This window comes from Phalangium opilio, unplaced genomic scaffold, assembly GCF_054372755.1.
Source record: "Phalangium opilio isolate 3A_F unplaced genomic scaffold, DU_Popi_V2 ptg000200l_1, whole genome shotgun sequence".
NCBI lineage: Eukaryota > Metazoa > Arthropoda > Arachnida > Opiliones > Phalangiidae > Phalangium > Phalangium opilio.
The window spans coordinates 1,482,669-1,554,757 of NW_028324213.1; the positions used below are offsets into that span (position 1 = coordinate 1,482,669).

Below are 72,089 nucleotides of genomic sequence, written 5' to 3' on the forward strand. Positions count from 1 at the left end.
TTATTTTGAAGGGAGTGCGTGTTAAGCGATCAATACAGAATATATGAAATATTCTACTGACTGTTTAAAAAGAGCAAGAGCTCCTTAAATTTAGAATTTCAGGGTGTAAGAAATTGTCCGTGTGGAATTAGAACCAGGGACCACTTGAACCCAAAGCGAGTATCATACAGCTTGACGGACCACGAAAACGTATTGAGAAGAAAAACACGAAAAGACGAAATCAAGAGCTCCTAAAATTTAGAATTTGAAGGTGTAAGAAAGGGTCCTTGCCAGGGTTGGCAAAAATGTAGTAAAAAAAAGTTGTGTTTTTATTGTTTAAAACACGATTTAAAATTAGATTTTCCGAACAATTTTATCATGAAATTAATTATTTAAAAGGGAGTACGTGTTGAGGGATCAAATTTGAATATTTGAAATGTTCTACTGACTGTTTAAAAAGAGCGCAAGAGATCTTTTTAAAACGAAAGCGTAATTTTTTAATATCGCATACAAAATGAGGGTCATGGGTAAAATTGTTCATTTAACCCCAAATGTCCAAATGCTTGATTTCTTTTGTGGCCACTATTAAGGAATTTTCGCTCCCATACTGCAGAGTCTCTTGGTCAGAACTCATACATATGAAACTTCACCACCCCTTTCTACTTTGTAGGCGCTTCATGTTTTCCGTTTACGGATTAAGCGTATTATTTTAGCACTGCCAAGGGCCTGGCTTTAAATATTACGCGTAATCACTTTAGAACAGTAAAATGTACCAACAGTGTAGAAAAACGTTGTTCCTTTACCTTAGGTAGACGACAAAATAAGTTATTCCAAATCAGATTATTGAATATCAGTCTTCAATACAGATTGGTAACGGATAAATCAACTGGAAGGGTTTCCAAACAATTAAACACTCATATGAAACAGTCAAATTAGTGCAAGGTTTTGACTGAAGCTTATTATTTCCATTATTATTCTATTATTTTCGCTCATTATCAAATAAAACGAGTTAAAAATATTCGAAATTCCTCTCCATAAAAAACATGTTTTAAACTGTTTGTTTAAAGCGTTTTAAACAAATTAATGTTTTTTTTCATGGCTGTTTAAAACAAGTTATAAACCAAAGGTTAAAACAATTTGTTTAAAACTTGCCAACCCTGCTTTTAGACATTTCTACTGCAATCTTATAACATATATCGCGAATTATTTCAATATGAGGTGGTTCTGTTTCTCCGCACTTAACGCAAGCCATATTACTTTAATTACTATTCAAGATAACTATGAACATTGAACATCGTTCCTCGCACCATTTTCGCTTTTATAGTCACGGCATTTACACGTTCCTATCTGTTTTTGTATATATAAATATGCCACAAATCAATATAGCAATAGCAAATATTATAGATAGTCCGACCCCTACCTGGCATACGGTTAAAGTGTATGAGCCAAGAAATATTTTTATTAAAATTCGCTCCGTGTGAAAGTGTTTCAAAAACGAGCAAATTTCAAATTTAGTAATTTGTTGAAAATATTGACTCAAAAATAACACCCAAAGTTATGAAAAAGCTAATGCATCCAAATGATTTTATAGGGAAATATGAGAAAGCCCCCAAGATCACCCACATTTAATTTACAAAAACATTGGAATGGTACACTGTCCATTAAAATCAGAATTGATAGATAGACACGAAAGCCGTTTCATTAGTAAAAGTACTGCGTGTTTAGAAGATACTATGAATGTGTAAGACTGATACTAAATTGCATCAATCTGAAAAAAATAAATTTACATTAAAATGTTTTAGTGTTTTTTTTTAATGTTCAAATTACCCAAATCCGGGCAATATTATATATAATCAACTGAAAATCGTTTCAATTGTATCAGTTTGTTTGAGATGCACAGAGTGAGTCTACAATTTGCCTCACTTAAATACTTCCTATATCTTTATGTAGGTGGCGGCAATATCGTAAGAGAAAAATAATTTCCCGCCAAAACATTTAAATAAATAAAACGAGATGAATAGCCGCTAGGAATTTTATGAAGCAGTGGACAGTGGCGGCTCCATGATCCATTTCATCATACACAATGCAGAAACTAAATGGCTTGATGGTACCTTGCATTTTGCAAAATACCAAAAAGGGGTGTATGGTGCATTGTGATGTTTTCCAATGAAAACCCTGAACGGCATCCTGTACGTGAAACGAAAAATTTTCATCAAAGTCCAGCAATATTACCGCCTCATTTTCCCTTAGCGAGTCTATTAAATCTCTCAAATAATTGGCTTGAGCTTTGGCTACGAGGTGGTGCTGAACTACTTTATCCATCATATTCGACAGATTGCTAATAAAATCAGACACATTTTCACGAATATCTAAAAGCTTTGTTTGTCCTTCTTTGTGGGCCTATTGTTTATATGTGATATAGTCATCTTCATGGATTTCTTTTTCTTCGAACAATGATGTGAGAAAGTTGATAAAGTTCTCTTTCGTAGGACACTTTTCACACCGATGAAGTATCAGAGTTTTGTAATCCATTTTCGTCGGCATGGCTATTAACATAAGCTTTAAGCAATGGTGAATTTTGCATACTCACACATTGTGCATTCCTTTTGACGTTACTTGAATACAATGAGAAGGTCGTGAAGAACAAAATTTTGTTAATCCAATCTTCATTTCTGGAATTTCTTCCTTAAAATGTAAGAAAACTTCCTTGAGGTTCGATAAAATCAGCCTTTTCTGTTTGTGTACTTTTCTCCGTCAATTCGGACACATACAAAATCTTTTTTTAGCTGGACACATCATTCGACTCGTAAAAAGTTTTTACAGCGTTAATGGTTTCTATCTCGAGCGCTTTTTCCTTTCCTTCTCTCAACCTCTGGTAAAATTCCTGCTCGAGCTTTAACTTTCTTGGACTTTCTTGCTAAATAAAGTGTTACATTAAACTCTTCACATATCTTCTTTATTGTCCAAGATGTTGGGAGAATCGTCAGGAATTTACATTTTTCTTCTCTCGGGGATATGGCAACTTTCTTCTTGAGTTCAGCAACAAGTTCTGTTTCAAAATCAAAACTTGATGAACAACAAACTAGGTCACTAGTCTCTACCATCAATGCTTTAGAAACCTTCGCTTTTAGTTCATCGGTTGCTTGAGACAGTTTTCGTTTCCCGTACGCAATACGTTCTTGACGTCAAATACTGTGCAGATTAAATTTTAATATATTTTGTGGGGATTAATGAATAATGTAATTGGGGGGAGTGGCATTAAATATGGTTTGTGGGATTCGATTAGAGAAAAAGATATGATCCGGATTCAGAATTAAACCCAGAAAAAATACCAAAAATTTCTGCAAATGACACCGCGCACATTTTATCTTTATCCGAAGACACTGTATGTATAGCTAAACTCTCAAATCGTTCTGTTTTCGTTGGTGCAGTTAGTATGCTGGCTTATCTATTACTCACCAATTTTCCCTCCCCAAAGGAAGGAATCAATTAAACCGCGTTCACACTTTCAAGTTTCAAACTGTTTTCAACACATATGGAAAGGTCAAAATGCAAAATGTAGCTGTTAATTATAGAGATCTTCCATGGGAAAAAAATATTTTTATTTTGAAAATGTATTTGACATACGCGAAAACGTTCAAAACAGTTAAATGTGAACAATGTGAAGTAAATTTCATCTTTGAAAATACCTAAATACGTCTCTTATCGACCACCAATTCTTCCAAAAATCCGGTGAAGTGTACCTTTATAGGCGCAATAGCGATTGTGATATGGAGTATTTAAAAGATGGCTATAAAGGTTTTGAACAAACCGGAAAGTACTTGTGAATAAACACCCTTAGAAAGATCTACAACACACTACGCAATCCTGAAAATACACCAAGGTATTTAAATTTTAAGAAAGAAGCGACAGAAGCAATTGATTCTGAGATAAAAAATATCATTATACATTATCTTGGAGATAATGAAGTTTACTCCGAAAACTATATGAAGATTCATAAGCCGAGCGATAAACTCACCCCTGAGATCCGTCGACCACTGCTTTCAAACAAGGAATCCTTATCCATAACAAATTGTGAAATTGACTGTATTAAAAAATGAAACGCTCCGAGATATACATTCTTTTAGAAATAGCCAAAAATCACGATTTAGCGGAATTTATTTGTTTATTACAAGTGGCACCCTTTGATATAGTACTATTAGGCAACGCTGGTGCAATAGCTTTCGCAAAAAAAATATTGATAAAGCAGGATTCGCTTACTGATATCGCTTTTTGTGAGAAAAATGTGAAGTTCTCAAATTTTTTCGTAACGATATTATTCGTAAAGAACATAGCTTTTGAGGAACATCCAGTGCTATCTGTTCTTTATGATTCATTACTCTAACAAAGATGTGGTTTACGAATCATTTCTCAAAATTGCATATATGATAAACTTGTAAAGAAAGTTTAATATTATGGTGGTGGACAATCTTGTTTTCGGAATATTTGACACTTTAAATTTATATATAAAAAAGACTTGGTTTGCCCAAGCCTTAAAAACAAAACGATAAAAGTTTTTCCAGTTGTCTGAAGCGCGGATATTTTTTCAATTGAATTTTAAAGACAATCCGTATTTTACTACTCTTCAGAATTTAATTCAATCACCTGATTTTACTGCTAATGGATTAGTTTCCTATATATTAATTGAAATAAAAAATTACTTATCTCAGATTTTTCAAGAACAATTCCATTTTCCTGAAACATTTTATCATGAAATTTTTTTCGTTTCAATGGAGAACGTACTTTAATTTTCAAATAATACTCTCATTAATAATGTATTATATGCGGTCTTTTCGAATACAAAAGGGGGCTGTTATCACCTTTCTTATATTTGATAAAGGGGTTCGTTTCTTCTTTAAGCACAGTCACAATTATTGAACTGTGTATATCAGAACTTGTAGGGAAGATTTTAGAAGTGTTGATTGAGTTGCTATTTAGTTGACAACATTATGAAAACATGATGTGTTTAAAACGTTTTGAAAGGAAAATTCTCAGAAATTAAATAAGAAAGAGTCAATTTGATTAAATTTACACGATGTCCCTCAAAATAATAAATGCATGATAAAATGTTTCAGGAAAATGGAATTGTTGTGGAAAAATCTGAGATAAGTAATTTCTTATTTCAATTAATTTATAGGAAACTAATCCATTAGCAGTAAAATCAGGTGATTGAATTAAATTCTAAAGAGTAGTAAAATACGGATTGTCTTTAAAATTCAATAGAAAAATAAATAATATCCCAGCTTCAGACAACTGGAAAAACTCTTATCGTTTTGTTTTTAAGGCTTGGGCAAACCAAGTCTTTTTATATAATATCTGTTCCTTCAGCCTTAATTTGTATTAATCTATTTTAAAAATAATAATATGCTTGTCAAACTTCATTAATTCGATGTTCCAGTAAGATGTTCGTGAGCATATTGGGTCACTCCAAGTGCCTCTCATTATTTTATGGGAAAGATTAAAATTTTAAATCATTTGGCAGGGGAGTGGTAAATTAATTCACAATTGGTAGGCGGGTGGTAACTTATTTCATATAAAAAGGCGGTTGGTGACTCAATTAAGTTTAGTTGACCTTTTTGTATAGATTTAAAAAAAAGTTATTTCTAAACCACGCGCCAGCACGCGCACATTTCATTGAAAGTTTGTTATTTAAGAATTTTCCCTTATATATACTAAGATTCTTCATCAAAAATAGACAACGAGCTTTCCAAGACTCGAACCTGCAATGTTTTGCCTCGAATGCAAACGCGTCATCCATTACGCCACAAGCCCGTACTACGTAACAAAAAAATTATCCAAACATTGTATTTATAGGATTATTTCTTTTATGTTGAATAAAAGATCTGTAAAAATAAACACCGAGTTTGCCAGGACTCGAACCTACAATCTTCTGCTCCGTAGGCAGACGCGTTATCCTATGCGCCACAAAGCCGATGGAGGCTGAATAAATTGCTATGGAAACAGTGTAATATATGTAACGGTTTTACCATGATTTATAAATTAATTAAAATAAAATACTTAGAATTAATTGTTCTTAATCAAACTTCAGAAGTTCAACATTCAATAGTTCATTGATAATTCAAAAGTGTTCCGAACCTTAACTTCGCAGTAGTTTCTGAGTTATTCGATGGAGTGGACCACCAAATATCCCATGCTTTTTCTATGGGACGCTAAGCCTAAAATCTGTGAATTGTTTCTTTAACATTACGGGAGGGTGTTGGTTCTTATCTAGAAGGGCCTACCGGCCCTCTAGAATTGTAAAAGTAATGGGGTTCGATTCGAATTATTGTAAATATAATGGGTTCGATTCAAATTATTGTAAATTTTAAGGGGTTCATTCGAATTATTGTAAAATTTAAGGGGTTCATTCGAATTATTGTAAAGGTTAAGGGGTTCATTCGAATTATTGTAAAGGTTAAGGGGTTCATTCGAATTATCGTAAAGGTTAAGGGGTTCATTCGAATTATTGTAAAAGTAATGTGTCTCATTGAAATAAAGAATAAAAGACTGGTCAGTTACCCATACATCTGAACAAACAAGTAACCGATATCTGAGCTACTTCACTTACCTTTAATTGCAATCATTAATAAAATCAAAGGGATTAACGCTTTTGGCCGTTTAACACGTTCACGGTCTTCCACTAGGTTTGAACTTATTTCGATCATTGCCTTATGTTTAATAATCGAAAACAATTGGGTCAAAACCACAATACAAGTGCTATAATTCTGCAAGATCTCCTTGTTTTCCGGCCTACTTTTGAGAGCCCATAACGTCGCAACGGAGCGCTTTACCCCCAAAACGTCATAGGACCTTTCGGATTCCTTTTGACCCAAGGAACATGCCTGTTAATATGTGCCAGACTTTCCAGAAACACCCTGTATTTTGAAAAGGAGAATAAGGCAAACGTAGCATACGTTTACGATGTACAGCCACTGCACCCCAACACTCCACCATTATGCTACAACGTTCTTGGAAGTGATAATAAAATTTTGAGTACAGACGTAATAACCAGATGGAAGACCATAATTCCCGATTGTGCAAAAGTTGCGACTACCGTTGCATCTTTTTCAAGCGATGGTGACCCGAATCTTCTTCAAAAAGTCATGGTTAATGAATACTCTCTACAGTGCCGTCGAAAGACTTTGCGGGCCCGGGGAAAGGTTATGGGTCGGGCCCTTAGAAAAATTCACTAACTCATTGAAAGGGTAGCAGTGGTGCGTCCGCCAAATTAAGCACTCCGTGCACTCGTTAAAAGCACTAGAAACACTTTTTCTCTTACCAACTTATGCCTTTTAAGCCTTGGTATCATGCATTTTTAAGCCTTGGTATCATGCATTTTTTAAGCCTTGGTATCATGCATTTTTAAGCCTTGGAATCATTGTTAAAGATAAAAATCTGAAATTTCATTAGTCATTAGTTGTTAGTAATAACTGATTCTACCTCTATCACAAAATTATAAGCTTTTACGTAATATAGTTTACGAAATACCAAGCGAGTATTTTTATGTAAAAATGCCGGTCTCGTTTACAAAAGCCAAATCAGGAAGGGGGAAGAACAATATGATTAATTAACTTAGTCTCAATAAATAATTAGTTTTCAGATTATTTCAAATACTTTTTACTAATAATTAACCTAGAATTTTTTAATCCTATAGTTTTAGATCCCTGTTTGGGGAAGTCCTGGAATTCCAATAATTTTTGATAAATAATTCAATTCAATTCAAATACTTTTTATTAATTCTATAATGCAGCATGCTTATTGCACTTTTCATAGTGTTACAGAGTACGGTCATATATTAAGGGTAAACTTATATAATTTTAATTTATGTGCATTTAAAATAAAATAATAAAAATAAATAATAAAATATTGGAAAAAAAGGTGGTGAAATAATAAATGACAAAAAACCCTGAAGTGAGATTAAATCAGTTAATGTTATGTAAACATTAGTTTACTATTTAGATAGAAAATATTCTTTTAAGTTAAGTTTTAATCTTTGTCTTTTAATGTCAAAAATATCTATAAACTCACTTATATCATTGCACGTTTTTTGGGCCCTTTCAATGGCATTTAACTTAGGTTTTAACTTAGTTCTATAAATGTGTCTTTGGATATGGTGGAATTTATCTTAAAATCTAGGATTTCTACAAGTTCATTGGTGTCAATTGTGTTGTGAATTATTCCGTGGATAAATAGTATCTCATTGGTTTTTAAGCGTTCATTTAATGTTACTAGTTTTAGTCTATTTTTGAGGATGGTAATTTAGTAGTTTGGGAGGTTGGGCGAGAAGTAAGTGTGGTACAGCTGAATAAATTTTCTTTGAATTCTTTCCATCTTTTCTTGACCATAACTTGCTGCGCCACCCCAAATAAGCATTCCATAATCCATATACTAATTTTGACCTTACAATTGACTGATATAGATGATAGAACACTTTGGAACTTCTCTGGTTTCTTGATATTCTGAGTATGCCATATAATCTGCGAAGACAATCTGAGACTGTCTTATCAATGTGATTTATTAGATTCATTTTGGAGTCCCAGGTTAATCCTAGGTCCGTAATATGGTCCGCTCTCTGCACTTTATCTCCATCTATGACGTAGCTGTAGTATATCGGATTGGTTTTACGGTGAAGTGAAACAACGAAAGTTTTCTTAGCATTGAAAGGCATGCCGTTACGTTTTCCTCAGTCGGATATCCGTTGTAATTCATTGTTCATAGAGATGCAATTTTCTACCGAGTTAACTTCATTATATAATTTATTGTCATCCGCATACGCTTTGATATTTCTTTGGTGTATTACATCTATTTTTGGTTGTAAGAGATCGTTAATATAGATTACGAAGAGAAGCGGACCGAGTGCAGATCCTTGAGGGACACCTCTTGTGGAGTAGAACATAATGTTTGTAAGTGTGTTGTTTATTTTGATAATATTTTTTCTTTGTTCCAGGTAACTAAGAAAAAATATTAATAAAAAATAATAATAATAGAATAGAATGGAAGTTTATTGTGCATAACAAGAATCACTGGGGATTATACACAGGAAAGGGGTATATACATATCCTAGAAAGTAATTACAGCAAGTTAAGGAAACATTTAAAAAAGGTCAGGTATCAATAATAAATGGATTATGTACAAAATTTACAGAATGAGGAACTATGGGCAGTAATGTGAGAAAACATTTAAAATTATACAAATCAAATTTCAAAACCCAAAATGAATAGAAAATGGTCAAAATTATCAGAATGTCGATCTATTTACAGAAATATAATAAATCATTAAATAGTAAACAATTGAAATTTCAGATCAAAATGTTTAATAGAAAAGATATCAAAAGTATTGAATTTATTGCATGTTGTTTGCATCCTAACGAGGGGGTTTATACTTGTATGAGCTACATAAAAGGTGGAGCGTTGTCGCAATGTCTGATAGACCCGAAAGTTTAAATTTTCTAAAAGGGATAATTTTATAGACAAATAGGCCCCAGGGACGAACCCTGTGGGACTCCACAATTTACGGGATATGATACCGAAGTCATAGAACCATTGCACTTGATAACATTCGTACGACTGTGTAAATAATTACAGATCCAATCCAAAAGTACACCGCTTATGCCATAAGTAAATAACTTATCCCGTAAAAATCTATGAGGAACTCTGTCAAACGCTTTGGCAAGGTCTAAGTAAATCACGTCGACTTGACCGCGAGCTCAACCACAGGGGCGACGAGGTTCATGAAAGCAGCGTGATTTGTGTCCACGCATTTGCTAGGGACAAAACCATGCTGGCAATCATTTGGGAACATGGTAAACCAACGCTGGACGTGTGTATGCATCACCTTATCAAAAACCTTAGCTAGAGCACACAATAATAAGATCGGACGGTAATTCTTGGAGTCACAAGCGGCACCAGATTTAAATACGGGTACCACAACAGCCTGCTTCCAAAGGGAAGGGAAAATGCCAGTTGAAAGTGATAAATTAAAACATGTTCCAACAGAGGTAGGAGGATATCCCGGCAACCCTTGATGACAAAAGGGGGAACACCATCGACCCCTGTTGAGAACTTAGCCGGAAGTTTAATGATTGCCTGGTGTATGTCAGCGAGTGATATGGTCTGATGAGAGTAAGGGTGTGTATCTAATTGAGAGGCATCAAATGTGTAAGTGTCGGCAGGGTACGTATTATCGACAGCAATTGCTGAAAAATGAATCCTGAAAAGTTCCGCAAGCGTGTGAGGATCAGAGACCAATTCCTTACCCCGTTTTAAAGCAAGGGAATTGGTCCTATCCCGAAGGTTTCCCTTGACAAATCTTCAAAATTTCTTTGGATGCGAAAGAGCATCCTGGCACGTCGACTTGAGCATAACGGCATGATTACGAGCGAGAAATCGTCGAGCAGTAGCACGAAGGCTACGAAATTCAATACCATCAGTGATCGCACCAGTACGGTGTGGAAATCCTCGACCGTACGCTGGTGTTTCCATGAAGACTCTCGATACGTTGTTAGATCGGGCCGCAGGTAGAAACGGTTACGAGTGTATATTGAACCATCCGCTGCCTTAACGCCATAGGAACGAGGGTTGGCACCAGTATTGACTATGACACCGCGTTGCCATTTTTCGTTCAATTTGTGGCGAACCCAGACGCGCACGTTGGCCTTTAGCTCTACGAGTTGTTTTGTATGGGCGTTGTTATACTTCTTCTGGCGGGTTTGACGTCTGACCAGTGCATTCGCCGCGTCTGAGACGTCATATGAAGGCAAGAGCCTGTTGGAATGACTAGGTAAGAAGGAACGAAGGCGCCGACCCATCAAAAGTTCCGCTGGGGATTTGAACCCTGATGTGGGTGTGATGCGATTATCCAGTAGGACGGAATGTAGATCTTTTCCATCTTCTATGGCCTTGAGCAGGCTATGTTTGAGGGTTTGAACCGACCTCTCAACTTGACCGTTCGATCGCGGATACAAGGGTGACGACATGTTGTGATAGATGTTCCATTCCTTATGAAATTAGGCCATAGCAGAGGAAGTGAAAGGCGGACCTTGATCACATACTACTTCTTCAGTGATTCCATGTCTAGCATAGATAGTTTTCATGGCCATGATTGTTGCTTTGGCTGTTTCCCCGTGCGGGAGTTGTACTTCAACTTACTTAGAGAAATAGTCCACCATTAGAAGATATTTCTGTCCCTGTAGTTCGAAAAAATCGCAGGCTACCTTCTGCCATGGGCGGGTAGGTAGGTCCCTATCGAGCAAAGGTTCATGTGCGTTAGCCCTTTGCGGTTCTTGACAAATTGTGCAACGCTCGACATATTTGTCGATTTGGGCGTTCATTTCAGGCCAATAAAAGTATTCCCGCGCCTTTGTTTTCATTGCGGTGATTCCTCTGTGAGCAGTGTGAAGTTTGCTCAGTACTTCAAGCTGTGCTGCCTTGGGTATGACAAGTCTGTGGCCCCTGCAGATCAATCCATCAGCCGTTTCATGCAGTTCTTCACGACAGTGCCAAAAAGATTGAGCATCTGCGTCTGAGAGTTTTTTGCTAGCCGGCCAACCATTGCGGATGTGATGCGTCACCGCTTGGAGGTGCGGATCGTTTTCCGTCTGGTGGTGTAACTTGTGCCAATAGCCATTTGATGCTTCAGCTATGACACAAACCTGGATTGGTTGTACCTCCACATCCAGCTCTTTAAAGATAAGATCAGTGCGAGGTGCCCTGGATAAGGCATCTGCAATTAGAAGTTCTTTTCCGGGAACAAACTCCAGGTGGAAGTCATATCTGGTCAAGCGCAGTAGCATGCGTTGAAAGCGAGGAGTAATTTTTTGGTATGGTTTGGCGCTGAGGCTTAACAAAGGCTTATGATCGGTCTGGACAGTGACGCGACGGCCGTAGGTGTAGTTATGGAAATGTTCTAGGCCAAAGATAATGACGAGTAGCTCTTTCTCTATTTGAGCGTATTTTTGTTGAGTATCTGTGAGCGAAGCTGAGCCATAGGCTACTGGGCCGTTTTCTTGAAGTAAGACAGCACCGAGGCCATTCTTACAAGCATCTACCGAGACGGTGACTGGTTTTTCATTGTCAAAGAATTTCAGATGAGGGCTTTGTATTAAAGTCTCCTTGATTTTGTCGAAGTCTCGTTGTGTATTGGCATCCCAGAGCCACGTCATGTCATTCCTCATGAGCAGGCGAAGGGAGGATGTGAGATCAGAGATATTCGGTGTAAACTTTTCCTGATACGTGATCATACCAGGAACCGGTGCAAGTCGTCCTTGCTCTGCGGTTGGGGATATTGTTTAATAGCTTCTATTTTACCCGGATCAGGTTTAATGCCATTCTCTGTTAGTAGATGTCCCAAGTACTTGATGCTGGTTTGAGCTAACTGCACCTTGGTTGGGTTGAATTTCAGATTTTCTTTCCTGGCTATCTCAAGCGTTTTACGAAGTAACGCGCAGTGTTCTGGCAATATTTTTGTACCTATGGCGGTATCATCGAAATAGGGGTTGATGCGCGAGTCATTTTCGAAGAGTTCGTCCATTGCGCGTTGGAATTTCTCAGGCGCGTTATTTAAACCAAAAGGCAATACGAGATACCGAAATCTTCCCCAGGGTGTGGTAAACGTCGTGAGATAGGACGAAGGCTCATCGAGAGGAAGTTGCCAATTGCCATCTTTGGCATCAAGGACGGTAAAGTACTTTGATCCTTGCAAATTGGCGAATATTCTTTCCGCTGTAGGGATCGGATAGTGTGGACGTAGTATTGCTTGATTGAGTGGTCTTGGATCAATGCAAATTCTTAGTTTCTTTGGGGTATCTGTTATAGCCATGTTACTGACCCATTCTGTGGGTTCTGTGACTTTAGTCATAATACCAAGATCCTCCATGCGCTTAAGCTCGGTTTGTACTCGAGGATGTAACGCTAATGGTATTTGGAACGGCGCCGATACATGTGGTACGGCCCCTTCCTTTAAGTGGATCTTAACCTCCCTCTTGAGTCTTCTTAAGCCCTCATATACATCCAGAAAGTCAGCGATGACATCTTCTGGTGTTTCAGGGGTAGATGGCGCTGCCACAGTATGTACTGTACGGGACGGTTTAGATTTTGGGTCAACGAGATTATCAGGAGGCGGTTTTAGGCGATAGGTGCGTGAGACCAATCCTAACTGAGTACACGCTGGCAGTCCAAGAATTGCGCTAGTGTGTAAGCTAGTGACGTAAAATTCAAAGGCCTTTTGTTGCCCCGTGATATCGAACTCCGGTAATGGGAATTTGCTCCCCTTTTTAGTTTAAAACTGCTGTTTTAGCTGACGTTAGTGTTGGTGGGTTAGTCCATGTAGCATGTTCGTCCTGAGGGATGACATTTACATGTGCCCCTGTATCCAGTTTGACTGAGACAACTTCGTCGTTGACATATATAGTTTCAGACCACTCTACTTCCTCATCTTCGTTTGTGAGGTTATCGACAGTGGGTTGTACCGTTAGAGCTCCTAAGCAGATAGGTGGTTCATCAGTGGTAGATTCCAAAACATGAACTCTACTATTTGTGCTCTTTGAACGGTGGTGTCCTCCTATATTCTTTGGTTTAGGATTTTCGACACACCTTGTATTATATTGTGATGCCCAGTGATTTTTAAAGTTACACTTGGTGCACACAGTTCCAAAAGCTGGACACTTATTGCGAGGGTGTTGTCTTCCACAAGAGCGACAGTCGGCCTTCACATTTGGCTGTTGGGAGCTCCCGGAGCTGCCCTGTGAGTGACTTTGACCATGTTGTGCACGGGACGTTTGAGTTCTGGTACCTTTATGGGAGATAGCATGAACGTCTTTACGGCTTTTGTTCATGGCCTCTGACTGGGCCTTAGATTGTTCCGCTGCTTTGCATTCGGATACAACTTCCTGTAAGGTTTTAGGACGGCGGCTCGTCTTTCGTAGCAAACGCTCCTGGAGAGGCTTGTCCTGTAGGCCTTGGATGATCTTATCTCTCAACATGCGATTCGAATTTAGTACAGTATTCATGTTTTCTAACTCGCTAAGGTAATATTGGAGATGGCCCAACGGTTAGGGCACGTTAAATGGTATGAGAAGCTTCGTTTGAAAAACCTCTGATTTATATAAAAAAGATTGAATTATTTTCTGTCAATTCAAAAATATCAAGCGTTTAATTCTCCGATTTCTGGTTGTTTGGCAATATGCATTTGAAAAGGCTTCGAATGAAATTATTTGAAATCCACTTTTTATGAAAGGCTAAAACGTTTCCTGTACTCCGTCGACACAGATATACTTTTTCTCGTGAGATGGTGCCACTCTCTCCTCTATCAGAGATTAGACTGGCGAGAAGCTCGAGACGCCTACACAGAAAAAACGATGTTTAGAATCTAAACGTTTTACTAAACGGGAAAATGCAACGCCTTTTTAAACACGAGCCAAGCCTATACGCATTAAGTTCTGACATTTTTATTCTTTAAACGCGTATTGTTTGAAAATGTTTACGTTTCAAACGCGCATTGTTTGAAAATGTTTACGTTTCAAACGCGCATAGATTGAAAAATATCTGTTTCAAACGCGTTTAGATTGAAAACGTTTATGTTTCGAACGCGTTTAGATTGAAAACGTATATGGTCCAAACGCGTTTAGATTGAAAACGTTTATGCTTCGAACGCGTTTAGATTGAAAACGTATATGGTCCAAACGCGTTTAGATTGAAAACGTTTATGTTTCAAACGCATTTAGATTGAAAACGTTTAGGTTTCAAACGCGTTTAGATTGAAAACTTTTATGTTCCAAACGCGTTTAGATTGAAAACGATTATATTTGAAACGCGTTTAGATTGAAAACGATTATATTTGAAACGCGTTTAGATTAAAAACGTTTATGTTTCAAACTTGTTTAGATTGAAAACGTTCATGATTTACCCGCATGTAGTTTTCCAACGTTTATATACAGATGTTGTATAGCTTAAGTAATATGTAAACAATTATTTCTAATAATAATATAAAAAAAATATTTTTGGAATATCAAAATAAAACGGATCTTTATAGCTACAAAACTACTATAGGCATCGAAATTACGAAAATTATATCTAAATATTACTTTTAAATTATTAAAAAAGAAAATATTAAGGTTTTGTAGGATTTCTTTAAACGAGGCGAGCTGCTAACGCGGTGCACTAGTGTAAAAACGTACGGAAACACACAGACAAACACGTGGACTGCTGTTTAACTCTTTCTGTATTATTTTTAAGTTGAGAAACAAGATTATCTTAAATACTAAAATAAATCTGATTAATTTATATATTTTCTTCGTTAGTTATTCACCTTATTGAGCGTTACATTGTTTTAAAAAGTAATAACTAGACATTCTTGGGAGACTTCACTAATATTGACGTTCAAAATGAAGGATACGCCTGTTGTTTCGCCCTACTCAAAACGTTTATGTAAGCGCTACCGGTCAACCTGCCCTGGATGTGGTGGAGGATTCCGGCTTGATTGTTTCCCAAGTAACACCACTGAAGCGGGCACTCGTCTTAGTCTCTTCGATGTTCCGCTGTTGCGCTCTTGCGCTCTTTGGGAGCGCCTCCTGGATACCTACACAATTGGCGCGGAAGAAGAGCTCTGGAAGGTCTAAAATGGATATCTCAAAGTGAGCGTTTAAACGCTTATTGAACAACTACGATATATTACTTTTTCGTGAGAAAAGAGAATATATTTCTCCAAAGTTTCTCTTAGCCAAGTCAACAACTCTCGACAAAGCTCCATTCGCTCTCGTCTGTGCCTTGCCGTTAACATTGGTTTACATAAAGAGCGTCGTCGTCTCACACCACGTTTCTTGAAGTTTTGCCACAGGGTGGGAACCGACAGACTGCTACCGGTGATGTCTTCCCACATATTTCCAATATTTCAAAATGAAAGCTTCGGCCTGCGAAGAGCCTCTCTTGCCAGTCTTCGTCCCTGGACATCATTTAATACCGGTGGTCTACCTTCTCGTGGTAAATCCTTCACAACGAGAATTAACAGAATGATTATTGGCTATTTACAACGAAAATACTATTTGAACCACGATGAAATAAACCCACACAGACGAGAGCGAATGGAGTTTAGTCGAGAAAGAAACTTTGGAGAAATATATTCTCTTTTCTGACGAAAAAGTATTATATAGTAGTTGTTGTTCAATAAGCGTTTAAACGCTCACTTTGAGATATCCATTTTAGACCTTCCAGAGCTCTTCTTCCGCGCCAACTGTGTGGGTATCCAGGAGGCGCTCCCAAAGAGCGCAACATCGGAACATCGAAGAGACTAAGACGAGTGGCCGCTTCAGTGGTGTTGCTTGGGAAGCAATCAAGCCGGAATCCTCCACCATATCCAGGGCAGGTCGACCGGTAACGCTTACATAAACGTTTTGCCGGAAGCCATGATTCCATCGGCAGCCGCAATTTTCGAATTGGAACATGCAGCAGAGTATTATTAATTTACTGTTTTCGCTGAAGGACCATGAGGTTTTATAAATATTTCTGGTTTTCAGTTTCCGTTTCATGAAAGACAACTGTCCAGCGCACACTGCCAGGGTCGTAACGGCCTTCTTGAACGGTGATGGAATACAGACGTTGAACTGGCCTTCCAAGTCCCCCGATTTGAACCCGGTTGAGAACCTTTGGTCAGCAGTAGTTCAACTCAGTTTTTAAAAATTTTGAAAAAAATTCATTAGTTTCAGTGTTTTTATCAAGCCAAAATGCGAGCCGAGTTGAGCTATTGAACTAAAAATTTATAAAGTATGTTAAGTAGATCTTGGTAATTTCGGCACACGAGACATACAGGACGTTTATTATAACTGCCGCAGTCTCTGTCTTGTTTGCCTCTTTTATAAATTAATTGGCGCTCAACATATTTCAAAACCTTAAGGAGTTCACCACATAATTACTTATGATAATAAAATCTTTTTATATAAAAAGGAATTTTTTTAGTATTAATTGGCAAAAGTAACACTGAAACCGTAAGTAAGAAATCCAATAGTCTATCCAAGAGAGGTGTTTCTAGGATCGCGGGAAAATGACCGGGGATTTTGCCTTGAGAATGGGGGGCTATACTTTCTTCTAGGATGAGGGAAAATGACCGGGGGATTTTGCCTTGAGAATGGGGGGGGGTTACTTTCTTCTAGGATGAGGGAAAATGACCAGGGGATTTTGCCTTGAGAATGGGGGGGGGTTACTTTCTTCTAGGATGAGGGAAAATGACCGGGGATAAACGTTTTCATGTACCACAGCAAAACAATTATGCAAATGGATGGAATCGCCGAGAAACACGCACTCATTTCGGTATTCAATATTATGAGAATTATATAAATGTTTATACACTCAATAGATGACGCAATATTAAAGAAAATAGTAAAACAACATAAAAAAACACTTTACAAGAACGAATATATTATTGTGGCTTGTCTTTCACCATTGCAGTCAAAGAGAGACTGGATATTAACCCTCTCCCCCTTCCACGCGCTTGGTGTTCACGCTATGGCAAAAGTGCTAACAATATGACCCCGGTCAATGTTACAATTTTTACCGCCCTCTAGTGAAAAGAATTAGTATTACTATATTCATTATAAGATGGCCCCGGCTAATTTATAATTTTCGTTTTTTTTTCATTGTTTATAAAATAGCATTCCTATTATGAATAAAATCAATCTAGTAATTAAACTACAGTAACTTACTCATTAGGTTCATTTTAAACTTAAACTAAGGTACCTTATCTTAATTACACTGCAGAATAATTTTAATTAAACTATATTAGCTTCCTCAAGTGGTTAATTTTAAACTTAATTAAACTTCATCATTATTTATAAAGTTATCATAAACGACAGTATAATAATAATTTAGTTACTGTATAATATTAATAATATTACAGTATAATATTATTAATATTACAGTATAATATTATTAATATTACAGTATTATATTAATAATATTACAGTATAATATTAATAATATAACAGTATAACATAAATAATATTACAGTATAATATTAATTAAATTACAGGATAATATTAATTAAACTACAGTAACTTTCTCAAGTAACTTACTCGAAAATGAGCAAGGAGAGGGCATGGAAAAGACGCCCGGCCAGCCGTCATATAGGCTTTAATGGGGGAAAGGGGGTAATATAGGGGGAAACGCGCTAAAATGTGGGGTAAATAGGTGTAAAAGAGGGGAAAAGTGGGGTAGTAAATGTTCCGTATAAATGTGTAACTTTTTCATCCATCAATATATGGCGTGAAAAAGTAAAAATGTGTCAGTGTTTGTGCGTTTGAACAAAACTTGACATTTCATATTGGAAAAATAAATGTACACGCGTAAATTCAACGACGCGTATCATTACCTAATTTGAGGAAATTGCATTTTCGGTTCAAATAGCAAGCTCGGTTCTCCGTGTATTTTAGTACATTTATCGACGGGAATTACTTAACTTGTTAGGCCTCCCATGTCACTCTCAGAATAAAAGATATTTAGTTGGATGAAAAGGGAAACATTCGGTATTGTATAACGGTAATAACGATTCAAATTCGACGAAGGCCCGATTAAAATGTCTTTTTAGGTTTTCTTGAATTTTCGTGTAAATTCCTTCATTGTAAGTTCAAAAGTATTAATTATTTTTTATTTATGTTTAATATTATGTTATGTTATTACATGTGATTAATAATAATAGTTTTAAACATTAATTTGTTTATTCGCGATAAATTAGACTGTTCATTGAGGTTTCACATTGAAAACACCATGATCATTCAAGATTTAATTATCTTTTCTTTTTTAGGATTGTTTTATGGTAAAATTACGTAAAAACATTTTGTTTCAAAGTTTAGTTTAGTAATTTTGTATGCTAATAGATAAACGATAATTTGTTTTTAGTTTGGGTCAACAGGAAAAGGAAGTCATCGACTGGAAATTAGTAAAACAAAAAATATGTGTTAATGACGAAGAATATACACAATCCAGTGAGTACTAAATCTTTTTCAGTTAATTAGGAAATCTTCAATTATATTAGTTTTATTATTCTTTTAATTTAGCATCGCCGATTAATGTAACAGTAATATTATACATCACGTCAGTCTACGAGATATCCGAAGAAAATATGGTAAGACGGTGGCTACATCACGGGGGTAGCAGAGAAACGAGAGTAAAAGAGGGAAGGTAACTTGAACGGCACCGTCGTTTCTGTATCTCACGAGCACCTACCTCCAGTACCTCGGCTCGTATCGGAGGAGCCAGACGTCACGAGATCCGTTATGAAGGAAATTCGAAAGCGTAAAAAAAATGATGGTTAAAACAGTGACCACTTCCTCCGTGGTTGTGCTGATTGCACGTGTGTTTTATCGGTTTTGAATGGGAAGGGGTGGGATGAAGGAGAAATTTTTTTCTTCGACCTCACGGTTACCCCCATTTCACCCAATTTAAAACACCCAATTCTCATTTACCCAAACCTCATTCAACCCAATTCCCAGTTCTCCTATTCCAATTAACCCAATATTGCATACCCAAAAGGACTCGAATAGAGTAGAATTTGATGTTTTTATTTATTTTTTTTTTCATTCCATAAGGGATACACTTACTTGAAGTGTATAACCGCTCCAAAAAGAAAGAGACGTCCTCCTAACCAAACCAAACCTAACCTATCATAACAGTTATGTTTTGGAAAAGGCATATTATTTGAGAAGTCAATGAAGCTAAACGTCAATATTTTGGGAAAGGCGTAACATTGTTAGATGATTTATAAAATATTACTAGCCTACCTAGCCCTAACTCAGAATTACGGGGGCATATTTTCCTTTGATTTATAAAATATTACTAACGTATGATATTAGTAGTATACTAATGAATAACTTTTTGACGATTGCGTACTCACTACAGTGTTTAACAAGTAAAACGCTCTCGATTGCTGGAGCCTTACAAACGATGGGGCTCTAATCTGGCCGGGCCATCTTGTTAAATGCTAGTGTAATCATATTTGAATGGCAAAATAACAAAATCTAAATGCTTCATTAGTGTGAATTTTTGAATATCAATATTACCGTTCAAATATAAACATTTCGTAAGCGTGTACAATTAATTACCACTTTATGCGTTCAAATTTAATTGCTAATGCGTACCACTACAGTGGCACGATATTCTACGCTAAAAAAATCAATTTTGAATCTTCTTTTTTACAGTGTACGAACATTACTTGCTCGAAAGGGGATGGAAGTGAAAAATGGAACAACTTGTTAAAACTGCAAACTCACAAGCATTCCAGAACCTGTCGTAAAAAGAATGATGGTTTAGTGCGAAGAATCCCGGGTCGTCGAGTTTTAAGGAGGTGCGCCTTGCCGCAAACACCTCTCTTCTCATCAGCGGTATATTTTACACGGTATCCAGTAAAAAAAGCCAAAACCAAAAAAATCCACGGAAAAAAAATCTAAAAAAAAAATTCCTTGGTAAAAAAAACCACCCCAAAAAATCTCAAATGAAATTTCCATTAAATAGCAAGCTCTTCGATGTTCTCATTGTCAGTTTGTCATGGAGATTATTTAATCAAACAAGGGCAAGGAAAAATTTGTTTTGAAGGGAATATGTACGTTCTTCAGGTTCGAGGGTGCACCCAAATGCGTTGACCTACACAGTTGCTATTGGTTACAGAATATGATTGGTCAAACTGTATCAAGGACAACCATAAGTTCATAAGAAATGTTCCATAATAAGTTTTCAAACTCCTGGTTACAAACTGGAGTTTGACATGAAGTGATTGAAGTAGGTCATAGATTGGAGGTAAAGCAACATACGCCTGATGAGGCGCTGTCAAAGGCTTAGCAATTCAGACTAAATAGGAAGATGGAAGTCCTGCAAAATTAACCACCGAATGTAGGACTTCAATACTCGCTTCCGTCGTTCTCGAACTAGCTCGAGCTGTAAGTCTGTAGCACTACGAAGTATGGGTAGTCTCATACTTTTGGAACAATGTTTATTAACTTCTGATATCAGTAACACCAGGGAAATCTAGTTCATTAGAAGTAGTTTGGTTCAGTTCTTCACAAGGGTTGGGACTTGTGCTAACACCTAGCCATTAAGCCTATTAAGAACTTCTTATTGTATACCTGTAACCTTTATAATAAAAACTTCTAATTGAGCATCGTTTAATTAAAATTGATAGTTGCAATATAACTGGTTAAAAAGAAATTCCTTCAAGGAGATGTTTTATTTGAGGGGGCATCTACATAGACTTCAGATCCTTAAAACATCCCGGGCAACGCCGGGTTTCTTGGCTAATGCAGATTTAATAGGAAACACATTTTTGTTTATATCTTAGTTACGCTTAATATAGTGTTGTTATTTTATCTTGGGAGAACTACCTAATCCAAACAGTAAAAAACTAATTTTGTCACAGGCTGGATTCGAGCCTGTGCAAAAACCTGGAGCTGATCTACTGCAAATCGCTTACTGGCCACTTTAAATTAAATATGTTTATTTGTATCAATGGCAAATAGAGATAAAATGGAGTGAGATAGTATGGACATAAGTCAGCAAAGAGGGTACAAAGAGGCTACCCTCTTTGCTTGGCTGGAGTGTTCTCGCTTTGGAAGTCTTTCTCTGCACTCTTATTGGTTGAAATGCGGTGAACCCGATATAAAGAGTGAACTAAAACCTGAGGATAAAGCAGTACAGCGAGAACTCCCACAATGCCTTGCCCAAGCAGTTAGCTTCAACTCCTAATCTCTTTGATGTTTGCTGCTTCAGAATAAGCGTGTTTAATTTCGATTTAATTAGAGAGGTAGTGAGCTGATCCTGAATGTAATGCAATATCAGGTCGACTCGTGGCGAAGTCGGGCAAGCCCGTTAAACTTCGCCCAGTTCCAAAAAGCGAGTTAATATCGAAGGGTCCCAATGGAACCCGATCAGATATTAAGCTGATCAGAACAGATACTACACATGATCTTAGCCAAAAGGCCGAGAAGCGATACTAATTGCACGGTTAATTAAGCTTAAATATTTCATTAATTAACGCTAATTAATTAATTAAATTAAGAACCTTATTACTCGAAATTATACAAAAAAAGCTATTTACTGGATGAAAAATTGCTCTAAAATAGTCTATGCACTGCGGAAAGAAGTACCACATACCCAATCTTAATTATTTATCAACCCTATATTGATTAATTTAATAATATTACATCAATTAGTTTTAATTGCTGCCTTAGTGGACACATTTCCTTGAACATCTGTGTTCGGCAGAGTAAACATCTTTACAGGCGCTCATTGAAAACCACTGGGATTTCAAAACCCTATAGGATGGCTAGATTTTTCTTGATTTCCCAATACACCATTTTCAAAAGTCTGGAAGTAAAATAGAGTCTGATGTGTTGAGTACCTTGTTTTCTTACGCGGACAACAAATTAATTAAGATAAGTCTTCTTACAATACGTAACAAATTTTGACTGGTGACATTTAAGCCCTATTTAACGTCTTTGCGTCCACATAAATATTCAATGTTCCGTCTAAACTCTATATATAAGCAGACGACACTGCGATCGACTTCGCCCCATTTTGAAAACAGTAGACCTATTTGATATCGTCGGATTAATCAACTTTTGTTGGGTAATGCATAAAGGGTATCGAGGAAGTGGGCTTATGAAGGAATAAAAGGCTTGTCAATAAGTGTATCGAGGCTTCTCTGCACGCGCTCTGCCATATTTCGAAGTTGGGTAATCTGCAGCTGGTAACCAATGGCAACCGAAGCGACCGGTTCGGAAGTCCCTTGAAAACAGCTTTCAGCTCTCTTTCTCTATTTGTTAACCCTGAATCAGCCTTTTCGTTCGGCCTTCCTTGGTTCTCAGGACTGTTATTGTTTGAAAATTTAATGATTCCATTAGGGCTTATCTCTCCCTTAAGTAACTATAGTTTTTTTGATTTCATTTCCAAGAAGAATTCGTCATCCCTCCCAAAGTTCATCACATTGAATCACAGATTTATCAACTTGTAATCTTATTTCAGATTGTTTTTTCTTCATGACCTACACAGTTGCAATTGGTTACAGAATATGATTGGTCAAACTGTATCAAGGACAACCATAAGTTCATAAGATATGTTCCATAATAAGTTTTCAAACTCCTGGTTACAAACTGGAGTTTGACATGAAGTGATTGAAGTAGGTCATAGATTGGAGGTAAAGCAACATACGCCTGGTGAGGCACTGTCAAAGGCTTAAAACATCCCGGCTGGATTCGAGCCTGTGCAAAAACCTAGAGCTGATCTACTGCAAATCGCCTACTGGCCACTTTAAATTAAATATGTTTATTTGTATCAATGGCAAATAGAGATAAAATGGAGTGGGGTAGTATGGACAAATGTCAGCAAAGAGGGTACAAAGAGGCTTCCCTCTTTGCTTGGCTGGAGTGTTCTCGCTTTGGAAGTCTTTCTCTGCGAATAATCTATCTCGCTGCTCACGCTCTGCTACCAAACAATGAAATGCTACTAACGTGACATTACTCTAGCAATTGCTGAAGTTGATGTATTTTCACAATCCGAAAACAAAGGCTTAACGTATATTTTATATATATTATTAAGCACGTGATATTTCTTTAAATTCAAAACAAGGCTTAAGGAGTATTTAATTAATTTAGACCCTAGCAGCAACGGACTTCATTTTTCTATTGGTTTATTATTGTCTGAAGGATTACTTTTTTTAGTCACTACTAAGTTTCCAAAAAATCATATCAAAGGGAATTGCTTGGGAAATTGTACCAAAAACTTCTTACTTAATTCCTCTAAGCCTCCTGCCTCCCCGTTTAATCCCGATATTAAATCTATAACCTTTTGTGGAGATAAAAAATTTGTATCGAATTTCTAGGTTTATTTCTCTCTCATTTACAAAGGCCGTAAGTCCTCCATTATTATTGATAAATCAGCGCGTTGCCCTTAGCAACGGATCGCGCCATCCTACGAATACTAAATCATTTTTCGGTCACCTTGTCTATACATGTAATACTTCTAGCAATGCTCACGTGGGGTGCTTTTTAGATTCCTTGCATAAAAGGATTGTGCAAAACTTCCCAAGATGCGTGAAAATGAAAGGCCGTAATGATTTCATCCTAACCCTATAATCAGTGTTCAGCGATATTGCATCTATGTACAAGATGCTAGATAACAGATACATAGGTACGTCCTCAAACTTAACTGTTTCCACGAGTACCTATAGCAAATATTTCACAGATACGTTTCTTAGCTGTGCGATAAAAGTATCAAAGGTATATTTTTTGTATCCAATGATTTATATTTACATTATATTTAATACCGGCTATATTTCGAAACAGGTTTCGTGTAAATTGATCTTAACCTAATGTATTGATTAAAGCTACAAATATTAGTTAGTATTCTTGAAGTACCTGTTAGATACAAATCTTATTATGTCACTGAAATGCACGGAATGTTATCGAAAGACCCATGTTTTTAATGTTATTTGCGTCATTGATATCACTCACCTGACTACAAATTCACAATCTGTCATTTAACACTTGGGCTTCCCCAAGCTACTGTACATTGTGTTTCTGGTTTATATTTATCCATGGTTGAAGCATGGATAAAGAATGCTCGTGAGGAAATTCGTTTTTAATTTATAGGATAGGCAACTCCCTATCTCGAACGACAGCGTATTCTGTATATACTATGTTACAACATCGGTTGTCACCACGAGCAAAGTCAGGTCTCTATGCAATTTAGCTTTGTGCGTGCTGACAAGAGAAAAAAACTCGAGGATCTTCAGGATTTCAAATATCCGCGAGTTTTTTAGCTCAAGTGCACGGACCTCTAGGCCTTAGTTTCTGATAAGTGTAGTAGGCGGTAGGCAATTTCACACGTATTTGAAACAAAAGCCTAGAGGTCCGTGCACTCGAGCTAAAAAACTCGCGGATATTTTAAATCCTGAAGATCCTGAAGTTTTTGGTGTCTTGACAGCGCATACAAAGCTATGTTACATAGAGACCTAGGTTTGGGCGTGCTGATGATCGATTTTGCAACAGAGTATTTACAGAATAAGCTGTCGCCGAGATAGGGAGTTGCCTATCCTGTAGAGCGAAACAAATTTCTTCACGCGCATTCTTTATCCATGGTTTAAGTATGTTTCAAATCGGGGTTTATACAAATATAAGTACTGCGAGATTCTTTGATGTTCATGTTTTACAATACAAGGTCAGTAAGACATGTGGGGTGTTCTTTTGGCCCATTTGGAATCTAAAACATTCCGTGACATTTTGGAAAAAAAAGCACACCACAAACATAATTCCTTTAAAACCTTTCGGAAACAAGGTGTATAATAACCTTGGGTCTAAGACTCTTACATGATAAAAAAGTGTTTATCGGCATTCCTCAAGGCACAAAATTTACCAGAACAAAGATACGTTTCGTAAACAATCGAACACATTGAATGTCCCTAGATTATCAAGGTACTTTATTTCTGCTTAATGGATACAAAAGCGGTTTTTACAATCAAATGGACAACAGTGTAGAAAATATCCTGACAATTATATATTTCGCCGCTTCTAAGTGTCCATTACAAAATTATTATAGATTGCAAAGTTGTAATATTATATATGTAAGGCTTTACTTAAAGTAGAATGTATAGGATTTACTAAACATTTACGGAAACGTATTTTGGTTATATTTTAACATCAGCATAGTTTCAAACATATCATCATCCAATCGATTACGCCTTGGGGTTTGAATTTGGCCTCCAGAACTAAAGGCCCGTTCTACTGCGGCTGAAGAGGGTAATATTGTGTTGTACTTGAGAAAGATTTCCTTCACCATCGGATATTGATTTAACATGGGGGGGGTCTCTGCGTCTGTTCTCCAAATAAGCAAGTATTTGCATGGTAATTTGATTTGTATAAGAATCATCCGAATTAATGTCGTCGTTAGTGTTGAGGAACGAAAAGAAGGAGTCTGCTCCATTTGATGCATCTGGTAGGGGTTTCTCGGTTATGGTGCGTCGGCTTTCTAATGCACTAGTTTCATTGAACAACTTGGTAGCTTCCAACAAGAACAGTTGTTTCACGTGTTCTAGCTTGTCCTCTTTTTCACTTATGGATAGCCACTGTAGTTTGAACATAGGTAGCGATACTGTAGCTAATATATAGGGATTACTATTGGAGTTCTCTTATGAAATTATTTCTGAAAACCGCATATTTATGCCTTCAATGACGGTCTTTTTCAACGGGTGACATTTCTCTAACCCCTCCATATCAGACAATGTTCGCTTGATCTGATATAAAGTAGGAAGCACCAGACCAAGGTAACACTGTTTCTCTCCTTGAAAAAGATCTAATGCAACAGCAATTGGACGCATAACTGAGAGATATTCTGCGATGAACTCGAAATCTGCAGTTTTAAACTTAGGTTGATCTAGAATATCAGCTATAGCTGGTAGGTGTTCCTTCGCCTTATTTATTTCTAACAGGCAATCATAGAAAGCATTCCATCTAGTTGGACATGGAGTAGGCAGCTTTTTTGGTAGAAGATCATGAACGTAATCAGACGATTGCGACGACCTACTTAGTTTGTTCCAGATGGCGCAACATTTTCCTATAGCAGTATTGTACCTTTTTTTGTAAGTGGCATCACTGAGAGCTTTTGCGGCATCCGTGGTTGCAACCAAATTTAGGGAGTGAGCAAAACATTTGAAGTGTTGTGGTAGCTTAGACTCTTGCACAAATTCCATGGTTACCGAGGCTTCAGGGAACTGTTCAACAGCTATGGTCGTTCGATAATCATCGTCCAGAAAGGACGTATCCTCGTCAGATATATTGTCAGGAACACTAAAGACTCTGAACGCTTTTCCGAAATTCGACGCCTTGTCCGTCACGGTACCTACTAGTTTTGGTACTGTTAAACCGTAGTTGGAATATACTCCGAATAACGCCGATGATATTTCGATGTAAGTGTGTTTATATTTCAACCTTTGGCATGCAAGTAAGAAGGATACACGCTTAAGTGATTCGGTATGGATGTAGTGTCCGGTAACTCCGATGAATGACTTATGATTCGAGCTCCAAATGTCAGCTGTTGTACAAACGTAATTGGCAGTCGCCAATTGATTTCTTACGTCACATTCCATTTCCTGGCGTTTAGTTGCGAGCTTCCTCTTGAAACACGTGCCATAAGGAGGTTCAACACCACCAGATAAGCGTTGTACCATACGTCGAAATGTAGGCTTCTCAACAGTATATATTGGCCGCACTTCAGATACTATGTAATCCATTATGACTTCATCCACCTTCGAAAGTAGAAATGTGAATCAGACATGAATATCAAAACAGATATAAGGACGCCTTTGTCCCTTATGCACAGCTGCAACCTTATATTCTCATTTTAAAGGTGTTCCATGTAGTAATTAGCAAAACGGAAGAACAGCAACGTAAGTACACATTAGGATAAAATAACCGCGTTTGACCTGTACTGGGCTAGATAAGAACGTTTTGCATTCCTTAAATTTTACGCCTTCCGAACCAGAAATTAACTATGATGCCGTTAATCACTTGCACCACTTTCTTATTAAATTTAAAAAGTATAAACTCTTAGGTATTGTGATAATACTTTGCTGGTCATCAACTAATCACGCATACATACATATGTGAAGATATATCGTAGTACTTACTTGATCTTTGGAGGGAGGATACAAGCACAACCGCTTTGAATGTGTTCCGATAGAATCTACATTCTTTCTTCTGGCAGCTTTCTTCTCCTCAAGCTGTTTTAAAACGGTAGGGTGTTTTCTCTGTATAAATATGCATAGAGATGAGAACATGATCCAAATAATATTTGTATTATAGGTAACCAATTTACACTCGTTTAATTTAGATATATTCCTAAAATAGACGATGTTTTCATGGACTTAAAGTATGTTATACAAGGTCATGATAACTCTAAATAATCTATTACGCTTTGAATAGAAACCCCTCATTACTTAAGACTGATGTCAATACATAAGTAATCTTAAATGTGATTAGGTTGCAAATCGCGACGTCAATGGCAAGAACTACTTCACTAAACATTTTGTGTAACTTTATATACAATCTATAACCAAGGTTTCCTAACCATATGCACTATAGTATGTTCTTCGTAGTGGCTAGCACCCAGTCAGATGTTAGTAAAACATGTCTTGAAAATATGTAATTATTTAAAAAATGGATTAGACCTTTTCAAATCGATTTCAAAGAGTCAAGAGAAAACGCGGCTTAAGTGCCGTACATCCATGAACAACACAGTTGATGTGAAATGGAAGAATGCCTGACTTTATGCTATGAAACGAAGGGAAACCATATTGGCTCATTTGTTGATACACTTGTTAATGTAATTAATTATCGAAATGGTGCATCATGTTGTCGGCCGTTGAAAGATTCACACGATATCAGGGGTCCCCAAAGTTTTCGAAGGTGCTACACACTATTTTCACGATTATGAATTTATGACACACATTTCCATGTCTTTCTATTTCAAAGAACTTTGCCACGATTCTACTCGACTTAACATTATTACTTATTGTCCACAACAACTACTAGAAATCAGAAACCCTCCTAGAGTCAGTGAGTTAATTTATTGGGGCAATTTTGGGTTCTATTTGGGATAAACCTAGGCTACTATAAAAGTTTAGACATGGAGTTTTTCAAAGCTGATCTGAACGTCACACGACACAATGTATCGCGTCACTGCATTTGGGATGCACTGATGAAACCATTGTAGAGTTATACTCCCAAGGAATTGTACATTGTCTAATGATAGCATACCTTAATGTGCTTGAGCAAGTTACCAGTTGATGTTCTAGCAGCTTTCAAAATCTTTCTATCAGGGCAACTCAAACACTGAACATTCATTGAACTGTCATCGTTGTTGGGGTCCCCCAGTGGTAAAAAAAACTCCCCATCCAAAAGATATGGAAGTTGAACATTTGATCCATGATTCGGTTGCGTGCTACACTCGCGTTCCGCGACACTTTCCTGTTCAGGATGTTCACATACTTGAAGCACACGGTTTGCAGTACAATTTGTTATAGTGCTACTAACGTTGTTGACCTCCGACATTCTACGCTAAAGCTGTCTTGGTCCGCAGCAACAAAAACAAAACTTAATGCCAGGTAGCTGCAAATGCTTATATAACCTACGTAGGTGAGATCCTTAGTGATAAAATACAAAAATAACTTTGTACCTGTGAAATATGGCCTATGCGTTACTATCTACTTTTTTACCAAATATACACACAAAAAACATACTCCAGAGCGGTATTAAAGCTTAGATAAAACAAGTTGGGAAAACCAAAATATTACCTCTCCGAGTCAAGAGGTCTACTACTACAAACTTATTTACCTAGATATGGAATTATTTCACTTTTATGAAGTAAAAATTTACGAAATATTGAAGCAGTATTCCAAACAAAGCGAACAGTAAAGTAGACGACATTTTACATCCAATAAGGATAAATCTTGGACACATGGAAATCAGTCAATGGGGAAAAGAACAGGAAATGAAGTCTACGCTTCAGCTGTTTACCCTATATTATGATAGCTACATTCACAACTGGTTTGCAGTGTAAACACTATCGTCTCGTCTCACCTCAACAATATTCTTAGTTTGCCAACATGAATGTTAACGTTAAATAACACCAAAGCTAAATTGTACCTAGACGCACTAATAGTTAATGCGCACCATAAAGAGAATAATAAGTCAGTAGCTACTACCCGTTTACCATTAGCCCTTTAACTAATCTAATTGCCACCATGATCTTTTCCTCTATTATAAAATCTTAACCTGATTATTTAAGAGTGTATTAAACTTTCGGCTCACTCTGAACCGTTAATGTCTCTTCATTTCAGACACGAAAATCAAAGCCAAAAGTTTACTTCACCTCAGGCCTCAATTATTTACAATTTGTTTCACTAAGCCTATTGCGGATAATACTTGTTATACCCGCCGGAGTCTAGGTCTTAGATTTCTTCATGAAGTCACTAAACCAAGGATTATTGTATATACAGATGTAGTATAGCTTAAGTAATATATAAACAGCCATTCCAAATAACAATATTAAAACAAATCTTTGGAATATCAAAATGAAACAGAGCTTTAAAGCTACAAAAGTACTAAATGCATCATAATTACGAAAAATACTTCCACATATTCACTTTATATTATGGAAAAAGGGAATATTAAGGTTCTGTATGATTTCTTAACACATCAACACAAGGCTAACTGCTAACGCGACGCACTAGTGTAACAATGGACGGACACACACAGACAAAAACATAAGCTGCTTTTTAACTCTTTCCGTATTAATTTTGAGTTGAGAAACAAGATTATCTTAAATATTAAAATAAATATAATTAATATTAAATATTTTCTTCGTCAGTTGTTTGCCTTATTGAGCGTTACATCGTTTTGATAAAGAACAATTAAACATTCTTGAGAGACTTGACTAATATTGGCGTTTGAAATGAAGCATACGCCGGTTGCTTCGCCTTATTCAAATAGGTAGTATATAAAGGATTCGAATCGCAGCTGTAGATAAGAACATCGCAATTGCGTGAACCTTGGAGGAAGACCCCTACATTGGAAGGCTAGACGTTTCTCGTAACCCTAGCCGATCGCCGCGTATGTCTTAACCTTAAGGATGATGGTGGTGTTAGAAGCCAGGTATACAGACTGGTGTCCATGTGGGATGGACAAAAACAAAGACCAGAAGATGGTGGTGTTATAAGCCAGGTGTACAGACTGGTGTCCATGTGGGATGGACAAAAACAAAGACCAGAAGATGGTGGTGTTAGAAGCCAGGTGTACAGACTGGTGTCCATGTGGGATGGACAAAAACAAAAACCAGAAGATGGTGGTGTTAGAAGCCAGGTGTACAGACTGGTGTCCTTGTGGAATGGACAAAGACGAGAAGGTGGTGGTGTTTAGAAGCCAGTAAGTACAAACTGGTGTCCATGTGGAATGGGCGAAAGACTAGAAGATGGTGGTGTTTAGAAGCTAGAAAGTTCAGACTGGTGTCCATGTGGGGTGGACAAATGAACAGAGTTGTTAGACAGGCAATGGAGTAATAGCCTGTAAGTGGAATACAATTTCCGGGACTGTAAATGCGGTCTGGAAATTGAATACACGTTTGCTCCGATCTGCAAACTGCGAACGCGGTCACGTGGGTGTAACAACAGACAGACAGACAGACAGACACGTCGAATTTAGAACCTCTCCGTGACATACGTCACTCGGAGAGGTAAAAAGATATTCTACCCAAATGTGTTTCATGTCAATGACTGTAGGCATAGATAAAAGGTATCGTCACTGTATATTTTTTATATGCACGGTAGTTTTGTACTTTAGTACATTTAATCTTTGAGGCTTTATCTTAAAACTAGAATACTTTAAAAAGGATCTACATTCGAATCTTAGGTACGTTTATCTAGATATCGCTGAACACTGCCTATAATGCTTTTTATCGGTCTAAGAAATATTATGGATTCTTTTTTCAAAGGGAAGAGGGGCGTATACTAGTGACCTGAAATGGCGACCCTAAACATTAAATTATTTTTTACGAGCTTGGAGTTGTTAGCAGATCTGTTCTCAACCAAGTCTTATTTTCGTATATTCGATCTTATAAGCTGTTACAGGGGAACTCGGGTTTGAACCAAGGACCTCTCGATTCACAGTCGAATGCTCTACCACTGAGCTATTTCCCCTTCATCTTCATCGTAATGGCGCTTAAACTAAAATAATCGCAATGATCCGTTCTGTTACAGGGGGAACTCGGGTTTGAATCAAGGACCTCTTGATCTGCAGTCGAATGCTCTACCAGACTACCACTGAGCTATTCACCCTTGACCATGCACCCTTGACCATGATCATAATGTCGCTTAAACTAAAATAAACGCAATGATCCGTTCTGTTGTAGGGGGAACTCGGTTTGAACCAACGACCTCTCGATCTGTAGTCGAATGCTCTACCACTGAGCTGTTCCTCTTGGAAAACCTGGTGGCGAAAGACTCATTGAAAAAACGAGGAAAAGAAACCCAGGGACGTTCCCCAAATTCGTAAATATAAACAACTCACAGGTCGGGGCAATGAGGGAGACTCGTCAGTCTACCTCTCGTTCGAATACTGACACTACGAAACAACGATAACCACCTGCGCCATCCCCCAAAAACAAGTATAGACGAAGCTGGGATTTCTGTGGTTAATTCCCCCCCGCCACGCTCCACTATGCATGCACCTAGAGGAATAGAAACATCCCCCCCAGGCTGTTACATTGGATGCAATGCGTGAGCTTCTCAAATCTGAGTTACAAGCTATGAAGGAAACACAAACAAAAGACGACAACGCCATCTTAGATAAAATAGACGAACTAAGTAATAAACACAATGCCCTACAAGCCCAAATTTCCTCAACTTCCAAAGCAATTAAGGATGATAGTCTGAAGGAAGTTCGTGCTGAAGTGGCGATTACCACTCAGGCACTGGACGAGGTGAAGAAACAACGCGAAATTAACCATTTGGCAAGCCTAATAAACAAGAAGGAAATAGCTGAGTTGGGGGACGCATTTGGTCACTTGCGCAAAACCAAAACTGGTGGTGTAGCCAGCGGAGACAAACCCAATTTCCCAAATTTCCGTGAACTGTCAATGCAGTCCGGAAATTGGGAACACGTTTGCTCCGATACGCAAACTGCGAACGCGGTCACGTGGGGTGTGACAGACACACACACAGACAGACAGACACGTCCAGTGTTATACCTCTCCGTGACGTCATCGTCACTCGGAGAGGTAAAAACTGAAAACACGCTCTACTACTTGCCTCACAGAGGTGTCTACAACGACTCAAGAAAAACTACCAAGCTACGCATAGTTTACGATGGTTCGTCTCACGCTATTGGAAAACCATCACTAAACGACTGCTTGGACCCTGGTCCTAATCTAAATTCAGATATATTTGACATAGCAATTCGTTTCCGAGAAGGAGAAGTAGCCTATACAGGAGATGTACAGAAGGCATTCTTACAAATCTCTATCGCAAAGAATGACCGACATGTTCTAAGGTTTTTATGGACTGACATAAAAAACCCAACTACAAACTCACAAATGAAGGTCTACCGAATCACACGCGTACCTTTCGGAATTACCTGTAGTCCCTTGTTGCTGTCATCAGTAATAAATCACCACTTTGAAAAATACAGAGCTACAGAACCGGAAGTATGCAACGCTATGGACAAGGGACGATACGTGGACGACTTAGTCCATAGTAGCCATGACGTAAAGAAAGCTTATGAGATCTCAACTAAAGCCGCTAGTATACTACTGGAAGCAGGAATGAAGCTTCACAAGTTTAAAACCAATTCTACTGAACTTCGGAAACTCTGGATTTCGAATAACTTCTCTGAAGAAACCCAAGATGACTCCCCAGAAATCAAGGTCTTAGGGATTCCCTGGAATACAAAGACAGATTGCATATTTTTCCAAGTTGAGAACTTACTGGATTTCATAATAGACCGCCAAAACACAAAAAGATGGGTGCTTAAAGCTATAGCACGCATATATGATCCTCTAGGAATGCTAGCGCCTTTTACCGTTAGAGGAAAATTCCTTTTTCAACTATTGTGGCAGATGGGTCTACCTTGGGATGATAAGTTACCCGAAGATATAACCATTCAGTTCGAAAATTGGTCTTCAGAATTGCAAGAACTTAAAAACATCCTTATACCAAGATATTATTACTTAGAAGCTGGAAAACAAGTCTACGACAACTTCAAAACAAATGAGCTACACGTATTTGTCGATGCAACTGAAAGGACTTACGCTACTTGCGCCTATCTTAGATTTGAAACCAAAGATGGAATAATAGGAACCGTACTAGTCGCTGCCAAGACAAGAGTTGCTCCTCTTAAAAAAATAAACATTACCCCGCTTGGAGTTAATGGGAGCAATCTTAGGCGCTCGACTCTCAAAACATCTATTGGATACGTTCACAGTAAAGCCAACTGGAGTAAAAATGTGGACAGACTCAACAATAGTACTACAATGGATAAGAGGATCGGTTGAACAGTGGAGACCTTTCGTATCTAACCGAGTCCGGGAGATACAGACTCTAACTAACCCGGAGGCGTGGAATCATTGTAGATCAAAAGAAAATCCGGCTGACCTACCCACAAGAGGTAGAACCGTTTTTGACCTATCTTCCAACAGTCTATGGTGGAAAGGACCTGCATGGTTAAGCCAACCAAAGGAAATGCACCCTAAGAAAAATCTAAACCTGAAGGGCACTAATTCTAAAGAGCAAACGGAAGAATTAAGATCTGCATTTTTACCTGTAACTCAAGCCATTTGCATAGTCGAACCAGCAACTGAACCACCTTTAAACCTAAAATCTTACAGCAGGTTAAGAAGAGTTTATCGTGTTACGGCATGGATACTAAGATTTAGAGATAATACAAGGATGAAAAATAAGCTTGACCGAAAACTTGATGAGCTCTCAGTGGATGAAATATCCAGAGCGGAAAAATTTTGGATTAAGCTTGCTCAAATGGAAAGCTTTCCAGACGAGATGAAAAACTTGAAAAACAAACAAGCTATATCTAAGGATTCAAAAATCTACATGCTAGAACCTTTCCTTGACGAACACAATCTAATGTGTGTAGGAGGAAGACTAACCTCAAAATCACTCTCATATCGCGAGCGACACCCCTGGATCTTATCACAAAAGCATGATCTCTCAAATTTAATTGCTAACTACCATCACGAGAGGTTAATGCACAAGCCTTCCGCATAACAGTCGGTTAAAGGTCGAATAGTCGGTTTACGGTCCAGTCAGCTGTACTATGCTTATTCCGATACTTTTCCGACTCATGAAGCCGACTACTTCTTTTAGTTGGCAATGCCGACATCTATCTGACAGTTGGAACAGAGATGGTTTAAAGTAGGCTTGCCTACCGTCTAGAAAATTTCAACTTATTTTTTGACAATTGATTACCGACTCTCTCGCGCTAGTCGGTATTGTGACGTTTAAGAAGAGTAAAATTAAAAGCAAAGTTATGCTTAGGCCGTTTAGTAACCGACATTTATCCGACAGTTGGAACTGAGATAGTTTAAAGTAGGCTTGCCTACAGTCTAAAGAATTCCAACACTTTTTTGGCCAATTGATTACCAACACCCTCGCGCTAGTCGTTATTGTGACGTTTAAGACGAGTAAAATTAAAAGCAAAGTTATTCTTAGGCCGTTTAGTAACCGACATTTATCCGACTGTTGGAAATGTGGTGGTTTGAAGTAGGCTTGCCTACCGTCCTAAACATGTAACTTATTTTAGCCAATTGATTACCAACTCCTTCCCGCTAGTCGGTATGGTCACGTTTGAAAAGAGTAAAATGAAAAACGAAGTTGTTGTATAGGCCTTCTTTTTCCGTGGTACGGTTTTTTTGACTTTTACTATTCCACATATGCCACCAAATTTTTTTGTTATATATTTAACTTATACTATATTTCGACCCACAAGCAGAAGTTGATAATACTATATTTTTGGCAACACTAGAAGCATAACGTTACAAAAAAACTGTAAAACAAGAAAACACATCTGATTTTCTAGTTTGAATTTTCCCTCCTGTAATTTCTCGGGTCAGGTGACACGCCTCTGTTCTATTGGCGTAACTAAGATAACGCCATGCACGTCATCATCGAAGAGGGCGCTGCTAGTGCGAAAGCAAGTTAGCCTTTCCAGTATCTCTGACGCGGCTGGGTCGTCAGAATGTTTAAACGAGATTTTTTTGGTCGAAAATGATTAGTTCTAGGCTTGCTAACTTTTAATTTCATCGCTAAGGTTCTTTGTCACACTATATAAACTAAAACGTAAGGTTTGAATTTTGTTATTGAATTATCAATTTATCTACCTTTTAAAGCCAGTTTTGTGCATAAGCCTTTGCTTTTTTACCTAGCTTCTCATCTGCTGGGAACCACACCCCTATAAAGTGAAACCAAAACGTTTATGTATACTTTCAGTTTATTTGTTTGAATATAAAAGAAGCAAGTGCTTTGGGGCGCTTGGAAATCAAAAACCTTATATATTAAAGATTTTTGGTTGTGAAAATAATACTGAATTCCAAAATAGATCTCAATTTTTTTTTTTAGTTACAGAATTGTTTTGCGGTTTCAAACATTTTAAGAGAAAAATGTGTGAAATAATACCCTTTAAAATTGTATGTTTTTCTTTTTCCTTAAAAAAATCTCTAAGTGTATATCAGGGTTGACACAGTACCTGGATATCCTGGAAAAGTCAGGGAATTTAAAAATGGGCCAAAAGGTCAGGGAAAAGTCTGGGAATTTTAAAAATTTTAGCAAATTCAGGGAATTTGATTTTAGTGGGTAAAAGTATTTACTGAAAGAGTAATGAAAGTTTCTCCTTATCCTCTCTTAACACAGAAAACTCCATGAGCAATCCTTAAATATGTCTAGAATTGTTTTTATAAAGTAAATGCCTTCAAAAAAGCTCTTAAGACTGTTATTTATAGTTAAAATGATTCTCATTCATTTTGGTGCAACAAATACATTGGAAAACTTAATGTAGAGAGTTTATTTAATTATTAAAACGAGATGTAAAAATTTACCCTACCGCCCTAAAAGGTCTGGGAAAATCTGAGAAAAAGGTCAGGGAAAACCTGGAAACGTCCGGGAATTTTGTTCTGAAAATTCCGTGGCAACCCTGTATATTTTTCATAAAGATTTTTGTAATTTAAGAGATAGTAACTGGCCACATCGAAGATATTAACAATAAATATTAATAAATGCTTTAATTGATTTAAATATTATACTTGCCCAGAAAAAATTTACTTTTGGTTAAAACCAACTAGCTAGGCAGCCAATATTTCCATTCGACTTGACGTGTAATATCGAATACATTGTTTAATACTTGAAATTGTTATAATTGATGCTCAACCTGTATGTTACTTGAAATAACCAAAGTACAAATTCTAAAGTGATTTTCATTGAAAATGTATTAAAGAAATTTCAATACTTGGTATCATTATCCTTTACTATAAGCGAATGAAGTCTCGAGTTAAGGCTTGATCGTCGCAAAACCGTCGGACCTCTTGCTGACAGGCGGTTAAGTCGACTCTCAAACGTGTTGGATGAGGGTCGTATTTCATTCGTGTCGTAACAGTCGGTAAACCAGTGGGACGTCATCCCACCGGGCGGACATTTTGATTCTCAAACCCTCACTCTACCAGCTCTTTACCGACGATTTACCGTTCCTATACTAAAAAGCCGCGAAATGGTCGGATTGAGCGCGGCTTTAGGTAGGCATAATGACGCCTACCTATAGTCGGCCAACAGTCGTTTTATAGTCGCCCCATAACAGTCTGAAAACCGGCGGGCCGTCGTCCCGCCGGGCGGACATTTCGACTCTCAAACCCTTACTCTACCAGCCCTTTACCGACGATTTACCGTTCCTATACTAAAAAGCCGCGAAATGGTCGGATTGAGCGCGGCTTTAGGTAGGCGTAATGACGCCTACCTATAGTCGGCCAACAGTCGTTTTATAGTCGTCCCATAACAGTCTGAAAACCGGCGGGCCGTCGTCCCGCCGGGCGGACATTTCGACTCTCAAACCCTTACTCTACCAGCTTTTTACCGACGATTTACCGTTCCCATAATAAAAAGCCGCGAAATCGTCGGATTGAGCGCGGCTTTAGGTAGGCATAATGACGCCTACCTATAGTCGGCCAACAGTCGTTTTATAGTCGTCCCATAACAGTCTGAAAACCGGCGGGCCGTCGTCCCGCCGGGCGGACATTTCGACTCTCAAACCCTTACTCTACCAGCCCTTTACCGACGATTTACCGTTCCCATAATAAAAAGCCGCGAAATCGTCGGATTGAGCGCGGCTTTAGGTAGGCATAATGACGCCGACATATAGTCGGCCAACAGTCGTTTTATAGTAGCCTCAAAACAATGGGAAAACCGGCGGTCCATCGTCCCTCCAGGCGGACATTTCGACTTTCAAACCATTACTCTCCCGACTTATTAGTGACTTTTTACCAACTCGTCGGTAACACACAAAGCCGACCATGTAGGCCCTGCGTCGGCAGTGTTACTGGGGTAGTGGTGTCAACGATACACTCGTTCAAGTTAGAGAGCAGTTTTGGATACTCAGTGGCAGAAAACTAGTAAAGGAAACGCTAAAACAATGCCAACTCTGCAAACTATTCAGAGCAAAAGCTGGGGAAGCTGAAATGGCGCCATTGCCAGACTTTAGAACTTCCGTAAGCCCTCCCTTTGAGAGATGCGGAATTGATTTCGCTGGCCCACTCTACTCTAGAGATGGAAAGAAATGCTACATTGCATTGTTCACTTGCGCAGTCACGCGGGCTGTACACTTAGAATTGGTATCGGATATGACAGCAGACGCGTTTCTTCTCTCCTTTCGTCGATTCATAGCCAGACGAGGGATGGTAAAACAAATACACTCGGTCAACGCAAAGACGTTTAAGTGAGCCGATATGGATATCGAAGAGCTATTAAAAAATGTAAATAGCACCGAAGTCAAAAAAATATCTCGGAGAACTAAACATAACGTGGCATTACATCGTCGACAGAGCACCCTGGTGGGGAGGCTATTGGGAACGACTTGTACGATCCGTAAAGGTCTGTCTGCGCAAAACACTTGGTCAAGCGCGTCTTAAAGACGAGAAAATCGCCACAACTATGACAGAGGTCGAAGCTTTAATAAATTCTAGACCTTTGACGTTTGTCTACCAAGATCCTGGAGAACCTACTCCCCTCACTCCCGCACACTTCCTAGTGGGTGGAAGATTAACGTCATTACCCTCAAGAACATTTCATAAGAAACCAATCACACCTGCAACACGCCAAGAACTAACAAATCGACTGAAGTATCGTCAAAGGCTAATAGATAACTTATGGTTCAGATGGAAAAATGACTATTTATTAGAATTACGCTCGGCCCACCATAAATTGAAAAGAGAACCAAGCAAAGAACTTAAAAAAGACGATGTGGTACTAATCTCAGAACCCAAACTTCCGCGCCTATGCTGGAAAATGGCAGTCGTTGAAGAGGTATTTCGCGGACGCGTTGACAAAATTAGATCGTGTTTACTTAGGCTTGCGAATGGTACAAAACTAAAAAGACCCATCCCTTTAATTTACAATCTCGAAATAAACGAGTAAATATTTGTTCTTAACATTTAACATTAATCTTGAACACTTTGTATTCAAGGGGGGGAACTTATGTTGAATCATAAAATGGGTATTCGTAAAGTTTAATAATTTGTCTAAAATTATTTATTGAATCTAAAGAAAACTGTTAATCGAAAAAACTAAAAATATCTGGGAGCACGGCAGTGCTCCCCGCCAAGTCGAGCACTGACATCCTTTTCACGAAGCAACTCACGGCACTTTAAGACCACTGTAACTTCGTGATGGGTATAGGTAAAAGTATGAAATTTTGCTTGCCGCGAGGACTGTCAATCCTAGCTATAGTTTCCAAATTTCAAGTTCCTTCCCTATATACTTTTCGAAATATCGAAGGTGAAATCTACCTTATTTTGTCACTCACTCACTCACTCACCGATCATCAAAATTCTAAGGTACTTCTAGGGCAGATAGAAACTTAAAATTCAGGATTTAGTTTTCATTTATTTTATAAAGCACAGAAAAATTAAAACATCCCGAAATTTTTATAAAATATTTCTTTAGTTCTTTATTTTAAAACTAGATGGCACTGTCGTCTTTTCAACAGAAATAGTGTGTGTTCTTGTTGAAAGGACGTAAAGGTCGTAACTGATGCTACATTCTTATATTAGAATATAGCGTACTATCTTTTTTGTATATTCTCTAGGGGTCGAAAGGGGTAATTCAGCGTAAATATGAACAAGCGTTAGCAATTATATTGGCAAACGAAGTACAGCGAGAGGGTCTTGTTTTATTATAGCTACCGAAGTATAACGATTGGGTCTTGTTTTAATATAGCTACCGAAGTATAACGATTGGGTCTTGTTTTAATATAGCTACCGAAGTATAACGAGAGGGTCTACAAAAAGAAGTGAGATCCTATGAAAAACATTAACATGTACAAAAATGGGCCAAGCCTCGCCTCTTGCCCTTTCCGCCGTAAAACGTTCTGAGATCCCATGTAGAGCCAAGTCTGCCTTTTTGTTCTTATTCAATCGCCAATTGAACAATTATGCTATAAATTAAGTCCTTTTCCTAATTAATAACCAATATTCTTTGACTCTATCATTATTATACATCTTTGTTCGTATCAAAAATATCGTGACTTGGCAATCGCACCTGATAAACGTGTACGTAGGGTTATGCATAACTCGCCTTATAAAATTGTAAATATGGTTATGCATAACTCGCCTTATAAACTTGTACATAGGGTTATGCATGACTCATCTTATAAAATTGTACATATCCACTCGGCCATAAACGTTTTAGTGAATATCCCTTCGATTATTTTAAAATCGGTGACGATTTAGTGAATATTCCCTCGACTCCCTTTTAATATTACTTACCTGCGATTGCCAAGTCACGATATTTTTGATACGAACAAAGATGTATAATAATGATAGAGTCAAAGAATATTGGTTATTAATTAGGAAAAGGACTTAATTTATAGCATAATTGTTCAATTGGCGATTGAATAAGAACAAAAAGGCAGACTTGGCTCTACATGGGATCTCAGAACGTTTTACGGCGGAAAGGGCAAGAGGCGAGGCTTGGCCCATTTTTGTACAGCACCTCCCTTAGAAGAGACATTCTAAGGCTTCACAAAATATAGGACCATATAAGGTAATATGGAGAGTACTGTCTCTCTCTCTTTAACGAAAACGGTAGCGTACGCTCCTTATATGGAAATGCTCTTTTGGCCTATTGACCAATGATCATTGGTCTTCGAACCCTTTTTATTTTTTGAACTTCTCGGGAGAGAATTTTCTAACAAATTCTCATCTCTCTTTTTTTCACTTGCGCTCCTGCTCTCTGCAGAAAAACACCTCCGTTTTTTAGCCATGTCGCCATAGTACAAAACCTAACTTTGTAACTCAAAAACCTTTTACTAACTTAAATTTAATAAAGTTTTTTTTAATTGTTTAATTTGTTTAATAATTTCGGTTGTATTAATAGAACTCTCGTTTTTTCAAACTTTTACCACTTTCGGACTTTTTCAGTCGGGTTCGAAAGTTACTTTGCTCTCCCTAATCGAGTTTACTTACTTTTCGCGCAACATCTCCCTGTGCTTTTTTTGCGTTATTTGGTTAATAACGTCGTCAGACATGAAAAAACGTCGCATATGATAAATGTGGTGTATATTGTAGAACTTGGATAAGTCATGGATGATCATAGGTCAGTGATAAGTTAGGGATTTTATTATGTTTATGAATCCACGCGTCGAATAATTCAAATTATCGGGAATTGCTGTAATTATAATAAACTAGCTGTTACCCGCGGCGTCGCTCGCGTGTAATAAGAACTTTCTTCAAAATGATGTAAAGAATGAGTATATTTTACTGATGACTAATATTTTTGTAGCACCCTAGGAGCGAAGGCACTCGGCGTTGCCCGTCAGCCCCTAGGGATACATTTTTGTGATTACTTTTCACGCGGACATTATTCCATAAAGTAGGGTTTTTAAGTTTTTGCCCGCCATTTAAAAAGTTGGCAACAAATCGAACCCGAAAGACCATTCAGTCCGTCTTAAGGTTAAATGAAACCAGTGTACTAAATATTTGTGAAATCGGTTGAAACGCGCGGACTTTGTTGCATAGAGAAGATTTTCTTACATTTCTGGGCGCCATTTTTTAAGATGGCGGCGGATTTGGGGGAAATCTTTCTTAGTACGCGCCTACTACTTATGAGTAATGTTCCTGCAAATTTTCGGCCTTCTAGGGAAAGCGGTTTGGGCTGGGTGTTCATTATCAGTCACTCAGTCAGTGAGGACGATTTATTTTGATATAGATTTTTGATAGTAGCAGGGATAGATAGACTTCTTTAAGACGGAATAAACAATGTTTGGCCTTTACTTCAGTCCGACTCATAGACGAGTATATAGTCCCTTCCTTCAACACGTAACCAAAAAATTAAATTATCTTATTGGCTCACAAAAACTACGTATTGGTGACGTTGCTGACGGGGAGGGCCAAAAATACGTAATTCCTGTTTACCTCTGTCGCCATGACTACGACCCCTCTTGCGTTGTACCATAGCCCACTCGATCACGCGCGTCACGACGCAAGCTGCTCGCGCTATAGCTATAGAGCGCGGATCGAGTGGGCTATGGTTGTACAGATAAGCGTCTTCACAGGGGTTCAAAATGGAGCCGTCTAAATGCGAGGGTGCGGTAATTATTCGGGAATTGTTTTTAATAGCAATTAAGAAGGTAGTTAGTGAATTTGGTGCCGGTGTTTTGGATTTGGAGTACATCTGTAAAGGTGAAAAGTGTTCGCTAATTCTTTCTTAAGCCAATCATTTCTACTATCCTCATGATTTTGTAAACGAATTTGATGAAGTTAACCAAGGCTTAGTGTTTGGTTAAAACCTGTTCGTGCTGTAATATCTATGAAGACTTTTACTCAATTCTAACTCACTTTAAATTTTCTTGGGTCTTCCCCGTTTTTTTTTCAGTTGCAAGCCCTATGTCTTGTGTAACTTCCATTTTTAAACAATGTTATTTCAAAAATTACAATCCGAGCCCATTCCAACTTGGCAGACGAATGGGCAGACGACGGGCAGACGACGTTTACTTGACCCGGATATACATACAACGCCATTACGAAAATAAGACCCGCCTCTTCTTTCATAACCCTCCGTCACGGGTAAGGGAGTCGTGGACTAGGACGCGCACCCGAATAACCCTGTTACCCATTCCGTCTTAAAAAAGTCTATCTATCCCTGATAGTAGCTAATAATCTTTTTTCGGAGCTTATCTGGAAAATATTTTGTTTTCTATTCTTACAGACACCTTAGTCTAGCTTTAATTAGCACATACTTTCTTAGTCTAGCGTGGTCTGTCTTGAGAAAAACCAATTATTGCCCTAGTGGTTAGAAGAACTTTATTTTGATGTACACAAACTATCTTTTGATGTGGTTCACTGCACGGTATTTGTCAGCTAATATAAGGAGCTAAAGTGAGGATGTCCTGTGAGCGCCGCTTTTCGTAGCCATTTTAAGCCCAAATGGTTAATCGCACCATCTTTTTGCGACGGCTTGTCTTTTAGTCGAACGTTGTTTGAAACACGGGCATAGTTTGTAACAGATTTCGCATGTCACAACGAGGCATGCCGGCATTTGACTAACGAGGAACATGCTGAACAATAGGCGCGCTTCGCTCTCGTTCTTGGCGTAGTCCATGTCCTGGACGTGGTTCTCCGTCGTGACGCATTTGGTGTTCATCCACGCGTACGCCTTCTTGATTGCTTCGTCACACAAGCACGCTGAAGCGGCGTAACGCAAACTGCAAAACAAACACTCGGAAGTTATTCAAACAAATATTGGGGCAAGTGTTAGCGCTATTCTTATGGTTTTTATTGAGGAATGATGCCAAGCGACTAATGGTATTTGTGGTATGGGTTAACCACTTTATATGTGTATCTCACTCCAAGGGACGAAATACCTTTTTGTGGCTACACTCCTTACCATTTGACAATCAACTGTGCAAGTCAACTTTAATTATCTAACACAGGGCGATGCACACTTACATCCTATTTATTCCCCGCATTGTGTCCTTGTCAATGGAGTGGTTTCGAGACAAGAATAATGCAACTGCATCCGTTTTCAAGGGGAAAGGCGATTGGTACAACAAAGGGCCCTCATCTTTCTTTCCATTTAGTTCGTTTTTGCAAAATTCATCGAGCCCAGCCACTTCTTCGTGCCAGTCAGTCGATGTAAACCAGTTCGCCTTTCACCACTTTCTTGAATTTATCGCTATCCACGTGATAAGAAGCTCTTTCTCGAATTTTCTCTCCTTCGATTCCGGGAATTCCCTAATTGAGAACAACGTTCAAAACTCATCGTAATGTGCACTTGCTACACCAAAAAAGTCTTCCATGGCGTCCGAGATAATTGTCGTGTACATCAGGTTTTTAACTCTCAGGATATCGCTTAATCGATTCATTATTATTTTTTGTCCCACTAAGACATCGGCAGTAATATAGGCCAACACAAATATGTTCAGGCCAATCAAAGTTGCGTACTAAATGTTCAACAAATGCGCCGAAATGCGGTGGACAATTTTCACGTGAAAACCTAAAATTAAACAACTGACGTAAATAAAATTTCCGTATGAGCTAGGTGCGCTTGCGGGTGTTAGATTTGTATGTGCTTATGCAGTGCAGAATTTTCTAACTCGCTAAGGTAATATTCGAGATGGGTCAACGGTTGGGGTACTCTAAGTCCTTTCCACACCGAGCTAGAAAAGGTCTTTTCGCCTATCCAGCCTCCACAGACAATCCACAAACATACACACAGATCATAATCGTAGAAGCCAGTAAATCTTTCCACACTCGTAGTTGAAAACCTATTGCAACTATATATGTATTAAATGGTCAAGAGAAGATTTCAACGACAACTATAATAAGATAATACCAGCCTAGCCTTTATAAAGTGTGCCATTTCCGCTTGAAAATTAATCTCTCATTCTTCTACCCACTCGCGCCAACCCCAAAAAGCAGAGTTTAGAGAAAATATTTCGATTATAAACCGTTTCAACAAATCGGCTTCGATTGAGGTACACATCAAATTAAACCAAAATTTAACCAGGTGAATTCTCTTTCTCAATACTTTCAAGAAACAAGGATACCGACAAAGTCAGCGTAACTGTTGTAATATAACCACTCCAAGCTTAAAATAGGACAACGGACAAGTACACTGTCGATAAGAAAGAGTGGTAATGGTGTTTCCTTACTTTTCTGAAAGAGTGCTGCAAAATATATCCACATGTAAGATCCAAGTTTGTTTGACTTTTCAGAAGCCTTCGTTAAAGCCGACAGAACCAAAATGGCCAGAAAAACTAACCCAATATACTAGAAATACAAATCTTGATTTAAATGTGAATTTTCAATCCTCGAATCGAAACACGAATCGACTACTCGATAATACGCGAAATATTATCGATTCAACGGTTAAACACAACTTTGTTTTTTGTAAGAATCGATCATCACTGTTCAATATTTTTCCTTAAATCAATAAATTATTTAAATAAATCGCCCATCAAAAACTAAAACTTAATACGTCTCTGTTTATCACGTCGCGTAACTATAACTTCGCCTGGGAAAGAAGAATATTTTTTAAACTATTCTTTGGCACCAGTGACCAACCTAGTGTCGAAAATAATAAACTGGTCCTTGGACTTGTCCTTCTTGGTTTTCTAATAGATTCGTAATTTATAAACTGGTCCTGACCAGTAACCTCCGCTTCTTGAATTTAAAAATCGGTCCAAGCAATTAATGAAGTGGTGTTTTGGAACGGAGGAAGCCGGCTATTTCGCAGACTGCTACTTACCCAAGAAGGTATCGTGAATATGTTCGAGAGAAAACTTCCACGTTGCGTTCGAGATAGTCGTGAAAACATGGTGACTTTTGAGTAGTAGATTTCAGTCGTAAATCCATAGTCCTCCAAACGCTTGTATGAGAGAACGTGCGGGTAAGCCTTAAAGTCCCAAAGGCCATCTTCCTAAAATGTAGCCCAAAAACGTTCGGGTGAGAGAGGTACTCGGATCTCTGGTTAGTACGCGACCAAACGCGTGAAATAGGCTACGAGATTTCGTCTTGTTCACCCTCACTTGATGAAATAACGAAAGTTGAAACGCAATAATACTTAAGGTGAAACCTCATAGCGAGCCAAAATAAACGTGTCCGAGACGAGACTATGCCAATCTACCCAATTAACAGGTTTTTCTTGAATAATTAAATAAATGTAATTGATATTATTTATTTTAATCGTCAGTAATGTACCTTAATTCTAGTTAAATCGTTTTAAGAAACTTCATTCCTAAAATCATTTTAAACATAGCTATTGTTGACGTTTGAATTCAAGCTTACGCCTCTTTAAATTCTAATGGAAATTTGGGGTGTATAAGACAATTGATTCACGGTAAGTGATAAGAAAACCCGCAATAGCGTGAACCTTTGATGAAATCCCTGCTATTGGTAGGCTTGACGTTTCTCGTAACTCTAACCGACCGACGCGTAAATTTTAAACCTAGCGATCATAATGGAGTAGAAGCTAATATTGCTTTCTGTGAACCGCGGATGCGGAGCGGATATTACGTATACGTTTGCTCTCATTTGCCAACTGCGAACGCGGTAACAGACAGACACGTCCAGTGTAATACCTCTCCGTGACGTCATCGTCACTCGGAGAGGTAAAACGCGGCGTTAATCAAGTGCGCGTGAACGTGAATTGTCGCGTCGTCTGTAAGCTTTAGATGGTTGGTTTCTATGGAGTTGACGAAAGTAAAGTCTTACTTCGAACACTAGCCGAAACGTCACGCTAAAAATAGAAAGGTTAAGTAATTTTTATTCACATGGGTGTTGGAACTTGTAAATGTATAGGATTACGCATTTTGATTAAAAGGATAGTATACCGCCTTAACAACGCTTCAAAATAAAAATAGCACTACAGGTATAGGAGCTAGTGCCTTTTCTCAAAGATACTAGTAAATTTACTTGTGATATCTCCTTATTGCTTTCACGCTTTCGGCAATCATTCCACTGTAGTCATCAATTTCAAGTTGATCACCCCTGGTTCGATCATTCAGATAATATAAAGGATAAAACTTAAATAAGAAAAGAGAAAGATCGAAATTAAACAACGAGGTCGATTTCAGTTGCGACGTAATTCGCCTGATGTTTGATTGTAGCGCGAGTCGGGGATTTAAATCGTATCAGACGCCTGACGATCCGTGAAGCTAAGAAAACTAGTTGATCTGACGCTGCACATACACATCAGGCAAAGTACGCTATCAGATTTTTAAATTCTAATTCACTTCTCTGACCATATGGTTACTACAGTTCGTATCGGGTAAAATATTAATCGGGGTCGGGGTCAAGGTATCCCCGAAAATAAAACAAATCGTGGTCGCACTCCTCGGGGTGAGACAATGAAAAGTGAAACATTCAGGAAATATCTATGAATGATTTTAAAATTCAATGGAAAATTAGAAATAAAACCTCTGACTAATCGCGTAACGCCCTGCCTTCTTGGTCACAAAATTGAATGAAATTTAGCGCGAGATTTGATAAAATTTGCTCGCGATGTGACAATCGTGGCGCGAGACGTAGAGCGTGCAACGGAAATTTTGTCACTTGATTTTCCACTTCACCCTCCCTTTAACTGTTGGTATTTGAGACGAATCAGACGATAGTTTTTGGAACAGGTCAAAAAATAATTATACTAACGCCGAAAGAACATTTGACTTCATTCTACATGTTAGGTACCGAGGTCGTGGCTCCCCGAACGAACACTAATGGTAACCTCTATATATGATGATATAGCCAAGCTAAAGAACGTGATCCAAATTGATGGATTGTGCTTAGTAAAGGATGAGGGGTGCTTAACGTCAGTTGGTAAGATAACGAGGGTAGGGATCAGTCGACGACTATAAATTGTGCCAATTTACTGGAACGTATTTTTTTCATATATCAAAATGTTTATAAGATCTAAATATATCTTACCGCTAATGCTGTTAACAGCCTAATTGTCTTGGGATCAACAGCCATCCTCAAAGATTGTGCTTAATTAGCTCTGGAACGAAAGGAGACCCATTTCTTAGCTGCTCGGCCGCTCATATTGCAGTTTATATCCTTTGTGTCCGCTACTCTAAGCGACGACAAACTTTTTCGGACCAAAGTAATAAACAAGAAAAATTACGATTAATGATTAGTATATCTACCTGTGGTCGACTTTTTAATTTCAAGTATACTGAAACAGAGTTCATAGACTAAATTAACGTAATTTGGATTCATTGAAAGAAGATTATGCCACAAATCAATAGAAGTCAGTCGAATCGCCTGGTCATCATATTTTCACCAAAAATTTAGGTCGTAGAAGAAAAATAAAGAAATTGTTGATAATGAAGTTCTCTGAAATCCAAAAGAAAATTAGTGAGTAGAGAAAGTGAGCCAAGAACTAACTAAGCGACACCCGCCACTAAAGCCAGCCTGGACGCTAGCTACATTCTGCCAGGGTTGACACGGAATTTTCAGAACAAAATTCCCTGACTTTTCCAGGTTTTCCCTGACCTTTTTCTGAGATTTTTACCTGACCTTTTTTAGGCCAAAAGTGTGAATGTTTGGAGCACGTTTTAAGTTCTTATAATTAAATAAACTCGATCTACATTACGTATTCCAATGTATTTGTTGCACCAAAATCATTAAGAAACATTTTAACTGTAAATAACGGTACAAGAGATTTTTCTAAAGGCATTTACTTTATAAAAACTATTCTAGACAGCATTTTTAAGGATTGCTCTTGAATTTTTTGTGTTAAGAGATTAGGATGAGGAGAAACTTTCATTTCTCTTTCAATAAAGAATTATACCCAGAAATTTTACCCACTAAAATCAAATTCCCTGACTTTGCTGAAACTTCAAAATTCCCTGACTTCTCCAGGTTTTCCAGGATTTCCAGGTACTGTGGCAACCCTGTCTGTCTTTCCTGACGCGAGGTCGGAATCGTTTCTTGACATTTCTTCACCAAGCTTGTTTTTCGTGTTCCGCATACACACCACAAAGAGATTCAGAATCTCTTCTCATAACCTACCTTGTATTATGTATTCAGACAGGTAGATAAAAATTTCTTGAATGCATTATTCATATCCAATATTTACGTTGAACTGACTAATAAGCACACTCTCCGCCTTCATGACTTATTGAGAGGTTGTTGTAATTGGATGAACATGTTTTTTTTTCGATTAGGGTTAGCGAAAGGTTAAACATGTTTACACCAATTGACACGCGATATTCCACCATGAAACGGACGTTATTATCATATTAGCGAAATTATTCGTGGTATTGTAATTATAACGGATATCAAGCACAACCAAAGTATACAAGACTTGATAAACATAATCTAGAAGCAATCTACTGTTGATCAAAAGGAGTAATTACTTCGCGCTTGCCAATGAATCGAGTCGATAGTATAAAAGGTCACGCAGCGCTTGGCAACAGAGGAGAGACCCAAAATTCGGAACTGCCAATGGGAAACTCGAATGGGCGAAATTTTAAAAGCACTACTCAACAAAAGGACTCGTAACGGAGGGGTAACGTTGAAGACCAACTTAATGCCTGTGGGCGCCCACCTTTTTTCGGGGAAGAGATAGTGTCACGGTGTCAGTGCTATGACATTATGGCTCACGCCTTTGAGTACTGCGCGGAAGTGGATATAGTACGTGGATCATTGCAAATGGCGGTGGCATTTTATGGTGGTGGAATGACTGAAGTAAAGAGACCACTCGTTTATTTAATCTTGATTTATTCAATTGCACCCCAACTTAAATCAATTTTAGACACTTGGTACGTCTGCCCGTAGCAGTTCTACAAAAATAAAACTATGTACTTTTTTCAATGACCCATGTTTGGGAGCATATAACACCGTAACTTAATGTTGTTGACCATATGTTTTTTGACAATTTCCACTCTGTTTGACCCAAAAGAAAACTATTCAAAAATAGAACTATTATATAATTGTTTCAGGGATAAATTTTGTGAGCTCATCATAGATCATATGTTCTTTTACACTATGAACCCAAAGAACACCCTCCCGTTTAAATTTTAGTAGATTTCTCAGAAATACCCTGTAAATGCAGTCCGTTTTGTTCGCGTAGGTCATTGTTTTCAATTCTTCCAGACTCCTTGGTCTAGCTTTAATTACTAGAGTTTAATAATCTTACGTAGGCCTAGTCGGTTTTGAGAAAAACCAATGCTCAGAAGTATTTATTTTGATATAATTGAAAAAGATCATTCAAACTGTTTATTTTTTACCTCTCCGAGTGACGTATGTCACGGAGAGGTTCTAATTTCGACGAGTCTGTGTGTGTGTGTGTGGGTGTGTGTGGGTGTGTCTGTCTGTTGTTATTGACTTACACCCCAGGGGACCGCGTTCGCAGTTTCCGAATCGAAGAAAATGTGTTCGCTATTTCCGGACCGCATTCACAGTTCTCGGAAAATTCAAAACTCGAGGCTATCCACAATTCAACTAGTCACTATTATTTCATCTGACTAGTCAATTGTCCATTCCACATGAACACCAGTCTGTACACACTGGCTTCTACCACCACCATCTTCTGGGCGTTGTTTTTGTCTATCCCACATAGACAAAAGTCTGTGCTTACTGGCTTCTAACACCACCAGCTTCTGGTCATTGTCCATCCCACATGGACACCAGTCTGTACACACTGGCTTCTAAGCACCACCATCTTCTGGTCTTTGATTTTGTCCACCCCACATGGACACCAGTCTGTACACCTGGCTTCTACACCACCATCTTCTAGTCTTTGTTTTTGTCCATCCCACATGGACACCAGTCTGTACACCTGGCTTCTACACCACCATCTTCTGGTCTTTCTTTTTGTCCATCCCACATGGACACCAGTCTGCACACCTGGCTTCTACTCCATCATCATCGTTAAGGTTAAGACATACGCGGCGATCGGCCAGGGTTACGAGAAACGTCCGGCCTCCCAATGGTGGGGCTTCCACCAAAGGTTCACGCAATTGCGCTGTTCTTATCCAAAGCTGCGATTCGAAACCCTTATATACTACCTATTTGAGTAAGGCGATGCAACCGGCGTATGCTTCATTTCAAACGCCCATATTAGTCAAGTCTCTCAATAATGTTTAATTGTTCTTTATCAACACGATGTAACGCTCAATAAGGCGAACAACTAACGAAGAAAATATTTAATAATAACTATATTTATTTTAATATTTAAGATAATCTTGTTTCTCAACTCAAAATTAAAACGGAAAGAGTTAAAAAGAAGTCTATGTTTTAGTCTGTGTGTCCGTCCGTTGTTACACTAGTGCACCGCGTTAGCAGTTCGCGTTGTGTTTTGTGGAAAGAAATCCTACAAAACCTGAATATTTGGTTTTCTCATAATGTAAAATTAATATCTGGAAATATTTTTCCTAATTTCGATTCCTTTGGTGGCTTTGTAGCTATAAAGCTCTGTTTCATTTTGATATCCTAAGAATATTTTTTATATTATTATTTGAAATGGATGTTTATATATTACTTAAGCTATACTACATCTGTTTATAGCATAATCTTTTCTAAAGTGACTACAAGAAGAACGCTACTATGGTGGTCAAATGAACCTTTATTTGTCAATAGGCCTAGTGAACCAAAAAGTAAACGCTTGGGTTTGGTTTTCGTTTCTGTAATGCAGAAACATTAACGGTTCAGAGTGAGCCGAAAGTTAAATACACTTATAAGTAATTAGGCTTAGATTTTATAGTCATGGTGGAAATCTGGGCCGCGTTCAGCAGAGCTCAGCGCTCTTAGCCGTCTCCTACTGAACGGGATTTTGTTTTTGAATATTGACGTCACGGTGCTCAAGGCAGAGCCAGCGCGGTCTTCAAATAAAATAGTCGGGTTTTTGGATAACGTGACGTAAAACGCGTAGTTCTCAGGTTGGCAAAAAAACATGGAGGAATTAATACAAATAGCTCTTGCTGATTCTGACGGGACTATAGCTATTTAATTGGCGTGAAACCAGTTGATCACGCGAGAATTTTAAGAGACAAGTTAGTTTCTAATTTTAATTTAAAAGTTGTTGTTATCTATCTCTATAAATATATTATCATACAATTTTTGTTAAGCCTTGGTACCTTGCACCAAACAGGGTAGAAAGAGGAGGAGTAGAAGCTAGCGGCTTTGGCAAGGCCTTCTACCCTCTTTGGTCTGATAGTAATCGGATTGTAGCTTAGTGTTTTCATGCTTTTTATGGTGCGCATTTACTTTCAGTGTGTGTAGCCACAAATTAGCTTTGGTGTTATGTAACGTTAACAGTCATGTGGACAAACTAAAAAAATCGTTGAGGTGAAACGAGAGGAAAGTGTTTTACATGGCAACCCTGTTGTGAATATGGCTTTGAACATAGAGGGTATACAGTTGAGGAGTAGAAAATTGGGCTTTTACAAACACGTAAAGGTAATATCCCTCCAAAGTTTTATCTCTTCATTTCCCGTTTTTCTCCATCGGATGTTTTTAATGTGTCCAAGTATATCCATATTGGATGTAAAATGTCTGATTTACAGTACATTTGCTATGCTTTGTATACTGCTTTAATATTTCATAAATTTTAACTTCAGTATTTGTTCATTAAAAAAAAGAAACATTTCCATATCTGGGTAAATAAGTTTGTAAGTAGTCCTCCTCTTGACTCGGAGAGGTAATATTTTGGTTTTCCCAACTTTTTCTTTTTAATTGAAACTTAAATGTATGCTTAAGGAAAAACAACGTTCCATTACCGTTTTCCGTTGAAATAAGTTATTTTACTGGTAATCAATTTCAAAAATTTACTTATCTCGGCTCTTCGACCACAATTCCATTCCCCGAAAACATTTTATCATTACATTAATTACTTTTGGGAGAGTACGTGTATGGTTTTGCGTTTTAAAAGGTTCCTAAAGACGTTACATCCCCATTCGTGACCGGCACGCTAGTGGAACAATTGAATTATTCTAAAACCAATGGCGCCAAATTCAATAGGGTCAGTAATATCAAGTGTACTTTAGTCAACCGTCGTATTGTTCTTTCTCATATAGTTCAGGGCATGATCAGTGTTACTGCCCAATTTCTCTCTCTAGTTTCTAACAATGGTTAGAGACTATTTGATATGGCACGGCACAACGTTATATACATTTGTAAATTCAAAGTAGCACAAAAGGAAAAAGAATCCATTTTTTATATTTTGGTTTGAAATAAATAAACTCATGATAGTAGTTATAACGAACAGAAAGTCAAGGGAATGGCACCGGTAATGAGCAGCAAAAAGAGAGGAAAGTTTGCTTCAAGTTAGCAGAGGGACATGGTCGTGAAAATAGTAATCTAGAATTTTGTTCGTTCAAACCTTAAAATATCATGAAAAATTCAAGTGAGGAGGCGCCACTACCTAGAAAGATTGATTTTGGCAGATAACAGCGAAAAAATTATGTTCTACACACACTGGGACTATGGGAGAGTTTCAGGGCCGAAGGTCGCACATGATGAAATTTCAACTCCAGTTTACATCAATTCTCCCTGGTCGTACTAGTAGCAGGTTAAGCTATAGTTTGCTCAGGTCCTGTTAGTCTCGAAAGGGTTATATAGTGCTTGTAACTTTTAAAAAGGTTGTTGTCATGGCTAAACAGACCGCTATTACAGTGTTTTATTGTTTTATAGGTTATTTTGACTCGTTATCTCCCAAAAGTAATTAATGTAATGATAAAATGTTTTCGGGGAATGGAATTGTGGTCGAAAAGCCGAGATAGGTAAATTTTTGAAATTGATTACCAGTAAAATAATTTATTTCAACGGAAAACGGTAATGGAACGTTGTTTTTTCTTAAGCATGCATTTAAGTTTCAATTAAAAAGTAAAATTAATATCTGATCCTTCAGACAAGTGAAAACCTCAGTCTTATCGATACTTTTTAGGTCTTGATTCTAATCAAGACATTTTTGATTAATATCTGTTCCTTCAGTCTTCATTTTAATTAAGAAATGTTAAGAAACTGTTTTACATTTTCAAAATCTGCACTAAGAAGAAACATGTATAAAGGGGACCATAACTTTAGCTCAATCAGACATTTATTTATAATGATTTTTAAAAAAAACGGAAATGAATAAGAGTTTGTATTCTTATTGTAATTAATATAATACAATTTTTTACAATCATTTATTGAAACGCGAGGCGCCCCCCTAAAAATTCCTGAAATAGGTCCAAATTGACAATTTTACAAAATTTTAAAAAATGCTGATTAATGTCCGTTTAACATTTAGCTCAAAATTGTCATAAGCCAAATATGAAATTCGGATATCCTTAAAACTTCATAAATGTCATCCGAGATTGTCAATTTCAAACTTTTTTGTAGCATAAACTAACGTCTGTTTGATATTGAGCTTAAAACCTTAAACAAAATATAGTCAGGGCTACCCAAAAGTTCACAAAGATGATCCAAGATTGTTAATACGCCTAAAAAGTGCCATCTTCAAAATATGTAGCCGGGGAAAAGAGAGCGTGATCGAGTGGGCTATGCTAGTGGTTGGAAGTCTAGGGGTTGGGACAGGGATAATGGAGTTGAGATGGATTGGAAATGATGATGGGCGACCTGCGGCACCGTATCTCTCCCAACGTACCTCGCGCACGCCCCTAGCCTTCGGTAGGCGATTGTTAAGTGCTGCCGCGTAGCGCCATTTTATTTGTACGAGAACTATCTTCTATTTTGAAGATAGAGGGAGCGCCCTTTACAATTTCGTCCAGTACGACCCTACCTAACCGCTGAGGATGCTGAGAGGACTACGGTGCCGTAGGTGGGGGTAAACAGGCAACGCTATAGGTATGGGGGTTTCCACTCCATTGCCCATTCCTCTCTCCTTCAAGGTTGGGACTTCAGGCATAGCCAACTCCATCACGCACTCGACAACGCAAAGCAACTCGCGCCAGCGTGGGAAATAAGGCGGTGACACAGGGCAAATGACCAGTTTAAAAATTGCCTGGTCCAGTTGAAAAATTAAATCGGAGAGGGGGGGGGTCAGTGGTCCACGAGACTACTAAGAAAGTTCAAGGGTTACCAGACTCCACACATTAAAATTCTAATATTTTAATTATCCACTTCTTTATTTTAGCAGACGACGTGCTCTGGTCAATGGTCACGGACCAGTTTATTTATTCCAAGTCAGGAAAGTCGCTGGCCTAATGTCCAGTTTAAAAAATGCTTATATGGTCACGGACCAGAATACTCACGTAAACGCGACGCTAATGACGAAAACTACGTATTTTCCGACTGAGGAGAGGCGAAATAGCCCGGCCTCCTTTTACGTCCCCCCTTGTATTTTGAAAGTGGGACTGGGACTAAGGCGCGCGAATACTTAGGCATCTTATACCTTCTCCCTAGTAAACTAGATATCGCTTCTTGGTAAAACTTTATATAACTAAAACCATGAGTTTATAACATATGTTCCATAACAAGGTTCATACAACTTTTGGAAAACAAATTTCCTTGAGATTTCCAGGCTTTTCCCCATATACTTCCCTGAGTTTTCCAGGTTTTTCCCGTATATGGAGTATCCTATGGAGCAAATGTTAACGAAAGAGAGAAGGGGCAAATAGGACTATTACATAATCAAAGGATATCCCCGTCTCTAATATTACCAGAGTTACGAGCTTCCAAAATTTAGTGTAATGTTAATCCTATGGAGAAGGCAAAGTACCTACAAGCACCCGGGGAAAGTACGTACAAGCACTCACAAGCACCTACAAGTACCCGGGGCAAGTATCTACAAGCACCAGGAGCAAGTACCTACAAGCACGCGGAGAAAGTACCTACAAGCACCCGGAGCAAGTACCTACAAGCACCCGGGGCAAGTACCTACAAGCACCCGGGGCAAGTACCTACAAGCACCCGGGGCAAGTACCTACAAGCACCCGGGGAAAGTACCTACAAGCACTCACAAGCACCTACAAGTTACCGGGGCAAGTATCTACAAGCACCCGGAGCAAGTACCTACAAGCACCCGGGACTAGTACCTAAAACACCCACAAGTACCCGGGGCAAGTACCCACAAGTACCTACAAGCACCCACAAGTACCTACAAACACCCACAAGTACCCGGGGCAAGCACCCGGAAAAGTACCCACAAGTACCTTCAAGCACCCACAAGTACCCACAAGCACCCACAAGTACCTAAAAGCACCCACAAGTACCTAAAAGCACCCACAAGTACCTACAAGCACCCACAAGTACCTACAAACACCCACAAGTACCCGAAACAAGCACCCGGAAAAGTACCCAAAAGTACCTTCAAACACCCACAAGTACCTACAAGCACCCACAAGTACCTACAAGCACCCACAAGCACCTACAAGTACCCACAAGTACCTACAAGCACCCACAAGCACCTACAAGTACCCACAAGTACCTCCTATGGAGAAGGCAAAGTACCTAAAAGCACCCGGGGAAAGTACGCACAAGCACTCTTAAGCACCTACAAGTACCCGGGGCAAGTACCTACAAGCACCAGGAGCAAGTACCTACAAGCACGCGGAGCAAGTACCTACAAGCACCCGGAGCAAGTACCTACAAGCACCCGGGGCAAGTACCTACAAGCACCCGGGGCAAGTACCTACAAGCACCCGGGGCAAGTACCTACAAGCACCCGGGGAAAGTACCTACAAGCACTCAAAAGCACCTACAAGTTACCGGGGCAAGTATCTACAAGCACCCGGAGCAAGTACCTACAAGCACCCGGGACAAGTACCTTCAAGCACCCGGGGCAAGTACCTACAAGCACCCGGGGCAAATACCTACAAGCAACCGGGGCAAATACCTACAAGCAACCGGGGCAAGTACCTACAAGCACCCGGGGCAGGCACCCAGGGCAAGTACCTACAAGCACCCGGGGCAAGCACCCAGGGCAAGTACCTACAAGTACTCACAAGCACCCACAAGTACCCGGGGCAAGTACCTACAAGCACTCACAAGCACCTACAAGTACCCGGGGCAAGTACCCACAAGCACCCGGGGCAAGTACCTTCAAGCACCCGGGGCAAGTACCTACAAGCACCGGAGCAAATACCTACAAGCACCTGGGGCAAGTACCTACAAGCACCCGGGAAAAGCACCCAGGGCAAGTACCCACAAGCACCCGGGGCAAGCACCCAGAGGCACCCGGGGCAAGTACCCACAAGTACCCGGGGCAAGCACCCAGAGGCACCCGGGGCAAGTACCCACAAGTACCCGGGGCAAGCAACCAGAGGCACCCAGGGCAAGTACCTACAAGCACCCACAAGTACCCGGGGCAAGCACCCAGAGGCACCCGGGGCAAGTACCCACAAGTACCCGGGGCAAGCACCCAGAGGCACCCGGGGCAAGTACCTACAAGCACCCACAAGTACCTAAAACACCCACAAGTACCCGGGGCAAGTACCTACAAGCACCCACAAGTACCTAAAACACCCACAAGTACCCGGGGCAAGTACCCACAAGTACCTACAAGCACCCACAAGTACCTACAAACACCCACAAGTACCTACAAACACCCACAAGTACCCGGGGCAAGCACCCGGAAAAGTACCCACATGGTACCTTCAAGCACCCACAAGTACCTACAAACACCCACAAGTACCTACAAACACCCACAAGTACCCGGGGCAAGCACCCGGAAAAGTACCCACAAGTACCTACAAGCACCCACAAGTACCTACAAACACCCACAAGTACCCGGGACAAGCACCCGGAAAAGTACCCACAAGTACCTTCAAACACCCACAAGTACCTACAAGCACCCACAAGTACCTACAAGCACCCACAAGCACCTACAAGTACCCACAAGTACCTCCTATGGGGAAGGCAAATTACCTAAAAGCACCCGGGGAAAGTACGTACAAGCACTCTTAAGCACCTACTAGTACCCGGGGCAAGTATCTACAACCACCAGGAGTAAGTACCTACAAGCACGCGGAGCAAGTACCTACAAGCACCCGGAGCAAGTACCTACAAGCACCCGGAGCAAGTACCTACAAGCACCCGGAGCAAGTACCTACAAGCACCCGGAGCAAGTACCTACAAGCACCCGGAGCAAGTACCTACAAGCACCCGGGGCAAGTACCTACAAGCACCCGGAGAAAGTACCTACAAGCACTCAAAAGCACCTACAAGTTACCGGGGCAAGTATCTACAAGCACCCGGAGCAAGTTTCTACAAGCAACCGGGACAAGTACCTTCAAGCACCCGGGGCAAGTACCTACAAGCACCCGGGGCAAATACCTACAAGCAACCGGGGCAAGTACCTACAAGCACCCGGGGCAGGCACCCAGGGCAAGTACCTACAAGCACCCGGGGCAAGCACCCAGGGCAAGTACCTACAAGAACTCACAAGCACCCACAAGTACCCGGGGCAAGTACCTACAAGCACTCACAAGCACCTACAAGTACCCGGGGCAAGTACCCACAAGCACCCGGGGCAAGTACCTTCAAGCACCCGGGGCAAGTACCTACAAGCACCGGAGCACATACCTACAAGCACCTGGGTCAAGTACCTACAAGCACCCGGGGCAAGCACCCAGGGCAAGTACCTACAAGCACCCGGGAAAAGCACCCAGGGCAAGTACCCACAAGTACCTACAAGCACCCACAAGTACCTACAAACACCCACAAGTACCCGGGGCAAGCACCCGGAAAAGTACCCACAAGTACCTTCAAGCACCCACAAGTACCCACAAGCACCCACAAGTACCTAAAAGCACCCACAAGTACCTACAAGCACCCACAAGTACCTACAAACACCCACAAGTACCCGAAACAAGCACCCGGAAAAGTACCCAAAAGTACCTTCAAACACCCACAAGTACCTTCAAGCACCCACAAGTACCCACAAGCACCCACAAGTACCTAAAAGCACCCACAAGTACCTACAAGCACCCACAAGTACCTACAAACACCCACAAGTACCCGAAACAAGCACCCGGAAAAGTACCCAAAAGTACCTTCAAACACCCACAAGTACCTACAAGCACCCACAAGTACCTACAAGCACCCACAAGCACCTACAAGTACCCACAAGTACCTACAAGCACCCACAAGCACCTACAAGTACCCACAAGTACCTCCTATGGAGAAGGCAAAGTACCTAAAAGCACCCGGGGAAAGTACGCACAAGCACTCTTAAGCACCTACAAGTACCCGGGGCAAGTACCTACAAGCACCAGGAGCAAGTACCTACAAGCACGCGGAGCAAGTACCTACAAGCACCCGGAGCAAGTACCTACAAGCACCCGGGGCAAGTACCTACAAGCACCCGGGGCAAGTACCTACAAGCACCCGGGGCAAGTACCTACAAGCACCCGGGGAAAGTACCTACAAGCACTCAAAAGCACCTACAAGTTACCGGGGCAAGTATCTACAAGCACCCGGAGCAAGTACCTACAAGCACCCGGGACAAGTACCTTCAAGCACCCGGGGCAAGTACCTACAAGCACCCGGGGCAAATACCTACAAGCAACCGGGGCAAATACCTACAAGCAACCGGGGCAAGTACCTACAAGCACCCGGGGCAGGCACCCAGGGCAAGTACCTACAAGCACCCGGGGCAAGCACCCAGGGCAAGTACCTACAAGTACTCACAAGCACCCACAAGTACCCGGGGCAAGTACCTACAAGCACTCACAAGCACCTACAAGTACCCGGGGCAAGTACCCACAAGCACCCGGGGCAAGTACCTTCAAGCACCCGGGGCAAGTACCTTCAAGCACCGGAGCAAATACCTACAAGCACCTGGGGCAAGTACCTACAAGCACCCGGGAAAAGCACCCAGGGCAAGTACCCACAAGCACCCGGGGCAAGCACCCAGAGGCACCCGGGGCAAGTACCCACAAGTACCCGGGGCAAGCACCCAGAGGCACCCGGGGCAAGTACCCACAAGTACCCGGGGCAAGCAACCAGAGGCACCCAGGGCAAGTACCTACAAGCACCCACAAGTACCCGGGGCAAGCACCCAGAGGCACCCGGGGCAAGTACCCACAAGTACCCGGGGCAAGCACCCAGAGGCACCCGGGGCAAGTACCTACAAGCACCCACAAGTACCTAAAACACCCACAAGTACCCGGGGCAAGTACCTACAAGCACCCACAAGTACCTAAAACACCCACAAGTACCCACAAGTACCTACAAGCACCCACAAGTACCTACAAACACCCACAAGTACCTACAAACACCCACAAGTACCCGGGGCAAGCACCCGGAAAAGTACCCACAAGTACCTTCAAGCACCCACAAGTACCTACAAACACCCACAAGTACCTACAAACACCCACAAGTACCCGGGGCAAGCACCCGGAAAAGTACCCACAAGTACCTACAAGCACCCACAAGTACCTACAAACACCCACAAGTACCCGGGACAAGCACCCGGAAAAGTACCCACAAGTACCTTCAAACACCCACAAGTACCTACAAGCACCCACAAGTACCTACAAGCACCCACAAGCACCTACAAGTACCCACAAGTACCTCCTATGGGGAAGGCAAAGTACCTAAAAGCACCCGGGGAAAGTACGTACAAGCACTCTTAAGCACCTACTAGTACCCGGGGCAAGTATCTACAACCACCAGGAGTAAGTACCTACAAGCACGCGGAGCAAGTACCTACAAGCACCCGGAGCAAGTACCTACAAGCACCCGGAGCAAGTACCTACAAGCACCCGGGGCAAGTACCTACAAGCACCCGGGGCAAATACCTACAAGCAACCGGGGCAAATACCTACAAGCAACCGGGGCAAGTACCTACAAGCACCCGGGGCAGGCACCCAGGGCAAGTACCTACAAGCACCCGGGGCAAGCACCCAGGGCAAGTACCTACAAGTACTCACAAGCACCCACAAGTACCCGGGGCAAGTACCTACAAGCATTCACAAGCACCTACAAGTACCCGGGGCAAGTACCCACAAGCACCCGGGGCAAGTACCTTCAAGCACCCGGGGCAAGTACCTACAAGCACCGGAGCAAATACCTACAAGCACCTGGGGCAAGTACCTACAAGCACCCGGGAAAAGCACCCAGGGCAAGTACCCACAAGCACCCGGGGCAAGCACCCAGAGGCACCCGGGGCAAGTACCCACAAGTACCCGGGGCAAGCACCCAGAGGCACCCGGGGCAAGTACCCACAAGTACCCGGGGCAAGCAACCAGAGGCACCCAGGGCAAGTACCTACAAGCACCCACAAGTACCCGGGGCAAGCACCCAGAGGCACCCGGGGCAAGTACCCACAAGTACCCGGGGCAAGCACCCAGAGGCACCCGGGGCAAGTACCTACAAGCACCCACAAGTACCTAAAACACCCACAAGTACCCGGGGCAAGTACCTACAAGCACCCACAAGTACCTAAAACACCCACAAGTACCCGGGGCAAGTACCCACAAGTACCTACAAGCACCCACAAGTACCTACAAACACCCACAAGTACCTACAAACACCCACAAGTACCCGGGGCAAGCACCCGGAAAAGTACCCACAAGTACCTTCAAGCACCCACAAGTACCTACAAACACCCACAAGTACCTACAAACACCCACAAGTACCCGGGGCAAGCACCCGGAAAAGTACCCACAAGTACCTACAAGCACCCACAAGTACCTACAAACACCCACAAGTACCCGGGACAAGCACCCGGAAAAGTACCCACAAGTACCTTCAAACACCCACAAGTACCTACAAGCACCCACAAGTACCTACAAGCACCCACAAGCACCTACAAGTACCCACAAGTACCTCCTATGGGGAAGGCAAAGTACCTAAAAGCACCCGGGGAAAGTACGTACAAGCACTCTTAAGCACCTACTAGTACCCGGGGCAAGTATCTACAACCACCAGGAGTAAGTACCTACAAGCACGCGGAGCAAGTACCTACAAGCACCCGGAGCAAGTACCTACAAGCACCCGGAGCAAGTACCTACAAGCACCCGGAGCAAGTACCTACAAGCACCCGGAGCAAGTACCTACAAGCACCCGGAGCAAGTACCTACAAGCACCCGGGGCAAGTACCTACAAGCACCCGGAGAAAGTACCTACAAGCACTCAAAAGCACCTACAAGTTACCGGGGCAAGTATCTACAAGCACCCGGAGCAAGTTTCTACAAGCAACCGGGACAAGTACCTTCAAGCACCCGGGGCAAGTACCTACAAGCACCCGGGGCAAATACCTACAAGCAACCGGGGCAAGTACCTACAAGCACCCGGGGCAGGCACCCAGGGCAAGTACCTACAAGCACCCGGGGCAAGCACCCAGGGCAAGTACCTACAAGCACTCACAAGCACCCACAAGTACCCGGGGCAAGTACCTACAAGCACTCACAAGCACCTACAAGTACCCGGGGCAAGTACCCACAAGCACCCGGGGCAAGTACCTTCAAGCACCCGGGGCAAGTACCTACAAGCACCGGAGCAAATACCTACAAGCACCTGGGTCAAGTACCTACAAGCACCCGGGGCAAGCACCCAGGGCAAGTACCTACAAGCACCCGGGAAAAGCACCCAGGGCAAGTACCCACAAGTACCTACAAGCACCCACAAGTACCTACAAACACCCACAAGTACCCGGGGCAAGCACCCGGAAAAGTACCCACAAGTACCTTCAAGCACCCACAAGTACCCACAAGCACCCACAAGTACCTAAAAGCACCCACAAGTACCTACAAGCACCCACAAGTACCTACAAACACCCACAAGTACCCGAAACAAGCACCCGGAAAAGTACCCAAAAGTACCTTCAAACACCCACAAGTACCTTCAAGCACCCACAAGTACCCACAAGCACCCACAAGTACCTAAAAGCACCCACAAGTACCTACAAGCACCCACAAGTACCTACAAACACCCACAAGTACCCGAAACAAGCACCCGGAAAAGTACCCAAAAGTACCTTCAAACACCCACAAGTACCTACAAGCACCCACAAGTACCTACAAGCACCCACAAGCACCTACAAGTACCCACAAGTACCTACAAGCACCCACAAGCACCTACAAGTACCCACAAGTACCTCCTATGGAGAAGGCAAAGTACCTAAAAGCACCCGGGGAAAGTACGCACAAGCACTCTTAAGCACCTACAAGTACCCGGGGCAAGTACCTACAAGCACCAGGAGCAAGTACCTACAAGCACGCGGAGCAAGTACCTACAAGCACCCGGAGCAAGTACCTACAAGCACCCGGGGCAAGTACCTACAAGCACCCGGGGCAAGTACCTACAAGCACCCGGGGCAAGTACCTACAAGCACCCGGGGAAAGTACCTACAAGCACTCAAAAGCACCTACAAGTTACCGGGGCAAGTATCTACAAGCACCCGGAGCAAGTACCTACAAGCACCCGGGACAAGTACCTTCAAGCACCCGGGGCAAGTACCTACAAGCACCCGGGGCAAATACCTACAAGCAACCGGGGCAAATACCTACAAGCAACCTTGGCAAGTACCTACAAGCACCCGGGGCAGGCACCCAGGGCAAGTACCTACAAGCACCCGGGGCAAGCACCCAGGGCAAGTACCTACAAGTACTCACAAGCACCCACAAGTACCCGGGGCAAGTTTCTACAAGCACTCACAAGCACCTACAAGTACCCGGGGCAAGTACCCACAAGCACCCGGGGCAAGTACCTTCAAGCACCCGGGGCAAGTACCTATAAGCACCGGAGCAAATACCTACAAGCACCTGGGGCAAGTACCTACAAGCACCCGGGAAAAGCACCCAGGGCAAGTACCCACAAGCACCCGGGGCAAGCACCCAGAGGCACCCGGGGCAAGTACCCACAAGTACCCGGGGCAAGCACCCAGAGGCACCCGGGGCAAGTACCCACAAGTACCCGGGGCAAGCAACCAGAGGCACCCAGGGCAAGTACCTACAAGCACCCACAAGTACCCGGGGCAAGCACCCAGAGGCACCCGGGGCAAGTACCCACAAGTACCCGGGGCAAGCACCCAGAGGCACCCGGGGCAAGTACCTACAAGCACCCACAAGTACCTAAAACACCCACAAGTACCCGGGGCAAGTACCTACAAGCACCCACAAGTACCTAAAACACCCACAAGTACCCGGGGCAAGTACCCACAAGTACCTACAAGCAACCACAAGTACCTACAAACACCCACAAGTACCTACAAACACCCACAAGTACCCGGGGCAAGCACCCGGAAAAGTACCCACAAGTACCTTCAAGCACCCACAAGTACCTACAAACACCCACAAGTACCTACAAACACCCACAAGTACCCGGGGCAAGCACCCGGAAAAGTACCCACAAGTACCTTCAAACACCCACAAGTACCTACAAGCACCCACAAGTACCTACAAGCACCCACAAGCACCTACAAGTACCCACAAGTACCTCCTATGGGGAAGGCAAAGTACCTAAAAGCACCCGGGGAAAGTACGTACAAGCACTCTTAAGCACCTACTAGTACCCGGGGCAAGTATCTACAACCACCAGGAGTAAGTACCTACAAGCACGCGGAGCAAGTACCTACAAGCACCCGGAGCAAGTACCTACAAGCACCCGGAGCAAGTACCTACAAGCACCCGGAGCAAGTACCTACAAGCACCCGGAGCAAGTACCTACAAGCACCTGGGGCAAGTACCTACAAGCACCCGGAGAAAGTACCTACAAGCACTCAAAAGCACCTACAAGTTACCGGGGCAAGTATCTACAAGCACCCGGAGCAAGTTTCTACAAGCAACCGGGACAAGTACCTTCAAGCACCCGGGGCAAGTACCTACAAGCACCCGGGGCAAATACCTACAAGCAACCGGGGCAAGTACCTACAAGCACCCGGGGCAGGCACCCAGGGCAAGTACCTACAAGCACCCGGGGCAAGCACCCAGGGCAAGTACCTACAAGCACTCACAAGCACCCACAAGTACCCGGGGCAAGTACCTACAAGCACTCACAAGCACCTACAAGTACCCGGGGCAAGTACCCACAAGCACCCGGGGCAAGTACCTTCAAGCACCCGGGGCAAGTACCTACAAGCACCGGAGCAAATACCTACAAGCACCTGGGTCAAGTACCTAAAAGTACCCGGGGCAAACACCCAGGGCAAGGACCTACAAGCACCCGGGAAAAGCACCCAGGGCAAGTACCTACAAGCACCCGGGGCAAGCACCCAGAGGCACCCGGCGCAAGCACCCAGAGGCACCCGGGGCAAGTACCCACAAGTACCCGGGGCAAGCACGCAGAGGCACCCGGGGCAAGTACCCACAAGTACTTACAAGCACCCACAAGTACCTACAAACACCCACAAGTACCCGGGGCAAGCACCCGAAAAAGTACCCACAAGTACCCACAAGCACCCACAAGTACCTAAAAGCACCCACAAGTACCTACAAGCACCCACAAGTACCTACAAGCAACCACAAGTACCTACAAACACCCACAAGTACCCGGGGCAAGTACCCACAAGTACTTACAAGCACCCACAAGTACCTACAAACACCCACAAGTACCCGGGGCAAGCACCCGAAAAAGTACCCACAAGTACCCACAAGCACCCACAAGTACCTAAAAGCAACCACAAGTACCTACAAGCACCCACAAGTACCTACAAGCAACCACAAGTACCTACAAACACCCACAAGTACCCGGGGCAAGTACCCACAAGTACTTACAAGCACCCACAAGTACCTACAAACACCCACAAGTACCCGGGGCAAGCACCCGAAAAAGTACCCACAAGTACCCACAAGCACCCACAAGTACCTAAAAGCAACCACAAGTACCTACAAACACCCACAAGTACCCGGGGCAAGCACCCGGAAAAGTACCCACAAGTACCTTCAAACACCCACAAGTACCTACAAGCACCCGGGGAAAGTACCTACAAGCACTCACAAGCACCTACAAGTTACCGGGGCAAGTATCTACAAGCACCCGGAGCAAGTACCTACAAGCACCCGGGACAAGTACCTTCAAGCACCCGGGGCAAGTACCTACAAGCACCCGGGGCAGGCACCCAGGGCAAGTACCTACAAGCACCCGGGGCAAGTACCTACAAGCACCCGGGGGAAGCACCCAGGGCAAGTACCTACAAGCACCCGGGGCAAGCACCCAGAGGCACCCGGGCAAGTACCCACAAGTACCTACAAGTACCCACAAGTACTTTAAACACCCACAAGTACCCGGGGCAAGTACCTACAAGTATTTTAAACACCCACAAGTACCCGGGGCAAGTACCTACAAGCACTCACAAGCACCTACAAGTACCCGGTGCAAGTACCTACAAGCACCCGGGGCAAGTACCTAAAAGTACCCGGGGCAAGCACCCAGGGCAAGTACCTACAAGCACCCGGGGCAAGCACCCAGAGGCACCCGGCGCAAGCACCCAGAGGCACCCGGGGCAAGTACCCACAAGTACCCGGGGCAAGCACGCAGAGGCACCCGGGGCAAGTACCCACAAGTACCCGGGGCAAGCACCCAGAGGCACCCGGGGCAAGTACCCACAAGTACTTACAAGCACCCACAAGTACCTACAAACACCCACAAGTACCCGGGGCAAGCACCCGAAAAAGTACCCACAAGCACCCACAAGTACCTAAAAGCACCCACAAGTACCTACAAGCACCCACAAGTACCTACAAGCAACCACAAGTACCTACAAACACCCACAAGTACCCGGGGCAAGTACCCACAAGTACTTACAAGCACCCACAAGTACCTACAAACACCCACAAGTACCCGGGGCAAGCACCCGAAAAAGTACCCACAAGTACCCACAAGCACCCACAAGTACCTAAAAGCAACCACAAGTACCTACAAACACCCACAAGTACCCGGGGCAAGCACCCGGAAAAGTACCCACAAGTACCTTCAAACACCCACAAGTACCTACAAGCACCCGGGGAAAGTACCTACAAGCACTCACAAGCACCTACAAGTTACCGGGGCAAGTATCTACAAGCACCCGGAGCAAGTACCTACAAGCACCCGGGACAAGTACCTTCAAGCACCCGGGGCAAGTACCTACAAGCACCCGGGGCAGGCACCCAGGGCAAGTACCTACAAGCACCCGGGGCAAGTACCTACAAGCACCCGGGGCAAGCACCCAGGGCAAGTACCTACAAGCACCCGGGGCAAGCACCCAGAGGCACCCGGGCAAGTACCCACAAGTACTTTAAACACCCACAAGTACCCGGGGCAAGTACCTACAAGCACCTACAAGTACCCGGGGCAAGTACCTTCAAGCACCCGGGGCAAGTACCTACAAGCACCGGAGCAAGTACCTACAAGCACCTGGGGCAAGTACCTACAAGCACCCGGCGGAACTGTTGCGTGGCCAGCATGATCTCCCGATCTCAACCCATGCGATTTTTTTCATTGGGGCCATCTCAAGGACTTGGTATACCGAAATGAAGTTCGCGATGTCGAAGACTTATGACAATGGATAATTGATGGATGTGATAGCATCCGTAACACGCCAGGAATCTTCGAACGTGTTCGTGAATCTTTCAAACGACGCGCGCAACTTTTCTTAAACGTTGATGGTGCCCATTTTGAACAATTTTTGTAGAACAATGTAATTGGGGTTCGATTCGAATTATTGTAAAAGTAATGGGGTTCGATTCGAATTATTGTAAATGTAATGGGTTCGATTTAAATTATTGTGAAATTAATGGAATCGATTCGATTTATTGTAAAATTTAAGGGGCTCATTCGAATTATTCTAAAAGTAATGTGTCTAATTGAAATAAAAAATAAAAGACTGGTCAGTTACCAGTACATCTGAACAAACAAGTAACCGATATCTGAGCTACTTTCCTTACCTTTAATTACAATCATTAATAAAAACAAAGGGATTAACGCTTTTGGCCGTTTAACACGTTCATTGTCTTCCACTAGGTTTGAACTTATTTCGATCATTGCCTTATGCTCAATAATCGAAAACAATTGGGTCAAAACCACAATTCTAGTGCTATAATTCTGTAAAATCTCCTTGTTTTTCGGCCTACTTTTGAGAGCCCATAACGTCGCAACGGAGCGCTTTACCCCAAAACGTCATAGGACCTTTCGGACTCCTTTTGACCCAAGGAACATGCCTGTTAATTTGTGCCAGACTTTCCAGAAACACCCTGTATAGTTTTTGTCGTTCAATGTTAATGTCTCATGTTCGTAAAAGCACTTACTATATATGCGCGTAGAATAAAAGTTTTGCGTTTCGGTTTATTTCTTCCAAGCTATAAAAACCGAATGATAAATCGTTTGTAGTGGGATATTTTTAAAGACTTAAATGAAGAGCCATTATTTCATCAAACTCCAGATAATGCATAATATATAGTTGTACTCAATTCTATCGATCCATATTGCAACCTCATGGAGCCATTAGCGTATTTCAAAATACTGTTGTAATGCTTAATATTCGTCCTTAAATCCAACTCTCGTGATAAAAGGTTATCATTGCCATAAAACGCCTCTATTTAGATAGGTGAATTATGTTAAAAGGTAAGGTCTCCAATTTCTGGTGTCTAAATTTTGTTATGAATTTCATTTTTCAATAGACAACGAAGAACGAATATCACTCCAGTTTGTCCATGAAAATTGTCATCGCTAGAGTGAGTATTATTACTATTTACTTGTTCGCGAGAAAATGTAAGTTAGTTTTCTGTTTAAGCAAATGAATCCTTGTACTTCGAAATTTGTACAGGAAAATTTCGCTGACGGGACTAAAAATCCGTTTTCTTACTTATTTTTCGATTTAAGTCAGAATTGTCTCGACGAATGGAGAATTAGAGAAAAAACATTTTCCTGTCGAAAAAATATAGTATACAAAATTAAACAAAATGAAGTAGGTTTTAAAATACGTCTTCATTTTCAAAATGCGATATATCTTCAAAACACGAAATAAATCTAGTCAAAGTTCAGCCAGGAAAAATATAAATATCCAGAAGGGAATAAGAGAGAAGGGAGACATTAGAGCCTGCTATGGTAACGAGAGTCCGACCAACCTCAAGAAAACCGCGAAAACTTTGCGCAAGTACACAGCTTTTAACCAATTTACTGCAAATATAGTTTTTTAAGTTCTCCGCGGTTTCAGGCGGCCTATTTGTCTGCTAGATTTTCATTCTCCAAAGGCTTAGGGCTGTCGATGTTTCATTCTTGTGTAAATATAACCTCAAGTATGTATTTTATTAAAACTAATTTTAATTTTTTAATATTAATTCAGAATAATTAGTTTTCATCTATTTATTACCTTCAAATTATCTGATTTTGGTATGTTCTGAATTCCCGTGCATCTAAATTAATTGCACAGCCTGATTTCGTTTATCAACATGAAATTCGGCCATTTTTATCTCCTTCAATGTAAAGTTGTAAACGAAACTACTTTTTATACGTCAACCTTTTTATCTGACGTCACAGCTAAGACAGAAGTTAGATAGCCAATCAGTGAAGAGTAGTTGATTTGAGGTTAGTAAGACTGTTGTTACGAGTGTAAAGCATTATGGAGATATAAAGTGTGTCCCTTCTCTCTTATTCCCTTCTGAAATATCTAAATATAAATTTGTTAATTTCAAAGTTAAGAAATTTCTTAAAAATTGAAATATTAAATTTGTTTTAATGACTTCCGAAGATCACCACGTGCCGTTTGTCGAAAAGTTTAATCGAACGATCAAGACTAGAATAGATAAATATTTCACGCATTATAACACTTTTCGTTACATAGTTCAAATAGAGAATATTATATACAGCTATAATTCGGTCTACCATTCCATCATAAAATTGACGCAGAATGAAGTTTATAAAAAGAAAAGAAAATAATTCCCACGAAATTTAAGGTTTAATAAATCGTTCGAGTTAATAAATTCAAACCTGCCTTCGCTAAAAGATTCGAAGCCAACTACTCCACGAAAGTATTTTAAATTGTTAGCGTTTTATAATTAATACTAGATCTGGAAAGAAAGGATATTAAAGGGTTCTTTTATGGTCCCCAACTCATTAAGTGTTCGGTACATCACACGTTCAAGATATAATACATCATTTAAAAGAGGCAACGTCGAGGGAAATTGGACTATTTCGTTATCTGAATTTTATTTAACTTTACCTAGCGACTCGTCTATGGATTATTTCCTGTCTAAAAAAATTCATCTTATATTACCAAATTACCTACTCCTCTTAGTTTAAACGGAATGGAAAGTTGCCTTGTTCGAAATAATTTACACTCATTTTTTGCGTAATGTTCTAAAATAAGACGAGAACGAAAAGCACGCACGAAAAATGGAAATTATTTTAGCCAAGCCCTGGAAGAAAGGGTTGATAAGGGAATATTTCGTCGCCCGACGAGTCGCACTGCTTAATATTTTAGAGTTTGTGGATAAAAAGCATGTTCAAGAATCTAGCAAATATCGAGCGTGTCTAAATTTCGTCTTCCTAACGAATTGTACTATGCAGCGAAAATGTAGAAAACCAAATTGTTGGAAATTGTACCTTTCCGTTATTAAGAATTATTCCTGTCTGTTACGACAAAAAGCAAGGGTCAATCGTCGTTAAAACCTTCGACTCGCCTCATTACGTTCCCACGTTCCGTTATCGCGAAATTATTTCGATACACTGACCATAGAAGCATAGATATCATGAATCATGTTGGTCAATTAGCACCATTTCAGTTTGGAACTCTGTCGAGTAAATTACATTTAAGGTAGACGAAATTCCTTCACTGAACGATAAACGTAATTCCTTTATTAAGCGACGGACTTAATTCCTTCACTAAGGTCTAGTTAGTAAAACTCAACTTTTTAAGGGGTTAAAATTATATTCGGGTATACTTTTCATTATGCATTATTTGTTGCTGAGTCTTACTGTCATAAGCAATTACTGTATTTTGACCAACTCAGATCATTTCGCGTTATTGGTTCGAAGCAAACAAATCCAACTTCTGAAAACATCATGTTCGGATTTACGAATTACGAAAGCAAAGTGTACCGCTAATACATAAGCTAAAAAGCTAATAGTTGGATTGTTGTAAATTAGAGATAATACCGGTTGTTTTTTATCTATATCCAGATTCTATTTTCTATACTAATTTCTATTTTTATGCATCGCGGTCATTCTTGTAACCTTTTATTTTTTATCGCGATGCCTTTAACTATAAAACCGGATAACATTCTGATAATGTAGGTCAGTTGTTCAGTTGTCAGTGTTCAGTCACAAGCGTTCCCGGAAATTAACTTTAATGTTTTAATTAAATTAATAAAGAGTTTATAACCAGTTAGTCCCAGAGTCGTTCTTGCGTCAAACAACAACAGGTTATGGGCCCAGCACGCTTCCACTGCGCAGAGGTTTAGAAGTCATACGAAGTTCAACGCCGGGAAGATTATCTTTTAAGGTGCGCAGTCAGACGGAGAATGGCCGGAAATCACCTGGGACGAATCGAGACGTTAACTAAAGATAATTATGATACCTGGAAAATGCAATTGGAAGTCCTTCTTCATAAGAACAACCTCTGGGAGTTCGTAGATGGAACTTCAACAAGGCCAACTCTGGTACGGGGAACGGAAAGCAACGCCCAGGCGGTCGCTACCTGGGACAGTAATGATCGAAAAGCAAGAGCGGACCTAATCTTTTCGATCAGTCCGTCGGAGTTGAAGCAAGTAAAGAATTGCACGACCTCACGGGAAGTATGGCAGAAGCTCGAATCCATCTACCAGTCCAGTGGACCTGCCCGGAAAGCCACGCTGCTGAAGAAACTGACCCTCAAAAAAATGAAGGAGGGAGAAGATGTTCGGGACCACGTCCGAGAATTCTTCGACGTAGTAGACAAGTTGGCTGACATTTGAGTAGCTGTAAACAACGACCTACTGGCCATTATGTTGTTATACAGTCTACCAGAATCGTACGAGAACTTCCGGTGCGCAATAGAGTCCAGGGATACGTTACCTGATCCGGAAGCCTTAAAAATAAAGATCCTGGAGGAATCGGACGCCAAGATCTCTAGGGAAGACGAACCCGTGCAGAATGCGATGATGGGCAGTAACCACTTTTCCCGGACAACTGCAGAAAGGGGTAGAGGAAGAGGTTTACGTGGACGAGGAAGCACGACCTTCAAGTACAAGTGTCATGGATGCAGGAAACCCGGCCACAAGGTAGCCGATTGCCCCGACAGAAACAATGGTTCAGGCATAAGAACCAAAAAGAAAGAAAACGCCCATCATGTACTGGCAGAAAATTTGGCCGAGAAAGAATTCGCACTGCACCTGAAGGATTATCAAGATTCCTGGTGCCTGGACAGCGGAGCCACCTCACATATGACTTCCAACAGAGACTGCTTCAATGATTACGAAGAGACCACGAAATCTTTAAACCTGGCCA

At 40.7% G+C, this 72,089-nt stretch overlaps 2 protein-coding genes and 2 non-coding genes across 5 annotated transcripts; 2 read left to right on the plus strand and 2 right to left on the minus strand.

Annotated features, from left to right (window-relative positions):
* Window positions 1-21,790: 21,790 nt before the first annotated feature.
* On the minus strand, window positions 21,791-21,980 carry LOC149622044 (U2 spliceosomal RNA). Its single transcript, XR_016375008.1, has one exon. It is a non-coding gene; the product is annotated as a U2 spliceosomal RNA (small nuclear RNA).
* Window positions 21,981-31,662: 9,682 nt separating this feature from the next.
* On the minus strand, window positions 31,663-31,734 carry TRNAH-GUG (transfer RNA histidin (anticodon GUG)). Its single transcript has one exon. It is a non-coding gene; the product is annotated as a tRNA-His (tRNA).
* A 2,538-nt stretch (window positions 31,735-34,272) lies between these two features.
* Window positions 34,273-41,405, plus strand: LOC149622046 (uncharacterized). The gene is made up of 5 exons (XM_089853646.1): window positions 34,273-34,787; window positions 38,135-38,521; window positions 38,628-39,048; window positions 39,153-39,215; window positions 41,370-41,405. The coding sequence occupies exons 1-5, from the start codon at window positions 34,273-34,275 to the stop codon at window positions 41,403-41,405; spliced, it is 1,422 nt and encodes a 473-aa protein (XP_089709772.1).
* A 626-nt stretch (window positions 41,406-42,031) lies between these two features.
* On the plus strand, window positions 42,032-42,943 carry LOC149622047 (uncharacterized). 2 transcript variants are annotated; one of them, XM_089853642.1, is made up of 3 exons: window positions 42,032-42,482; window positions 42,676-42,695; window positions 42,761-42,943. In XM_089853642.1, exons 1-3 carry the CDS (start codon window positions 42,365-42,367, stop codon window positions 42,830-42,832), a joined length of 210 nt encoding a protein of 69 aa, XP_089709768.1. In that variant the 5' UTR covers window positions 42,032-42,364; the 3' UTR covers window positions 42,833-42,943. The 2 variants fall into 2 exon arrangements, with proteins under 2 accessions (XP_089709768.1, XP_089709767.1); XM_089853641.1 differs by having other exon boundaries at window positions 42,676-42,943.
* The last annotated feature ends 29,146 nt before the right edge of the window (window positions 42,944-72,089 follow it).

Coding starts and splice junctions, on each gene's coding strand:
- LOC149622047 (XM_089853641.1), top strand. CDS start 42,365: ATGGAGCCGTCTAAATGCGAGGGTGCGGTAATTATTCGGGAATTGTTT. Junction 42,483..42,675: donor TTTGGAGTACATCTGTAAAG/GTGAAAAGTGTT, acceptor TTTTTTTTTCAG/TTGCAAGCCCTATGTCTTGT.
- LOC149622046 (XM_089853646.1), top strand. CDS start 34,273: ATGCACCCTAAGAAAAATCTAAACCTGAAGGGCACTAATTCTAAAGAG. Junction 39,049..39,152: donor AACTTAAAAAAGACGATGTG/GTACTAATCTCA, acceptor GTGTTTACTTAG/GCTTGCGAATGGTACAAAAC. Junction 39,216..41,369: donor TACAATCTCGAAATAAACGA/GTAAATATTTGT, acceptor TGTATATTGTAG/AACTTGGATAAGTCATGGAT.